This window comes from Callithrix jacchus, chromosome 2, assembly GCF_049354715.1.
Source record: "Callithrix jacchus isolate 240 chromosome 2, calJac240_pri, whole genome shotgun sequence".
Taxonomy (NCBI): domain Eukaryota; kingdom Metazoa; phylum Chordata; class Mammalia; order Primates; family Cebidae; genus Callithrix; species Callithrix jacchus.
Window position 1 is genome coordinate 40,680,957 of NC_133503.1, and position 51,135 is coordinate 40,732,091.

At 46.3% G+C, this 51,135-nt stretch overlaps 1 long non-coding RNA gene across 1 annotated transcript; it reads right to left on the reverse strand.

The window, feature by feature from the left end:
- Nucleotides 1-792: 792 nt before the first annotated feature.
- LOC128930523 (uncharacterized) lies at nt 793-9,926 on the reverse strand. The gene is made up of 3 exons (XR_008478670.2): nt 9,623-9,926; nt 2,357-2,580; nt 793-2,249 (listed from the first exon to the last, which is right to left on the reverse strand). It is a non-coding gene; the product is annotated as an uncharacterized LOC128930523 (long non-coding RNA).
- Between the last annotated feature and the right edge of the window lie 41,209 nt (nt 9,927-51,135).

Sequence of the window (51,135 nt, forward strand, 5' to 3'; positions counted from 1 at the left end):
ACAGATCTGAACCCATGTTTATGAGATGCATAGAATTCTGAGGAGAACTGGGAAAGCAACCCATTGACTTAGGTCCTGAGATGGGAAGGGGAGATTCCTTACTATATGTGGCAGGTTTTTGGCTACATTGGGCTGAGGATGATACTTGCTGATAGAATGACTACCTAGTGACTTCCTCTCCCTTCTCAAGGATGGTATAGACATGGGCCTTAGAATCACACAGCTCCCTCTGTGTGACCCTGAGCAAGTGAATGAAACCATCTGAGCCATAGTTTCCTCATCCACAAAATGGTGATGACAAGCAGACCTACATTGGAGGGTTTATGGGAGGATTGAATGGGTTAATGTGTGTAAAGTGTGTAAGACAGTCCAGTTCCTCTAAATGTTCCATTAATATTGGAAACTAAAATTGCTCCCAAGTCACAGACCCTTAAATCTGAGCAGTTCCCTGAGTCCTGTGACTCCATAATCCTTTAGCACAGGGATGAGAAATCCTTTAGTCCTGTGGTTTAAAAAAAATTATTCAGCAAGGGAAGTTTCTTAAAAAAAAAAAAAGATAATTTTAAACCCATATATATATATATATAAACCCTAGCCACAATAGATGCCGTCCCCAATGATATGGGTATAAAGGGTCAGGAGCCCATCCCCCCAACCCCTGTGCCTGCCTCCCATGGCTGCCAGTCTCTGGAGCCGCTCTAATGCACACTCTTCCCTCACAGGGCACCGATTCAGTCCACCCTCTTTATATGAGTCTGCTTGGGTTGCCATAATAAAGTAACATAGACCATGTGGTTTAAACAACAGAAATTTATTTTCTCACAGTTCTGGAGGTTACAAGTCCAAGGTGGTGGTCAGCTTGGTTTCTGGTGAGGCCTCTCTTCTTGGCTTGTGGACGGTTACCTTCTTACTGTTTCCCCACATGTCCTCTTCTCTGTGCATATGTGGCATAAAAGACACCAAGACAGAGAGTTCTCTGGTATCTCTTCTCATAAGGACACTAGTCCTATCTGATTAAAACCCCAGCCTGGCCGGGCTTGGTGGCTCAAGCCTGTAATCCCAGCACTTTGGGAGGCTGAGGCAGGTGGATCATGAGGTCAGGAGTTCGAGACCAGCCTGGCCAACATGGTGAAACCCCATCTCTACCAACAATACAAAAAAAGTAGTGGTGCATACCTGTAATCCCAGCTACTCAGGAAGCTGAGGCAGGTGAATCACTGAACCCGGAAGGCAGAGATTGCAGTGAGCTGAAATCAGGTCACTGCTCTCTAGCCTGGAGGGCAGAGCAAGACTCTTGCCTTGGAAAACAAAAAACAGAAAACCTAGCTTATGACCTCATTTAACCCCTCCTGCCTCCTTTTAGGTCATATCTCCAAATGCAGTCACACTGAGGGTTAGGGCTTCAGCATATGAACTGTGTTTGGGAAAACACGATTTAGTTCATAAAACCCTCCCATTTTCCAGATGGAGAAACTGAGGCTCCAGTAAGCTGGCGATTCTTCCCAGAACACTTTGAAAATGAGGGACTGAGGCTAGACCAGTTCTGGCACAAGCACAGCTGCCCTGACCTCTAATGGCTGAGTGAAGTCCAGAGCTCAGCAGGGCCTCATTCTCTTGGTGCCTGCTCAGAACCCAGCACTCCACTGATACCCTGAGAATGGGGAGGAAGCTCCAGGAGCATGTGTGGGAAGAAATGCTGGCATGAACACTGGCATGCACACAGGGTGTTTTTAGGGGCTTTATGGGCTGGAGCAGATGGTGCCTGTGGTCTGTGTGGACATACACAGACCACACAGTGTATGTCGACATACACAGATCCACCTGGAACACTCATGGTGGGCGAGGGGCATTGAGGTTCTGCTGTGAAAGGCTGGAGAGTCTGAAAGGAGTAGACCTCTGGGTTCACTGCAGCAGCAGCTCACAGTGATCACATGCTTACTGTGTGTCAGCCCAGTGCTAAGTGCTTTATAAACCTCTGTCATCGGGCTGGGCGTGGTGGCTCACGCCTGTAATCCCAGCACTTTGGGAGGCCAAGGCGGGCAGATCATGAGTTCAAGAGATTGAGACCATCCTGGCCAACACACTGAAACCCTGTCTCCACTAAAAAATATAAAAATGAGCTGAGCATGGTGGCGCGTGCCTGTAGTTCCAGTTATTCGGAAGGCTGAGGCAGGAGAATTGTTTGAACCCGGGAGGCGGAGGTTGCAGTGAGCCAAGATCGTGCCACTGCACTCCAGTCTGGTGATACTCTGTCTCAAAAAATAATAATAAATAAAATAAATAAATAAATAAATAAATAAATAAATAAATAAATAAATAAATAAATAGACCTCTGTCATCAGCCCCTCATGACTACCTTGTGAGACAGGGCCTTTGATTATCAGAGAGCTCAGGTCACCTCCCAAAGTGAAACAGCTCAAAAGTGGTGGAGACCATTCAATGGGCCCAGGTCTGTTTGACCCTTAGTGCTGTGCTCCACTTCCTGGGTTCTCCGAAGCTAGAGAACAGCCCTTGGTGATGCTGTGGGCTGAGCTGGGCCGGGCTTCTTCTTGCACTTGGTTAGACTTGGATGTTTCTCATCTGCTGGTGGAAAAATAGGGAAAGGAAATGTATGTTGTCGGTCTCCAAGCCTCTCCAGGAGCCAAACAGATCAAACTAGGTGAAGGGTGGGAGCTGGAATGTCCCAGGCTGTCTTCTCCCAAGTTGAGGAGCGGAAGCCATGACAGCTAAGGGGATTTGTGGAAATTCCTCGTGCATTGTTACCAGGCAAAGGAAGTGGGTTAGCGCTGAGCTCTCAATTTCTGCCCTGGGGAGCCACCACCAGTTTCCGCTTCTGAAACTTGTTTGTGGGAAACTGAAGGGGCTATTTCAGGTCTTGAGTGTGTATGGCCGGTGGGGGGGGGGGGGGCTCCAGATAATGCCCCATCCCTCCTTTCCAGCAGGGAAGGGGTCAGAAGGGCCCAGCCAGCCAGACAAACCCTCCCAGAATCTGCTCTTTTTCCTTCTACTTTGGGGCGGGTGGCTCAGAGCCGAGGCAAATGAACAGAAACATTTTATCCAGGCCTGATGGTATTTGTTTCTGGCACGATCAGCACAAGCAGATTAGAGAAATAAGTTGCATTTTTTCGTCTGTTTGCTGTTTGGACTGGACCTCAGCACACTGGATCTGTGTGGTTCTCCACAGCCCCCAGTCCATTCTGGAGGAATGGCTGGGCCTGAGTCCCTGGTATGGCTGTCCAAACTCTGCCAGATAGTGAGTCACTTCCCAGGCTCCCGGGAAAGTGGTAATTAGCTCACCAGGAAAGATACACAGGCATCCATACATGAGTCTACATATGGAGATACCACTCAATGCACTTAGACGTTCGTATCCTTACATGCGCCAAACAGCTGCGTGCTTCCTTCCTGTTGCTCTCCTGGGGCGCCTCTGGATCCCCTCTCTGATGCAGGAGCACTCTGTGGGAGCTCTCCAGAAACCACCAGAGAAAGGGGAGGTTGGCCTTTCTGAGGCCAGTAGGGGTCTCCCCTGGAAACTCTGGCTGGGAGGCAGACACAGAGGAGCCTACAAGGCTGTGCCACCCAATCCCTGCCAGAAAACTCTTTCCCAGAAAATAACCTTTGAGGCTGGGTGCAGTGGCTCACTCCTGTAATCCCAGCACTTTGGGAGGCTGAGTGGGGTGGATCACCTGAGGTCGGGAGTTCAAGGCCAGCCTGGTCAACATAGTGAAACCCCCGTCTTTACTAAAAATACAAAAATTAGTCGGCATGCGCCTTTAATCCCAGCTACTCAGGAGGCTGAGGCGGGAGAATCACTTGAAGCCGGGAGGCAGAGGTTACAGTGAGCCAAGACTGAGCCGCTGTAATTCAGCCTGGGTGACAGAGTTAGACTATTAAAAAAAGAAAGACAGGAAAGGAAGGAGAGAAGAAAGGAAAAAAAGAAAGAAAGGAGGGAGGGAGGGAGGGAGGGAAGGAAGGGAGGAGAAAGAAAGAAAGAAGAGAAACAAAGAAAGAAAGAAATCTCCTTTGAGGTATGTCAGAAATCTGGCAGAGGAAGGAGGGACATGTACGCCCACAAGGTCTTTTTCAGCCCCCACACTTTCCCTGGCTAGAAAGCCAGGGTGTATCAACTTGGCTTAACAAACCAAGTAGGAGTTACCAGCCTGTAAAAGAACTTTTACAATATAAATAAACTGGGCAGGAGGTGCCCACTTGCCTGCCTTTCTCCCTCTTTCCTTCCGTCTTTTCTTCTTCTTTTTTTTTTGTCCAGGGCGGGGTAGACAGAGTCTTCCTCTGTCAGCCAGGCTGGAGTGCAGTGGTGCAATCTCAGGTCACTGCAACCTCCACCTACCTGGTTCAAGCAATTCTCCTGCCTCAACCTCTCAAGTAGCTGGGATTACAGGTGTGCACCACCATACCTGACTAATTTCTGTATTTTTAGTACAGCCGGGGTTTCACCATGGTGGCCAGGCTGATCTCAAACTCCTGACCTCAAGTGATCAGCCCATCTCAGACTCCCAAAGTGCTGGAATACAGGTGCAAGCCACCCACCAGGCTTCTTCTTTTTTTTTTTAATTTTCTCTTCTTTCTTTCTGCTTCCCTCTTTTCTCCCCTCCTTTCCTTTCCTCCTCTTCCCTCCCTTCCGACCTTCTCCCTTCCTTTCCTTTCTCTGTCCTTCCCTTGCCTGCCTTCTATCTCTTAATTCTATCCTGGAAAGAGATCTCCATGCCTCCCTCTCTTTGATGCTCCCCGACTTATAATGGTTGAACTTATGATATTTTTAGTTTATGGTGATGAATTATGGTTACACATGCAGTAGAAACTGTACTTCCAGCACCCACACAACCAGTACAGTAGTCAATAAATTATATGAGGCATTCAACACTTTGTTATGAAATAGGCTTTGCGTGAGATGATTTCAGCCAACTGTAGGCTGATGTAACTGTTCTGAGCACAGTAAGTGTTGAAGGTAAGCTAGGCTAAGCTATAATATTTAGAAGGCTTGATGTATTAAATGCATTTTCTACTTCAGATATTTTCAACTTACAATTGACTTATCAGCAGGTAACTGCATTTTGAATCAAGAAGCATCTCTATACTCAGCTCAGTACAAGCACTGAGGTTGGAGACTTTAACAAGCCACAGCTCAGGGATTACAAAGCATCTTTTCCCTTCACAAACTCCACCTTTGGGTGAGATTTCAAGATGGCCAGGGTTGAACCTGTCATATCTGAACCCCAAACCCTTTCCTTCTTCTCCAAGAGTGAGGAGCAGGGTCTTTGTGGAGCCTATACAGCAGGCTAAAGATGCGAACACCTTACAGAAATGGAATTTGGGGTCATAAGTCAAGTAGCATATTCTATTTGGAAGAATTATTTCAGCGTTAACAGAGAATTTTTTTTTATTTGGTTTGGTTTTAAAGTGGTTTCCATCTGTAAGACTTCTGGGAAAGGGACAGATTCCCAACATGTAAAATATGAATTTTTCAAAGTCAACATTCCTAATGCCCAAATACACTTTAGGACTATGAAAACTTCATGTACAATGATATGTTGTTATGAACTAAATCGTACTGAACAGTTAGTTGTAAGAGGGCATTTTATGTTTTATTTTTATTTCCATGTGCGGTTTATTTTTGCTCTGACATTTTATTATAATTTCTTCCTACAGTAGGTGAAGTGCTTGGGAAGTTAATTTAAACCAGCCTGACTCTCTGTGTGTTTTTTAATATTTGTTTAAGCTTTTATTGAGCTTGTCAGGCAAGTCAGTGTGCAAAAATGCAGCCGAAAACCCCTTTTTCCTTCTGTGGTGCCTGCCCATTAATACTAGGTGGTGACAACAAGATTCGCGCACACTTCAAATGGGGGATTATTCTGGGTTTTCAAGGAAATTTGAGCCACCTGTTTCAGAAACCTCTTAGTGACTTAGCAAGATGATGAAGGTGTCTCCCCACTCAGCCGTCACTCAGAGTTCTGCCTCCTCCGGCTCCTTCCGACTCGGCCGGGCCCTGCAGGGGCAATTTGCAGCACTGGTTGGATGCCTGAGCTCCAAGTTTTCCTTCCAGCTTGTGGCTTGGCCTCAGCCTGGGCCAGAGAAGCAGCTGCCGTCTCTCTGCCTGCGGGGAACTTTCCAGATCCACAGCAGGCTGGCTTTCCCCTGGGTTTGGGCTGCCCAGTCTGGAGCTGTTTATCATGGACAGCAGAACGACATGGGATCACCTTTGAGGAAGTGAGTTGTGAGAGCCAATTGTGTGGCCTACGTGTCGGGGAGCCACACTGCCCACAAAATTTGGCCAAGGAGGGAAATAGAAAGTCAACATTTTCCAGCAGGCTGGGAAGGCGGCTGGGTATTTCTGGAGCCCAGGACTCTCTGGTAAAATGGTCCTTGTGGTGGTGAGAGGCAAAAAAGGTGCTAGTGGAGGGGGCACAGTCAGATCTCTGCTCGGCTCAGAAAAGGCCTCTTAACTCAAGCAAGAGGTTTCCCTGACACACAATCCAAGGGCTTCACATTGACCAGGAATCTCACCAAACCTAACCCCAGGAGCAGACTAGACCCAGCATGTCACGGCTGGAAGAAGCCTTAGCAGTGATCTAGACCAGGGACCCTCCAAGTGTGGGCCTGGGTCCCCCGCATTAGCATCTCCTAGGAACTTGTTAGAAATGCAGATTCTCAGGCCCCAACCAAGACCTACTGGGTCAGAACCTCCAGGGGTGGGACCCAGCAGCGAGTGTTTTCACTAGCCCTCCAAGTGATGGTGCTGCAGGGCACAGTTTGATCATCACTGGGCAGGCTCTGAGCATTCCATCAGTGGGGAATCTGAGGCCTGGGGTGGGGTGGGGGGAAGGAAAGTAACACATTCATCACTGGATTGTTTGTGGTAGAACTGGGACAAGTTCTGCCAGGCTAGATTTCCTCCTCACCCCTCTTCTCCTGCCAGTTTAGCAAGGAGAAGGCTCTAATGTCTGAAATCCCACCAATTGTTGGCAATTGATCTGGCTCTTCTCTCTCTCTGCTGACCTTATACCCACCTGCAGACTTCAGGAGGACTCTATTTCCACTTCTCATGGGAGGCATGTTGATAATTCACACTTTCACTTTTTAGTCAGTGTTGTGAATAACCGGGTTAGAAGATGACCTTTGACTTTGGTAAATGACCAGGTCTTTCACAAGTTGAGTTAGCTAAGTGTTCCTGCCCTGCTGCACTCCTTTCTAAATGAGGGCTCTATGCCTGCCACTCCTGCTAAGTGGACAACACCTTCTGCTCCATGAGACAATGCCCCATGGTCACTGATATTGATGGTGCGGGGACAGAGCCCTGACTGAGAGAAGGGGGCAGCCACAGGCTAGGTAAGAATCTCCAAGGCCCATAGACTTGAAAAGATGATCTGGGCCAATCAAATTCCTCCCCTGGGAGTTTAGAATTGGGAAACTCAGAGACTGGGGCTGTTAGCAATGCAAACCAAAGCTGAAAGGCCATTTGGGGAATTGAGTGATGTAGATGAGGCCTGGGTAGTCCCGAGGCGCTTGGTGCAAGCTGAAGACAGGTAAAAGTGGAGGAAGGTCAGCAGTGGAAAAAGAGCAGTGAAGAAAGTGAGAGAAGCAGAAATCCCACAAGAAAGACCTGCAGTTATAGTTTTAGTTTTCTTGAGGCCTGATTTTTGTTGTTGTTGTTCAGATGGAGTTTCGCTCTTGTTGCCCAGGCTGGAGTGCAGTGGCATAAACTTGGCTCACTGCAACCTCTGCCTCCCAGGTTCAAGCAATTCTCCTGCCTCAGCCTCCCGAGTAGCTAGGATTACAGGTGCCCACCACCATGCTTGGCTAATTTTCTATTTTTAGTAGAGACGGGGTTTCACCAAGTTGGCCAGGCTGGTTTCAAACTCCTGACCTCAAGTGATCCACCTGCCTCAGCCTCCCAAAGTGTTGGGATTACAGGCGTGAGCCACCACACCAGGCCAAAGCTGGGCAACATTTTCTATGAAGGGGGAAAAAAAACCCTTAAGTATGGAAAAAACTACCTCCCTCCTATCTCTTTGAGTCTAGTCCAGGTCTCATTTGACTGTGAGCTTTTTTTTTTTTTTTTGAGACAGAGTTTCACTATTATTGCTGAGGCTGAAGTGCAGTGGTGCCATCTTGGCTCATTGCAACCTCTGCCTCCTAGGTTCAAGTGATTCTCCTGCCTCATCCTCCCAAGTAGCTGGGATTATAGGCATGTGCTATCACACCTGGCCAACTTTTTGTATTTTCAGTAGAGATGGGGTTTCATCATGTTGGCCAGGTTGGTCTCGAACTCCTGACATCATGATCCAACCACCTCGGTCTTCCAAAGTGCTGAGATTATAGGTGTAAGTCACTGTGCCCAGCCTGCATCTTAATCTTAAGGCTGGGTGGAGTATGGGCCATATATTCCCTCTGTATCCTCTCTTCTTGTAGTATTCTACCGCCTCCCAGGCTGGCCAGCTACTTCTTGAGTCATGGTAAAAACCCCAAACCCAAAAGTTGATAAGAACCAGGGTTATCCAGTTGGCCGACTAACATACACACAAGGTATCTGCAAAGCAAGAACATCCTCTAAGCTCAGCTTTAATGAACTATGTGAAATTTTACAAACGAGATCTAGAAGGAAACCTTATAATTTTGACATATGAAAAATCAAATAAAATACTTAAGTTACATGTAGATAATAATGAATGCAAAATAGGGTTGACTATTGAGAGTGGTGGAGACTGTGGTAAACTGGTGAGATCCTACCCTGTCTAACGCCAGTGACAGCCAATACTTAGCTCTGGTTCATTGTTCTCTTTGGGGATACAACCTAATGTCAGATTTTCCAATTCTTGGGTATCTGAATTTTTTTAAAAAAGTAAAACCTCCTTGTTTTTTAATATTAGCAACTAATTTAAATTTGCAAAAAAATTTGTTTTTTGAGATGGAGTCTGACTCTGTCACCCAGACTGGAGTCCAGAGGCATAGTCATGGCTCATTACAACCTCCACTTCCCAGGTTCAAGCAATTCTCCTGTCTCAGCCTCCTGAGTAGGTGGGATTACAGGCACCCACCACCACACCTGGCTCATTTTTGTAGTTTTTACTAGAGATGGGGTTTCTTTTATTTTTTCTTTCTTTCCTTTAGATGAAGCTTGGCTCTTGTCGTCCAGGCTGGAGTGCAACGGCACCATCTCGGCTCACTGCAACCTCCACCTCCCTGGTTCAAGTGATTCTCCTGCCTCAGACTCCCAAGTAGCTGGGATTACAGGCACCCACCACTACACCCAGCTAATTTTTTTTTTTTGTATTTTAGTAGAGACAAGGTTTCACCATGTTGGCCAGGCTGATCTTGAACTCCTGACTTCAGGTGATCCACCCTCCTTGGCCTCCCAAAGTGCTGGGGTTACAGGCAGGAACCACGGCACTCAGCCTTTTTTTTTTTTTTTTTTAATGTCCACAAGTCAGATTCAACCCACAAGACTCTCAGGGCCAATTCACCCTTTCATCTTTAGCCACATTAGACCGAGCTCCCTTTGGCATATTTACTTCACTCTTCAGAGAAGGAAGGCTGTGCAGTTATCTCTGAATTCTTGAGAAGGAAACTGAGTCCAGAAAGGGTGGGTACTTTGCCTGTTACTCACCGGGTCAGGACAGAGCTGAGCGACAACCACGCCGGCTCCAGGTTTCCAGTTGAGGGAAGCCCGGCCTGTGTCTGAAGCTTCGGCTGACCTTCCCCGCATCTGTCCACTCACTCGTGCTCCCACATCTGGGCTGCGCTCGAAGTGGTATCCGCCTGTGGTTGCTGCAGTTGGCAGGAGGGGCTCTGAGAAACCGAAAGACTTGGGTATATTTAATAAGTCAGAATATGAGCTGGAGTCTAATGCTGTGACATGAACAGCTCTCAGCTGGCCCCTTCAGCACGTGTTGGGAAATGGACCTTTCTCTGGTCCTCACACAGAGTCACTCCGACGTGACTCATAGGTTGTTTATTCAAGTTAAGGAATATGTTTTCTTCCTGAGGGCATGGCAGGAAGAAATATGCTATTTGCAAAACAAGAGTTATAAGCAAGACTTCAGGAAGAAGAGAGATTAAAAAACAGGGACACGGCTTTGGAAGTGTTTGTGGGTGTTCGTTTTCTTGAGGCACTCAGGGATGCACTAGCTCAGGGCAGCTGGTGGGGGAGTCGGGGACAGGGCTGCATCCTTCGAGGATCCCTTCCAGAAAATATCAGCCTTGGGTAAAGATGGAAGCCAAGTCCAGATGGTTTGAATGCAGCTGCTCCTCTGAGAATATGTTTCAAGCTATATTTCTGAGCCAAATGAAAGTGGTTTTTGGATTATTCAGTGTGGTGTGTGTGTGTGTGTGTGTGTGTGTGTGTGTGTTTGGTGGGGAGAGAGAGTCTCACTCTTGTCGCCCAGGCTGGAGTGCAGTGGTGCTATCTCTGCTCACTGCAACCTCCACCTCCAGGGTTCAAGTGATTCTCCTGCCTCTACATCCTGAGTAGCTGGGATTACAGGGGTGTGCCACCACACCTGGCTAATTTTTTGTATTTTTAGTAGAGAGGGGGTTTCACTGTGTTATCCAGGATGGTCTTGATCTCCTGACCTTGTGATCTGCCTGCCTCGGCCTCCCAAAGTGCTGGGATTAAAGGCATGAGCTACCGCTCCCAGCCCTGTTTGGTTTTAATTCAAGCCTCATCTTCCTTCCATTAGTCCAAGGCAACCCATCGTTACCAGCATTAGTTCTGTAATTATGAGTCATCAACCTATTTCTCTAGGGTTGATGGGAATAGCGGTGGCGTCTGGAGTAAAATAGTTTGAGTTCTAATCTTAACTCTACCATTATTATTAGCCATGTCATCTCACAAATCACTTAATCCCCTTGTGCCTTAGTTTTCCATGTGTATAGAATGAGAACAATCATAGTATCTACTTCATAAGGTTCTTGCGAGATTAAAATGAGAAATGCATTCATTTATTCCTAAGTATTCACTTAACACCTGCTTTTAAGTGCTGGCAAGCAGTGCTCCTGCTCTTGAAATGCTAACATTCTCCAGTGTGCTCAGCAAAGAATAGGTACTATTGTTATTGTTATTTTTGTGCTGCTGCTATTGATGTTCTTACCATCCAACTCATGGGGAGGGAGAAAGATAGAATCCTAACCTGTGGCTCAGTTTTTCTGAATATGCATGGTCTGAAAGATCCCGCCTGGCACAGTGGCTCTTGCTTGTAATCCCAGCACTTTTGGAGGCTGAGGTGGGGGCATCACTTGAGTTTAGGAGTTCAAGACCAGCCTGGTTGACATGGGGAGATCCCATCTCTACAAAAAAATGAAACAATTAGCCAAACATCATGGTGTGTACCTGTGGTCTCAGCTACTTCGGAAGCTAGGTGAGAGGTTGACTTGTGCCCCAGAAGTTAAGGCTTCAGTGACCAAACCACAATACTCCAGTCCAGAGCAAGACCCTGTCTAAAAAAAAAAAAAAAATTAATTTTTTTTAATCCATTCTTTTTTTTTTGAGATGGAGTTTTGCTCTTGTTACCCAGGCTGGAGTGCAATGGCACGATCTTGGCTCACCACAACCTCCGTCTCCTGGGTTCAAGCAATTCTCCTGCCTCAGCCTCCCGAGTAACTGGGACTACAGGCATGTGCCATCATGCCCAGCTAATTTTTGTATTTTTAGTAGAGATGGGGTTTCACCATCTTGACCTTGTGATCCACCCGTCTCAGCCTCCCAAAGTACTGGGATTATAGGCGTGAGCCACCATGCCCAGCCTAATCCATTCTTTACTGTTTAATAACCATTCTCAGGCCGGGTACAGTGACTCACGCCTGTAACCCCAGTGCTTTGGGAGGCCAAGGCAGGTGGGTCACCTGAGGTCAGGAGTTTGAGACTAGCCTGGCCAACATGATGAAACCCTGTCTCTCTAAAAAATACAAAAATTAGCCAGGCATGGTGGCGGGTGCCTGTAATCCCAGCTACTCGGGAGGCTAAGGCAGAAGAATCACCTGAACCCAAGAGGCTGAGGTTGCAGTGAGCCGAGATCGCACCATTGCACTCGCACCTAGCCTCAAGCAAGATTCCATGTAAAAATAAATAAATAAATAACCATTCTCAGAGCCTGCTTGGTGTTAGAGACAAGCCTCCAGAGTACCTGGACATATAAAATATACCCACAAATAATTTGATGCTCCTCCCTTCCCCTCCCTTTGAATGTGAGCTGGACTGAGTAACTCACTTCCAACAAATAGGATGTGCCAAATGATGAAGTGTGTGACATCCAAGCTCAGATCATAACAGACCTTATGGCTTCCTCCTTGCTCTCTCGCTGGGCTCACTCTCCCTGGGGAAAGGCAACTGCCATGCTGTAAGGACATTCAAGCAGCACTATGGAGAGGCTCACATGGCAAGGAACTCAGTCCTCATTCCAAGAGCCAGCAAGGAACCAAGATCTCTTCATAATGACCATGTGAGTGAGATGACTTGGCAGAACAACTTTCATCCCCAGTCAAACTTTCAGATGATGCTAGCCCCAGCCAGCACCTGGACTGCAATCTCGTGAGGGACATTGAGTCAGAGCCACACAGTTTAAGCTGTTTTTGGATTCTTGACCCACAGAAACTGTGAGAGAATAAATGTTTGTTGTTTAAGCCCCTAAGTTGGGAGGTAATTTGTTGCACAGCAATAGGTAACTGATACAGTGCCTTTCCCTAGAATAGATCTTGGAGGAAGAGTCTCTTTAAATACTGGCGTAAAATTCTGAAGAGTATGTTTATTTATCAAAATTTCAGAGGATTCTCTCTTAATATAAGAAGAAAACAGTAAGATGATAGAAGCTGGGAGTTCTATAGTATAACCACAGGTCTCCTAATTTCACTGGTATAAAAGTCACCACTCTCAGCCAGGTGCTCACGCCTGTTATCCCTTTGGGAGGCTGGAGCAGGTGGATCACGAGGTCAAGAGAATGAGACCATCCCAGCCAACATGGTGAAACCCTGTCTCTAGTAAAAAATATAAAAATTAGCTGGGCGTGGTGCACGCCTGTAGTCCCAGCTACTTGGGAGGCTGAGGCAGGAGAATCACTTGAACCTGGGAGGCAGAGGTCGCAGTGAGCCAAGATCATGACACTTCACTCCAGCCTGGCGACAGAGTGAGACTGTCTAAAAAAACAGCAAGCAAACAAACACCACTCTCACTGCAACAACAACACTAAGAATTTAGGCAGCATAATAGATCAATATTAATTGTATATCCCTGAGCAGTCCTCCAAGAACTGGAGGTACAGAGGAAAGGTTTCCAAAGATTCCATTTCTATATCAGAAGATGGTGCCCAGTGCAATTCCGCTTCACACTGATCTGTTCACTTGGTGATAATGCCATCACAGCCAATTAATATCCTCCTAAATGGAAAAATTTGCCCCAATAGTTGGCAGGGAAATACTTTTCCAGGGATGGGGGAAAAAATACTTTTCCAGGGATGCTGCAAGAGGGTAATCAGTGTTAAAGTGACTCAGCTGTCTTCTCCAGTAGGACAATATTCATCAGCCTCTGCCTTCTCTGAGGTCCTGTCTTTCCACCTCTGCCATTTGGCCCTGAATAGGGCTACTCTCAAGTATATATCTCTTCCCGGAACATGAGATTTTTATTTCCTCCTTTCCTCCCTTACTGCCCACCTGTGATGGTTAACTTCATCTGTCAACTTGACTGGGCACAGGATACCCAGATATTTGGCCAAACATTCTCCTGGATATGTCTGTCAGTCAGGGTGATTCTGGATGAAATTTAGATTTGAATCGGTAGACTGAGTAACGAAGACTGCCTTCTCTAAGGTGGGTGGGTCTCATTCAATCAACTGAAGACCTGGATAGAACAAAAAGAAACTGAATAAGAGGGAACTCCTCCTGCCTGACTTCTTAAGCTGGTACGTTTGCTTGCCAGCTTTTGGACTGGAACTTATATCAACTCTCCTGGTTCTCAGGCCTCTGTACCCAGACTGGAATTATACATTGGCTCTCCTGGGTCTCTAGCTTGCCAATTGCAGATCTTGGGACTTCTCAGCTTCCACAATCGTGTGAGCTACTTCCATGTATAATATATATTTGAGACAGAGTGTTGCTCTGTTGCTCAGGCTGGAGTGGAGTGGTATAAGGTCAGCTCACTGCAGCCTCAACCTCTTGACCTCAAGCAATCCTCTGGCCATGAACTCCCAAAGTGCTGGGATTACAGGTATGAGCTATGGTGCCTAGCCATGATTTATTTATATGTGTCTGCGTGTGTATATATATATGTGTGTGTGTGTGTGTGTGTGTGTGTATATATGTGTGTGTGTGTGTGTGTATATATATATGTGTATATAATATATAAATACCTATAGATACATATACACACACACCCTTACATACACACACATATATAATCTATAGCTTCTGTTTCTCTGGAGAACCCTGACTAATGGCCAACCACCTAACCCATCTTTTTTCCATTTTTGCCGTCACTTCCCTACTCTAATGCACTGTAGCCCTTCACCCACATGTCTGCATTAACTCCTCACTGGTCTCTGTAGTGGGTTGAAATGTGCCCCTCAAAAGGATATGTCTAACTTTTAATCCCTGGTCCCTGTGGATGTCACCTTATTAGTTAAACAGGTCTTTACAGGTGTAATTAAGTTAAGGATTTCAAGATAAAGTCATCCTGCATTAACTGAATGGGCCCTAAGACCAATGACAAGTGCTCTTACCAAAAGATGAGAGAGCCAGGCACAGTGGCATGCACCTGTAGACCCAGCTATTCAGCAGGCTGAGATGAGAGGATCACTTAGCCCAGGAGGTTGAGGCTGCAGGGAACTACGATTGTGCCACTGCATTCCAGCCTGGATGACAGAGCAAGACCTTGTCTCTAAAATAAATTAATAAATAAATAAAAAGAGAAGCATAGATACACAGGGGAGAAGACACAGAGAAGGCCACGTGGAGACAGAGGCAGAGATTGGAGGAAATGCCACAGATCAGGGAGGACTTCCACAGATCAGGGAGGACCACTACAGATCAGGGAGGACTGCCACAGATCAGGGAGGACCTGAACCACCTGAAGGTGAAAGGGCCAAGATTCTTCCTTGGAGCCTCCAGAGAGAGTGTGGCCATGCTGACATGTTAATTTCAGACTTCAGCCCTGTAGAGAGCTGAGAGAATAAATATCTGTTGTGTTAAGCCACCCAGTTTATGGCAATTTGTTATGGCAGCCCTAGAAGGCTAATACAGTCCCTTCCTTTCACTCTTTTTCATTTTATTATTCATGACATAATAGGTATATTTTGGGGGTTCATGCAATAATTTAATACATTTATATAATTTGTAGAGATCAAATCAGTGTAGTTGGGATATCCGACACCTTCAATATTTGACTTTTCTTCATGCTGGAAACATTTGAATTATTCTCTTCTAGCTCTTCTGAAATATACAATAGGTTACCATTAACTGTAGTCACCCTACTGACCTATGAAGTGCTAGGTCTTATTTCTTCGGTCAAGCAGTATATTTGTACTCATTAATCAATCTCTCTCTACTCCCTCTTCCCAGCTTTACCAGCCTCTTATAACCACCAATTTGTCGTCATAAGATCCACTTTTTTAGCTTCCCCAAATAGTGAGAACACGCGATATTTCTTTCTGCATTTGGCTTATTTCATTTAACATTATAACCATCCACTTTCTTGCAACTGACAGGATTTCATTTTTTACGGCTGCGTGGTATTGCCTGGTGTATGTGGACTGCATTTTCTTTGTCCGTTCATGCACTGATAAGCTTGTAGGCTGATTCCATATTCTGGTTGTTGTGAATAGTGCTGCAGTAGACATGGGAGTGAAGCTATCTCTTTGATGTATTGATTTCCTTTGTCTTAGATATACACCCAGTAGTGGGTTTGCTGGATCATCTGGTAGTTTTATTTTTAGTTTTTTGAGCAACCTCCCTACAGTTTTCAATAGCTGCTATACTAACTTACATTCCTACCAAAAGTGTATGAGGGTTCCCCTTTCTCCACATCCTCACCAGCATCCACGACCACAAACCTTCCTTCCGCTCTTGGCCCACTGTGATACATTTTCCAGAGTCATCTTCGAGAAATGCAAATCTGATTTTAACTTCCGCTAAAAATGCTATCATGGTAAACTGCAAACCTCTTACCATAGTCTCCTAAGCCCAGCTAGAACCAGCTGGGGACCCCTGGGCTCTGATGACTCAGGAACTGCCCTCTCCCCCAGCACACTCCTGTCCCCAGCCTTCAGTCACTGCCTGGAACACACCAAGCTCTCCCCTGCCTCAGGGTCTTTGCTGCTGTTCCCTCTGCCTCCAACTCTCTTCCTTCAGATCTCATGGGGTTGGTCCTTTGTCATCTTTCCAGTCTCTATTTATTTACTTTTATTTATTTATTGAGACAAAGTCTTGTTCTGTCGCCCAGGCTGGAGTGCAGTGGCACTTTCTGGGCTCACTGCAACCTCCACCTCCTAGGTTCAAGTGATTCTCCTGCCTCAGCTTCCTGAGTAGCTGGGATTACAGGCGCACACCACCATACCCGGCTAATTTTTGTATTTTTAGTAGAGGTGGGTTTTTACCATGTTAGCCAGGCTGGTTTCAAACTCCTAACCTCAGGTGATCCTCCCTTGTTGGCCTCCCAAAGTGCTGGGATTATAGGTGTGAGCCACTGCACCTGGCCTCTGGTCTCAATTTAAATGTTACTATCACAGAGACGGCCCTGCCCTGTCCACAGTGCTTTCCCACTACGCCCCATCCTATGTTTATGCCCTTCCTACTCCTTGTCACTGTTTGAAATAAACGCATTTATTTGTTTACTTGTTTAATCTGCTTCCCACCCCCACCGTGGAAGTAGGCACTGTGCTTGTTTCCCACCATATCCTCAACATCTAGAACAATGCACAGAGTAGCTTTTGACAAATGATTGCAAATGTGTGCGTGCATGAATTCTTTCCACTCACTCATTCATTCAATAATTGTGTATGAAGTACTTAATTGGGGCCAGGCATATATCACAGGCCAAGCTCAGTGACAAATGTCAGGTTTCCTTTTCTTTTAAACTTAAATTTTATGTGTTTTTAAAATTAGGTAACGCCTCCACTGGAATAAAATTCAAAATGTGAAATAGGCACTCGGTAGGAGCCTCTGTGCTGGTTATTAAGTTATTATTTCTCAGCCTCCAGCCCAGCATTTCGTTCTCAGCTTCTGGGTGCTAGGGTTGGGGCTCGCTGCAAAGCACATTTCAGCACATTTGTCAGCTGCTTCGTGTTAGGCTCTCCCGGTAATGGTGCCAGGGAGAGGGTAAAGCCAGAGGAGGAAGAGGAGACTCTCTCCTTCCCGTGGGCTTCCCGTTTGCCTCCTCACTGGGAGCATCACCCCAGCAGCACTGCTTCAGCCAGAAGCAGCAACTCCTTCCTGAAGCCACAGCCCAATCCAGTGTGTAGTTTTTCTTTCTTTTTCTTTTTTTGAGACAGAGTCTCACTCTGTCACCCAGGCTGGAGTGTAGTGGTGTGATCTCAGCTCACTTGCAATCTCCACTTCTGGGGTTCAAGTGATTCTCCTGCCTCTGCCTCCAGAGTAGCTGGGATTACAGGCACTCACCACCATGCCTGGCTAATTTTTATATTTTTAGTAGAGACGGTATTTCACCATGTTGGCCAGGCTGGTCTCGAGCTCCTGACCTCAAGTGATCTGCCTGCCTCAGCCTCTGAGTCCAGTTTGATTCCCAGTTACTGGCTTAGATCTTTAAGCAAACTACGAGTCTCTTTGGGCCTCAATCCCAATGTGGGTAAAATAGGTAAAAATAATTATCTCCCACACAGAGCTTTACAAATTAAGTGAGACTCTATATTAAAGCACCAAATCTAGTGTGTGGTGTATAGTACTTGCTCCATAAACGTTAGCTTTTATAATTAACATTAGCACTATTCCTTCCCTATTCACTCCGTCTGTGTCTATTTTTCTCTCTTTTAACACATGTAGGCTGTAGTGTGCTGGTAAATGTTTAACAACAGCTTTTTTTTTTTTTTTTTTAGACGGAGTCTTGCTCTGTAGCCCAGGCTGGAGTACAACGGTGCAATCTTGGCTCACTGCATCTTCCACCTCCCGGGTTCAAGCGATTCTCCTGACTCCGCCTCCAGAGTAGCGGAGATTACAGGCACATGCCACCACGCCCAGCTAATTTTTTTGTATTTTTTAGTAGAGACAGGGTTTCACCATGTTGGTCAGGCTGGTCTTGAACTCTTGAACTAAAATGATCCGCCCTCCTCAGCCTTCCAAAGTGCATAAGCCACCGTGCCCCGCCTAACAACAGCTTTCTAAAAATTTTTAAAAGACCCTATTTGTAATTTTTACTGGTTTCTGCTGTGTTAATTCTCCTACCATGGGCAGTTTTGAGCTACCAACATGATGACCAGTGGCTTGCAAATTTCCTGAAAATTTAACACTGAGCTCTTGAGAGCTGGTAGGAGCGGCTCCAGCATACCATTACACGTAGGCCCTGCTGAGAAACCTGGTCTAATGACAGCCTTAAAACACATCCACCTTAACTCTGCTTAGGGTTCAGGAGGGTGAGTCTGGACCCTTGCAGAGCGCCTGCCTTTTGCTTATGCATTCGTGCATTCAGCGGATATTACTTGCACTCCTGCTGTGTGCTCTCTGGAAGCACTTACTCAAAAGTGAACACCTACAGGCTGCTGTTGAGTCTGCTTTGTCCTGGTGTGCATTCCTGTCCCTGTCCAGGGAGCCTCCTCTTTCCTCCTCAGCCCTTCCTTCCTTCCTCCCCTTCTGCCAGCATCTTTACTGGGAATGCAAGCATCTGTCCTGGTGGGCTCCTCTTCCTCTGTACTCTGTGACGGAGACATGAGGCTGTCCCTCCCAATTCCCTAGTGCCCAAGGAAGCACAGTTCAGGTGACACCCTCGTGGTTGAACAGATATTTGTTTACCAGTAGTGTTCTATGAATATTTGTCTTTCCTGTACAACTTTTGCTTTCCCTGGAGGTAATACTTGCCTTTGTTGTTGTTGTTGTTGTTTGCTAAGTATTTTCTATGATGATCATAAGTTCAACCTAAAGAATCCCTAATTGTGAGTCTCCTCTCAATACATTAAAATAGAAAGACGTTCTTTTCTTATTTATTTTGAGACAGAGTCTTGCTCTGTCACCCAGGCTGGAGTGCAGTGGCATGAAGTCAGCTCACTGCAACCTCTGCCTCCCGGGTTCAAGCAATTCTCTGCCTCAGCCTCCCAAGTAAATTTTTGTATTTTTAGTAGAGAAGGGGTTTCACTACGTTGGCTAGGCTGGTCTTGAACTTCTGACCTCATGATCCACCTTCCTCAGCCTCCCAAAGTGCCGGGATTACACCACGCCCAGCCTTATTTACTCATTTTTTTGAGACAAGGTCTCACTCTGTCACCCAGGCCGGAGTGCAGTGCTGCAGTCATGGCTCACTGCAGCCTCCGACTCCCAGGCTCAAGGGATCCTCCCCGGCCTCAGCCTCCGAAAGTGTTGGGTACAGCCTGGAGCCACCGCACCCATCCTTAAATACTTAGACATTCTTTCCACTTCCCGGCGGAGAAGTCGCTGCAGAGCTCTCCAGCTAGGTCTGGTTTTCCCCTGGCCTCAACAGCAGCTTCTTCCTTAGGCTCTCCCTGCACTGCCTCCCTCCACTCTCTGCACTGTTCACCTCCTGCGGCTGCTGGTTCCCTGCTGCCAGACCCTCAGCTCTTCTAGTGGATTACATCATTCAGGGGCCTCCTCAGAACTTTGCTGAAAATGTATTCTTCTGCCCTTACTTTTGACTGATATATTGGGTGAGGGAGTCTAGGTTGCAAGTCATTTTTCTTCAGAATTTTGAAGACATAGTTTCACTGTCTTCTGACTTTCAGAGTTGCTGTTGAATCATCTGATGTCATGATTCTTTGCATGAAACCTATTTTATTTCTCTCCAGATATTTGTTTTCTCTTTGTCCCCAGTTTTCTGAAATTTCACAGCAATGTGCCTTGATGTGAGCCTATTCTTAATCCATTATTTAGAGTGCTCTGTGGACTCAATTAAAAATGTCTTTTTTTTTTTTTTTTCTTAAGACATAGTCTCACTCCGTTACCCAGGCTAGAGTGCAGTGGTGCGGTCTTGGCTCACTGTATCCTTCGCCTTCCAGGTTCAAGAGATTCTCCTGCCTCAGCCTCCTGAGGAGCTGAGATTACAGGCACCTACCACTACACCCTGCTAATTTTTGTATTTTTAGTAGAGATGGGCCACCATGGTGGCCAGGAGGCTCTCGATCTCCTGACCTTGTGATCTGCCTGCCTCGGCCTCCCAAAATGCTGGGATTATGGTCGTGAGCCACCGCACCTGGTCACTGAATTATTTCTTATGGTTACTTTGTACTGTTGTCCTAGCTAAGCTGAAACTAGGCCTCCCTGTGTTCCCCTAGCTGTATGGTGTCAGGCTACTGTTGGCCACCAAGGCCATTTTGTAGCAGATTTGGAAGCTAGGAATGAAGTGGCAGCCATATTTTATGTTCTGAAAGTTGGTGTCTAGCACCAGGCCCGGAGGCACCTGCTGGCTCATCTATCTGGCTCGGGTCAGCACCTGGACCCACAGCTCCATTACCTCTACCATAATTGTTCCTTTAGCCACTGCAAATTCTTTGGCCAGGGTGTGTGTGGTTCTGTGGTAGTGAGAGGGTACCAGCTGCTACTGTAGATCACTCGTGGCATTGAGGTTGGAGGCAGTGAGAAAAAGACCTGGGTTCCAGTTTGTCCTCTTGGATTCCACTCTGTGCCTGCTGTCATCCACATTTAGCTTTCCTTCCCAACTGCCCTGTCTATGGAGATTTTAGGCCCAGTGCTAGTTACAATAGCAGCAGTCTGCAGAGACTGCTCCACCAGGTCCACAATTGTGTATAGCCTAGCTCCCAAAATAAATCCCTTATCCTTTATCACTTGTCAAGGCTCTCTTCGTACCCTGACTGATTCATTTCTCTAATGATTTCCTCCTCTTCATTTTCTCTATTCATTCTTTTTGGGAACCCTATTAATTGAAGATTAACCTCCTGGACAGGTCCTCCGTTTTTCTTATTACCTCTCTCTTATTTTTCATCTCTTTGTCTTTTTACTCTACTTTCCAAGAGAATTCCTCAGTTTTGTCTTCCAACAGTTCTATTCAGTTTTAAATTTGTGCTATTTAAATTTCCAGGAGTTTTTTGTTGTTGTTCTCTGGATATTCCTTTTTTATAGCATACTGCTCTTTTTTCAGGGATGCAAAAAATCTTATTCATCATGATCAAGTAGGATTCATCTCGGGGATGCAAGGCTGGTTCAACATACGCAAGTCTATCAATGTAATTCACCACATAAACAGAACCAAAAACAAAAACCACATGATTATCTCAATTGACGCAGAGAAGGCATTTGACAAAATTCAACAGCCCTTTATGCTAAAAACCCTCAATAAACTCGGTATCGATGGAACGTATCTCAAAGTAATAAAAGCTATTTATGACAAACCAACAGCCAATATCATACTGAATGGGCAAAAACTAAAAGCATTCCCTTTGAAATCTGGCACTAGACAAGGATGCCCTCTTTCACCACTCCTATTCAATATAGTACTGGAAGTTCTAGCCAGAGCAATCAGGCAAGAGAAAGAAATAAAGGGTATTCAAATAGGAAAGGTGGAAGCCAAATTGTCTCTATTTGCAGACGACATGATAATATAGTTTTTTAAAAAGATTTCTTCTTTATGTACTGTTTCTACTTCTTCCAACATGCTTCTTTAAATGTTTTAGTCTCTACCTTTCATTTGGCTGTCCCCAAATATCTAGTGAGACATGTTTGTTCATATTTAAGAATGAGGTACTTACTGGCAGCTTTGAGTGTGTGGGGCTTATTGACCCTCATCTTTGCTGTATGCTGATCTGACTGACTCCTTCATTGGGAAACTTTTGATTTTACTATTTTGGATCTTTCCTCTTTGGTTAGTCAGATTCCCCAGAGAAGGGATTCCAGTCTCCTAGTGATATGGCTCAGCTGTGCGGAGGAATGCCTTGAATGGAATTAGAAAAAATGACACGGACACACGTGGAGTTTTAAGGAGCAGAGAGTTTAATAGGCAAGAAGGAAAGGAGAAGACAGAAGGAAGAAGCTCTCCCCATTCCAGAGACAGAGGGAGCAAGTGGAAAGAAGAAATCCCAAGGGCAGTGGATACCAGCAAGGTATTTGTAAAGGCTGGAGGAGGCGGGGCCTGATTTGCATAGGGCTTAAGGAATTGGTTTGACCAGGCATGTCATTCACTTAAAAGCTGGCCCTCCCACCCTGCCTTTTAATATGCAAATACAGGGCACCTTGATGTTCTGCACACGTGGGGTTATGTGGGGGCAGCCATGTTGCCAGGAACATGTGGGCCAAGGGCAAGAAGGCCAAGGGAATCACTGTGTTTGGGTGGACCCAGTTTCTAATGGTCTGCACTAGCATTTCAAAGGCTGCCCGCCTGGCTCTAAGAGCTGCTTTAAAAATGAAAACTTCCCAAAGAAAACTTCCCCTTTGCTCTCTATCTAGCTAAAATAATTTCTTAACTCCTACAGCAGTACCAGAAGGGTACAAGACTGGCTGCCAGCTTTCTGGGAACCAAGGTAGAAAAGAGAGCTGATGAAGTTGGGGTGTTGGGGGTTAGATCTTAGCATTCAGTATGTGAACGTTGCTGAATTCGTTTTTCCATGGTGCCTTTACCTTCAGCTGTAGATTTCTTTCCAGCCCAGACAGAGTCTTCCCATTCTACCCTCTTCTAAAAAGAAACCTAAATCTTCTACTGAGGCAAGGACATGGAGAGTCACCCTGAAGTGGGGGAGGGGATCTGGGATTTAACAGCTTTTTTTTTTTTTTTTTTTTAATGGAGACAGAGTTTCACTCTGTTGTCCAGGCTGGAAGGCAGTGGCGCAATTTGGGCTCACTGCAACCTCCACCTCCTGAGTTCAAGCAATTCTGCCTCAGCCTCCCGAGTAGCTGGGATTACAGGCATGCACCACCATTCCTGGCTAATTTTTTTTTTTTTGTATTTTTAGTAGAGATGGGGTTTCACCATGTTGGCCAGGCAGGTCTCTAACTCCTGACCTCAGGGGATCCGCCTGCCTCGACCTCCAAATGTGCTAGGATTACAGACATGAGCCACCATGCCTGGCTTTAACAGCTTCTTAAACCAAGTTTTAACCAGCACCCTGCTTTTAGCTCCACTCCAATCCTACTTTAGGAGTTAACTAATGCTCCCTATTCCTGAGCCTTTGGGGATATATAATCTGGCAGCTTCTTGGCTTTCTCCACCGCTGACTTAGGATTCAGCTTTCTCAAGTCTGAAAAGTCAGTTGATGTTTGCCCCTGCTTCCAAATTTTTGTCAGTGTTATCTCAATGTCTATTTTACTTACTTTGTAAGTTTACTAATTTATTCATTCATTATTTCATTCAATAAATGTTTATGAGCCATAATATGTACTAGAAATTCTTTGGCTATTTTAACAATATCATTTACTGCTCAGGGCACTGTGGCTCACGCCTGTAATCCCAGTACTTTGGGAGGCCAAGGTGGGTGAATCACTTGAGGTCAGGAGTTTGAGACCAGCCTGGCCAACATGGTGAAACCCCATCTCTACCAAAAATACAAAAATTAGCTGGGTGTGGTGGTGCACACCTGTAGTCCCAGCTACCGGGGAAGCAGAGGTTGCAGTGAGCCAAGATTGTGCCACAGCACTCAAGCCGGGGCAACAGAGGGAGACTCTGTCTCAAAAAAATATATTCTTTACTGTTTTTTTCCTATAGTACATAGATGTAATCAATTTACTTTTTAAAAATTAATTTATTTTTATTATACTTTAAGTTCTGGGATACATGTGCAGAGCGTGCAGTTTTGTTACATAGGTATACATGTGCTATGATGGTTTGCTGCACCCATCAACCCGTCATCTACATTAGGCATTTCTCCTAATGATGTTCCTAGTGATGTTCCCCTCCCTGTGTCCATGTGTCATCATTGTTCAACTCCCACTTATGAGTGAGAACATGCGGTGTTTGGTTTTCTGTTTTTGTGTTAGTTTGCTGAGAATTATGGTTTCCAGCTTTATTCATGTCCCTGCAAAGGACAGGAACTCATCCTTTTTTATGGCTGCGTAGTATTCCATGATGCATATGTGCCATATTTTCTTCATCCAGTCTATCATTGATAGGCATTTGTGTTAGTTCTAAATCTTTGCTATTGTGAACGGCGCTGCAATAAACATATGTGTGCATATGTCTTTATGGCAGAATGATTTATAATCCTTTGGGCATATACACAGTAATGGGATTGCTGGGTCAAATGGTATTTCTGGTTCTAGATCCTTGAGGAATTGCCACACTGTCTTCCACAATGGTTGAACTAATTTACAGTCTCACCAACAGTGTAAAAACATTATTATTTCTCCACATCCTCGCCAGCATCTGTTGTTTCCTAACTTTTTAATGGTCGCCATTCTAACTGGTACGAGATGGTATCTCAATGTGGTTTTGATTTGCGTTTCTCTGTTGACCAGTGACAGTGAGCTTTTTTTCATATATTTGTTGGCTGCATAAATGTCTTCTTTGAGAAATGTCTGTTTATGTCCTTTGCCCACTTTTTGATGGGGTTTTTTTTTCCTTGTAAATTTAAGTTCTTTGTAGATCCTAGAGATAAGCCCTCTGTCAGATGGATAGATCGCAACAATTTTCTCTCATTCTGTAGGTTCCCTGTTCACTCTGTTGCATATGTTGAACCAGCCTTGCATCCCAGGGATGAAGCCAACTTGATCATGGTAGATAAGCTTTTTGATGTGCTGCTGGATTCTGTTTGCTAGTATTTTATTGAGGGTTTTCGCATCGATGCTCATCAGGGACATTGGTCTAAAATTTTCTTTTTTTGTTGTGTCTTTTACTCTTTTAATGGAGTTTTAGATGCGTACAAACACAGTTGTGTGTATTCAATCCTCCATCTTTACCTGGAAATCAAAATCTTTTCTAAATCAGTCAGAGAGGGGTAATAATATTTAACCACGGGGTTGGGAGAGGATTAATTGAGATAATGGAATGTAAAGAACTTAGCACAGTGCCCAGCACATATTAAGTGCCCAATACATTATAATCACTATGGTTATTATTTTAGTTTTTACTGTTCTAAGGTGGAACCAGGCCAGGTGTGGTGGCTCCCACTTGTCATCCCAAAGCATTGGGAGGCCAAGGCAGAAGAATCACTTGAGACCAGGAGTTCCATATCAGCCGTGAAACATAATGAGACCCTGTCTCTACAAAACAAAATTTTTCTTAATTAGCCTGGAATGGTGGCATGCACCCATAGTCCCAGTTACTTGCGAGACTGAGGCAGGAGGATTGCTTGAGCCCAGGAGTCAAGGCTGCAATGACCTACAATCACACCATTGTACTGCAGCCTGAGGAACAGAGCAATACTCTATCAGGAAAGGAAAGGAACAAAGAAAGAAGTGGAAGGAAGCGAGGGAGGGAGGGAGGGAGGGAGGAAGGAAGGAAGGAAGGAAGGAAGGAAGGAAGGAAGGAAGGAAGGAAGGAAGGACCAGTTTGTATGGTTAATAGTTACATAAATACTTTTGTTTTGTTGAGGATAGTTATATTCAAGTATATTATGTACATTGTGGATTATGGTGCAAATTTGTAGTTTTTTGGCTGACCTCTCCCATCAGGCCATTAGAAATGTGCCTAGAGTCTTAGCTTAAGAAGACCCCAAATGCAATTTTGACAGTAACTCTGCCATGGAGAGGAAATCTGATAAAATGGTCCAAAGTCAGATGGATTATCACTTTGAAATTTTTACTGCTGGCCCCTCCATTAACATGCCACTTGAAATTTGTTTGGTAAGTAACACTCTGCAAAGCACTGCTGCTGTTACTCTCCTTTCTGTCCTGACAGGCAGCGATGGATTGTTGAACAGCACCCCTCTATTGAAAATTCCATTCCATTGAGCATCACTCTGTCTTATTTTTATATTTTAATAGAGACCACTGCAGTGGGATCTTGCAGTGGGGGAGAATGAGTGGACTCAACTTCCTTACTCTGTCTTTTTAGAAAGAGTGCCTGGGCTGGGTGCAGTGGCTCAGGTCCGTAATCCCAGCACTTTGGGAGGCCAAGGCAAGAGGACTGCTTGGGCCTAGGAGTTTGAGACCAGCCTGGGCAACATAGTGAGACTCCATCTCTACAACTATAAAAAATTGGCTGGATGTGGTGGCTCATGCCTGTAGTTCCAGCTATTCAGGAGGCTAAGGTGGAAGCATTGCTTGAGTCTGGGAGGTTGAAGCTGCAGTGAGCTGTGATTGTGCCACTGCACTCCAGCCTGAGTGACAAAGTAAGACCCTGTCTCAAAAAAGAAAGGAGAGAGAGAGAGAAAGAGAAAGAGAGAGAGAAGGAAAGAAAAGAAAGAAAGAAAGAGAAAAGAAAGGAAGGAAGGAAGAAAGAGAAAGAAAGAGTGGTTAGTTTCCTTTGGGTCTCTAGGGCTTCATGGCACAGGCTCTATAGCAGCAAAAAATTTTTTTTTGAGACAGGGTCTCACTCTGTCGCTGGAGTACAGTGGTGCAACCTTAGCTCACTGCAATTTCTGCCACCTAGTTCAAGTGATACTCCTGCCTCGGCCTCCCAAGTAGCTGGGATTACAGGTGCCCACCACCACACCTGGCTAATTTTTGTATTTTGAGTAGAGACGGGGTTTCACCATGTTGGCCAGACTGGTCTTGAACTCTTGATCTTGTGATCTACCACCTCGGCCTCCCAAAGTGCTTACAGGCGTGAGCCACTACACCCAGCCTATAGAAAAATATTATAATAATGACAACTAAAAAAGAGGGAGAGAGTATTTTATTACTCAGGAAACTGAAGCCCCAGAAAGTGAAGGTTCTCATTTATTGATGGGTGGCCAAGAAGCAACTAAGCCAGGATTAGAACACGGAGTTGCTCCCTTTTCTCCTCCCCAGTTCTGCTAAATGAGAAGAATCAAATATAGTCCTGAACTTCCATTGGATAGTCATGATAAAATCTAGCAAATAAATGGTTTCTGTGATCCAGGGACTTGGGAAAGTCTTGCTAGGCAGTACACATTTGGAATCTCTTACGTAACTGCAGTCACATATTAGTGAGGGCTGCTGTCATCTGAAAGCTTGACTGAGGCTGGAGGGTTTGACATGGCTGACTCCCATGCCTCAAAGTTGGTGCTGGCTGATGGCTTAGGGCTCCTATATGAATTACCTCATGCTATGTAACAAATTACTCCTGAATTTAGAGACTTAATGATATGGTATGGCTGTGTCCCACCTGAATCTCACCGTGAATTACAATAATCCCCCCACATGTCAAGGGCAAGGCCAGGTGGAGATAATTGAATCATGGGGGTGGTTTTTCCCCCATACCATTCTCATTGTAGTGAATAAGTCTCGTGAGATCTGATGGTTTTGTAAATGGAAGTTCCTCTGCATAAGTTCTCTCGCCTGCTGCCATGTAAGATGTGACTGTGCTCCTCCCTTGCCTTCCACCATGGTTGTGAGGCCTCCCCAGTCACGTGGAACTGTGAGTCCATTAAACCTCTTTCCTTTAAAAATTACCTAGACTCAGGTGTGTCTTTATTAGCAGCATGAGAACAGACAAATACACTTAAAAACAATAATATTTTAAATAAAACATTAGGATAAGCCAGGCACTGTGGCTCACACCTGTAATCCCAGCACTTTGGGAGGCCAAGGTGGGTGGATCACCTGAGGTCGGGAGTTCAAGATCAGCCTGACCAACATGGAGAAACCCCGTCTCTACTAAAAATACAAAAAATTAGCCAGGCGTGGTGGTGCATGCCTGTAATCCCAGCTACTCGGGAGGCTGAGGCAGAAGAATTGCTTGAACCTGGGAGGCGGAGGTTGTGGTGAGCTGAGATTGCGCCATTGCGCTCCAGCCTGGCCAACAAGAGCAAAACCCCATCTCAAAAAAAAGAAAGAAAAAAAAAAGATGATGGTATGGAGGTAGGTTGGTTGCAAGATAAAATCTTTCTAGGGCTGGGCACACCTGTAACAAAAGGGCAAACCTTTCTACAATGGTTCACACCTGTAATCCCAGCCCTTGGGGAGGCCAAGACAGGGAGATCGCTTGAGCTCAGGAGTTCGAGACCAGCCCAGACAACATGGTGAAACCTCATCTCTATTAAAAATACAAAATAGCCAGACATAGTGGTGCATGCTTATGGTCCCAGCTACTCAAGAGGCTGAGGCAGGAGGATTGCTTGAACCCAGGAGGCAGACGTTGCAGCGAGCCAAGATCATGCCACCAGCCTGGGAGACAGAGAGAGACCCTGTATCCAAAAAAAACCCCAAAACAGAAAAACTTTCTAGGAGATAGCCTGGGTATCTCTGAAGGCACCAACAGCACTAAATGCTGATAAGGATACAGAGCAACAGGAATGCAAAATGATACAGCCCCCTTGGAAAACAGTGTCATGATTTCTTACATAACTAAACTTACTCTTACCATATGATCAATTGCACTCTTTAGTATTTACCCAAAGGAGTTGAAAACTGAGTTCTGCACAAAAACCTGAACAGAAATATTTATAGCAGCTTTATTTATAATTGCCAAAACTCAGAAGCAGCCAAGATGTCTTCAAACAGGTAAAAGGACGAACTGGTTCACCCGCAATGGAATACTGTTCAGAGCTATAAAGAAATGAGCTATCGAGCCATGAAAAGATACAGAGGAAACTTAAACACACAGTGATAAGTAAAAGAAGTCAATCTGCAAAAGCTGCACACTCTGTTTCCAACTATATGACATTCTGGAAAAGGAAAATCTATGGAAACAGTGCAAGATCAGTCAGTGTTTGGCAGGGTTGACTGGGGAGGGAAGGAAGGACGAATATGAGGAATGCACGGGATTTTTAGTGCAGTGGAAAGATTCTGTATGATATGTAATGGTGGATCCAGGTCCTTACACATTTGTCAAAAGTCATAAAAGGTGCAACACAAAGAGTGAACTCTAATGTAAACTATGGACTTTGGTAGGTAATAATTTATGAATATTGGCTCATCAATTATAACCAATATACCACGCTAATGTAAGAGGCTAATAATGGAGAGGGAGAAGAGCTTATATGGAAACTGTACTTTCTGCTTAAGTTTTCTGTAAATCCAAAACTGCTCTAAAAAAGAAAGTCCTAGCCCTGGCAACTTAGCAAGACCTCACCTCTCTACACAAGTTTTAAAAATTAGCTAGGCTGGGGGCAGTGGCTCATGCCTGTGATCCCAGCTTTTAGGGAGGCAGAGGCAGGAGGGTAGCTTGAACCCAGGAGTTCAAGACCTGCCTGGACAATATAGCGAGACCCTGTTCTCCATAAAAAGAAAAAAAAAGATAAAAAATTAGCTGGGTATAGTGGCATGTGCCTGTGGTCCCAGCTATTTGGGAGGCTGAGGTGGGAAGATCACTTGAGCCTGGTAGGTTGAGGCAGCAATGAGCCATGATCACACTACTGCACTCCAGCCTGGGCAACAGGGTGAGACCCTGTCTCGATAACTCAATAAATAAATAAGTCTCTTAGTTTTTAAAAGGATGGGGGCACAGGTGGGTTGGTCATACGACAAAACCTTTCTAGGAAACATAGCCCAGGTGCCAGTGAGGGCTTTGTGCCACACATTCTCTGAACAAATCAATCTTGAGGCAAAGATGCTCTGAGGATAATGATGTACTTGGGATAATATACTATCTCCACCACCCTGAAATGCAGCCCATGCTTGGGTGACTTTGACATTGCCTGGAGATTATATTTTTAATACATTTGAGCCAAAAAAAAGAGAAACCCTTCATCTTTGTAAGTTTTGTCTTCTTCTCTCTCCCCCCTCTCTTATTGTCATTATTATAATATTTTGCTATGAAACCTGTGCCATGGAGCCCCAGAAACCCAAAGGAGACCAGGCGCTCTTTCTAAAAGGACAGAGTCAGGCTGGGCATGGTGGCTCACACCAGACAGAGTGAGGGAGTTGAGTCCACCCTTTCTCCCTCAGTGCAAGACCCCCCATTGCAGTGGTCCCTATAAAAATATGAATACATGCATACATGCATACATACATACATACATGCATGCATACATAAATTGAGTGAGTCATGCTTAATGAAAAGGAATTTTCAACAGAGGAGCATTGTTGAACAAAGCTGGTAGTGGCAGTCCCAGCCCCACACCTACCTTGGTGACTCACTTCATCACCTTTAGATTGGAAGTACAGCTGAGGGCACCCAGCCCACAGAGATTGCTGGGAAGGCAGGCGACACCTCAGATCATTTAACTGGCCACCGACAGCTGGCACTGCTCCATGTAAACCTCAGGGAGGAACTGCACCTGACAGTGGCTCCAGATCAGTCCTCGGCTGGGGCAGATCTAGAGACCTCTCTCTAGACACGTTGCTTAGTGGCTTATAAGTCTTATACATTTGTAACTGAACATATCCTAACATGGTGAAGAAAGAATTATAGGGAACAGGATAAAGAAAAGTACTGGGTGACGTTCTATGTATTTCCTTTTTGGAAACAAGTTCTCACTCTATTGCCCAGTCTGGAGTGCAGTGACTTGATCAAAATTCACTGCAGCCTCAAAACTTCTCAGCTCAAGTAATTCTCCCACCTCAGCTGCCCAAATAGCTGGGATCACAGTTGTGCACCACCACACCCAGCTAATTCTTATTTATTTATTTATTTATTTATTTATTTATTTATTTATTTATTTATTTGGTAGAGATGAGGGTCTCATTATGTTGCCCAGGCTAGTCTCAAACCCCTGGGCTCAAGTGATCCTCCCACCTGGGCCACCCAAAGTGCTGGGATTACAGGCATGAGCCACCACATCTGTACATGGGTGATATTCTGAATGTCTGCAAGCAGGTCAGAGAAACACAAACAAGCTGACTGTGTGTAAGTGCCCAAGGGTTTACAGAAAACCAGTGTGTGCAAGTGACAGAGCCCTTTGAGGTTCCCCAACAGCAACTGAACCCCCATGGAGGCTTGGAGATCTCTCCACTACAAGAATCATGATGGGGGCCGGACACAGTGACTCACATCTGTAACCCTAGCACTTTGGGAAGCCAGGGCGGGCAGATCACCTGAGGTCAGGAGTTCAAGACCAGCCTGGCCAACATGGAGAAACCCTGTCTCTACTAAAAATACAAAATTAGCCAGGTGTGGTGGCACATGTCTGTAATCCCAACTACTCGGGAGGCTGAGGCAGGAGAATTGCTTGAACCTTGGAAGGCGGAGGTTGCAGTGAGCCGAGATTGTGCCATTGCACTCCAGCCTGGGAAACGAGTGAGACTCCATATCAAAAAAAAAAAAAAAAAAAAAAAGAATCCTGATGGAAGGATCTACTTCTCACTACAGAAGCCCATCCCACCCCTCTGGAGGTTACGATGAAGCCAAGTGATTGATGTGCTCCCAGTGGGATTCAGGACCCAGGACCAGTGATGCAGAGAAGCAGGAAAAGAGAATTCATCCTGGGTAGTAGCAGCCATGAGCAACAGTCAACAGAAGCAAAGCTAGTCCCACGGCATCCAGTGGTGTCGTGATGACACTGGTATCCTCACCAGGTGGACTAGGGTCTATCTCCCTTGATTCCTGCTTGTTTTCCAAGCTTGATTCTTTATTTTTCTAGCAATTCTGTGGGCTACCTAGTAACTCCTCAATAAGTCCTTTTTCTGCTACACCAGTCAGAGTTGTTTTCTGATGTTTGCTAGTAAGGATCTCAAGTGACTAGGCAAGGTGGGTAGTCAGTACTGCTAAGAAGAGGACTCATCAAGGCTGATCAGGCGAGAAGGCTGTGAAAGTCTCCTGAAAAGAAACTGCCTACATGTCAAGTGCAAGACATCTGGGGTCAGGCTTTCCTGGTTTGAACCCCAGCTCTGTCATTTGCTGCCTGAGTGACCTTCAGCAAGTGATTTAACCTCACTGAGCCTCAGTTTCATCAGTAAGAGAGGTTTGACGGTAGCACCTACTCCTCCTACATCCCTATCATTATTGAGATGATTGACTTTGATGATGAAAGTGGAGTTCTAGTTCAGATCCCGGTACAGAGCTGGTCTTCAGGGAACGGTAGCTATTGCAATCACCTTTAGCTCTCTTAAGAGGCGAGCTTCCTGACAGGCAGCTCCACTGCAACCTTTCTTGAATCTATTCATCCTCCTCTTTATTCTTCATTCACAGCAGAAAGGGAAAAATTCCTGATGTGCAGTGGGAGAAATTTAAGTTGGATCAGACAGACATGTGCTGGTAAATGTTTAATAACCAGCTCTACAGGAAAATAAAAGCACTGATCTGTGGCTTTTGCAGATTTCCACCCCTCCACGGCTGGTTTCAATCAGCCAAGGTGATGCTGCTGAACGTGGAGCTGGGACGAGACGTGTGTAGTTGGCTCTTACGAGCTAGTGCCAGTGTGCTGAACTCAGGGGAGGATACCTTTAAAATACTAGGGATTGGGAAAAACAGGTGCTTTCTAAGCTCTGAAGCAGATTGTCAAAAGAAATTCCTCAAGTACTATTGACTCATATTATGCTTTGATTGAAAATTCCAGTTTTCCTTAAATGATAGGCTTTAAACCCTCTCTCCTGCTCCCACATATGGCCAGTTGGCTCTCTGGCTCTATTTGTTCCTTAAAATATCCCTACAGGCTGGGTGCAGTGGCTCTTGCCTGTAATCCCAGCACTTTGAGAGGCCAACACAGGTGGATCACTTGAGATCAGGAGTTCAAGACCTGGTCAACATGCTGAAACCCCATCTCTACTAGAAATACAAAAATTAGCCAGGCATGGCGTCATGGACCTGTAATCCCAGCTACTTGGGAGGCCGAGGCAGGAGAATTGCTTGAACCTGGGAGGCGGAAGTTGCAGTGAGCCTAGGTCACACCACTGCACTCCAGCCTGGGCAGCAGTCAGACTCTATCTCAAGAAGAAAAAAGAAAATATCCCTTACACCCATCCATCCTTTTCTCTTCATGGCCCCCATGGCCACCTTAGTCCATGGGCTCAGACTGTCAACTCTGAAATGCTGCACCCTGTCTCTGCCCCTTCCCACCCATTCTGTACTAGAATGGACCGGCCGTGCCACCCATAAGCCAGCTTTCAATTGCATCATCCTCATTCTAGCCTCACTGCCACATGGCTCCAAGCTTACTGTCCCATCCATTGTAAGTACTGCTGCCTGGCTGTCTCAGCTTTCACCTGGCCCCCTCAGTCTGGAAGTGGTCTATGCGTGAATCTCAGATTTCCTGCTTACTAGTGATGAGTTCTTGGGAAAATTACAGAACACTTTCTCAGCCTTTACTTCCTTATCTCTACAATGGTATAATAGAAGAACTTTCTTAGGGATGTTTGAAAGGTCAAACAAAATAGTTCTAAGAAAGGCTTGGTGTAATACCTGGCCTCATTGTAAATGTGGGATTGAACATTGACTCTGATGATAATTACTACTAGTGCTAATGGGAATGGCAGCTAGTTGAAGGATCATTTTCCTCCTGCCTGCAATTCTACCGAACTCTCCTTTGCTAGTCCAATGCCACTTTTCTTTCGGCTTTAGTTCTGTTTTTTTCTGATACACTTTTTCTCTGCACTCATTAGCTCCTTTTTCTCTGAGCTTCTGGAGCAATTACACCCTGCAATGGAACATTTAATTCAATACTGTCCCTGACTATTCCCTGTTGATGTCAATCTTGTCTTCCTGGCTCATCTTTTTCAGCTTCCAGGGAGCAGCCTGCTCTATCATTTTCTCCCCTGGAGGGTCTTGGATCAGTAGCCTCAGACCAGCAGCCAAAATGGCTGTGGCTGTGAATGGTACTGAGCTGTGCATGGTATTTTGCCTGCACCATCTCATTTATTTTTTTCATTCGGCCAAGATTTATTGAGCAACAGCTATATGCTGGGCACTAAGGCTACACAATGAATAAGACAAGAGCTTCTGTCTTCCAGGAGCTCACAGTGTAGCCAGAGGAGCTAACCCTGAAACACACGATTACCCAAACCAATGACCAAAGATGGACCATGCCCAAGAGCTGTGGACAGAAAAAGGAGGGTGTGCCAAGAGGTTAGATCAGGGGCCTGATTTGAAGAGGGATGGGAGTCCAAGCAGGAGCTACTCAGGGGAAGAGATTTCCCACGAATCTCGGATCCTGGGGGCCAAGTGGAATGGTTGAGTACGGAGGACCTGAGATAGGCCAGAGCAGCTGGAGGTGCAAGCAGGACGGGGAGCACCGGCAGTGACAGGCAGGCAGGCAGAGCCAGGCCATGCAGGGCTTCCCAGGTGGCTTGCATATTTGGGTCTCTATCCTAAAGTTAGCAAGCATTTAATTATCTCCTAGATCTTATGCGGTAGCATCCATTTTCAGCTCCATTTCACAGCAGAGGAAATTGAGGCCCAGAGAGATGAAGTCACTTGCCTAGGGTCATGCTAGTCAGCCGCAGAGCAAAGGCCAGCGCTGCCAAGCATGCTGCCTGCTGAGTGATTGATGGCAGCACTGACCACTGTGAGCCTGCCCAGCCAGCCTTCCCACGGGCTGTCTGGAAAGCACCCTCTAATTGGAGCTTTCCGCCAACCAGGGCCAGCCTGAGACCTTCCCAGAAGCACTGAACCAGTTTGGTGGGAGTAAAGATGTCAGCGGTTCTGATGTCATGACTGGCTTTGAAGCACCTCGGCTCCCACGGCTGCATCCCTTCCCAGCCCCTGGGGAGCTGCAGTGAAACTCTCTGGGTTGTGTTTTGTTGGCCCCAGAAGTCTGGGGCCAGGGTACTGAGAAAGGGAGGAAGGTGGTTTATGGTGAGCCATGTGATTTTTCAGGATTTAGCTGGAGTGGTCTTGGCCGAGAAGTCAACGCTGGTACAAAGGGACCTGAGGAAGCGCCACATCCTGGTTCTCTGGGAGACAGGATGTGCTCAGGAATCTGTGAAAGAGGCTGCGTTTGTCTCTCAACTCCTCAGTCCCCTTTCGTCTAAGGCCTCCTTCCTTTCTCAGCATGTCCCCAGGGAGATCTGGTCTGGATCCCTTTCCTTGGGCCTCCCTGGGGCCCCAGCTTTTCCAGCCCGGCCTCCAGAGGGACCCGCCTCTGACATTAAAACTGACTCAGATGCTACTAGGTGATGATGACACCTCAGGGTCAGACCCCAGGCGGCAGGAATTTCAGGCACCAAATGGAGGGCCTTTTGGCCCCCCTGAAGTCACCCTGTCACTCTGAGGAGATAATTCTTTTTATTTCCAGAGTCTTCCATGGTAGGCAGATTTCTTTTCATCCAACGTTAAAACCACTCGGTTTGTGGAGAAGAAGGAGCTTGAAGCTCAGTGCGCCAGAGGGGCCAGCAGAGCAGGGAGCAGTGGGTAGAAAATGAGACAAGTAACTCTCTCGCCTGGCATCCTGCCAGGGAAAGGCCTCTGCTTACCCTGATCCTGGCCCTTCTGCCACGGCATGACCAGAGGCCCTGGGTCAGGCTGCCCTTTATGGCCTTCTCATGGCCCTTCCTTCCGGCCACTTGACCAAATGCCCCTGCCTGCAAGGGGGCTGCACTGCTCTCCAGCTGGTTTGCCAAGGACCCCTACTCCCACCTCTATAAAAAACTTAGCACCTCTGGGGACAGAAGAGGAGGATGTGCAGCAAATTCCCACGGACAGTTTCGTCTGAGGGACAGGAAGGTTTGCTGACTCACCGGCCCTAAGGATGCACTCTCTGTGCTTTTCCTCTTGCGGTTTGGAATCTATCTGTTTGCAGCTTCCCTTTGGTTGCACCATGTTGTGTGTCTTAGGCTTCATCAGCATTTGGCCAGAACAAGTTGGCCTGTGGTTTTTCTGATGCAGAAATGGTGTCAACAGATCCCAGGAACCACTGATCTGAGCCTGCACACACTGTGCGCACACACACACACACACACACACACACAGCCGCAAACAATGCCTTCAGCTCGCCCTGACCTCCCTGCCCACCATACTCTAGCTCATGGCCTTCCTGGCTAATCTCTGACCTGCCCTCTACCTCTCTAATCCATCCTGTAAATGGCTAGCACATTAATTTTCCTAATAATAATTATAGCCAACATTTGGTGAGCATGTTCTGTGAGTCCAGTGTACCAGAAACTTGCATTATGTTGTCCAGTATCATATCCATGTTGTCGCTGAGGAAACAGAGAGGTTGAGTAATTTGCCTAAAGTCACACAGCTAATAAGTGGCAGTACTGGGATTTGAACAAAGTCAGTCCGGATGCAGAGCCTGCATGCTGATCATCATTAACACTGAATTTAAAACAAACAAACAAAAAAACCCCGCTTTTTCTAAGTGTTTATGATGAAGAAAGCATTAGGCCAGACACTGAGGCCATTTAAACATGAGTAACATGAAACTTGCTTCCTCCTGCAGTTCTAGCCCCAGGCAGTTGACTTGTCTGGGAAGACAAGTAAGACGAATCCAGAAATGGGCTATGGGGGAGAGGGTAGAGAACATTCCATGGAGAATATGCACACAAAGGGCCTTTCCTACAGAGGATGGAGAAACCACATCCAGTTTGTGAGAATCAAGAGTTGGCTGGGCGTGGTGGCTCACACCTGTAAACCTAGCACTTTGAGAGGCTGGGTGGATCACTTAAAGCCAGGAGTTTGAGACCATCAGCCTGGCCAAGAAAGCAAAACCCCATCTCTACTAAAAATAAAAGAAAATTAGCCAGGCATGGTGGCACCAGAAAGTTAAAAAGAATTCCAGGGTGGCAGGTGGGTGGGGGATAGTTTGGAAGGTCAGATAGGGCTCAGGGTTCCAGGGGTGAGGAAGGACCAGACAGGAGCGGAGAAGGTGAGTGACGCCTGGGAACTGCAGGATGAGCTGAGGTGGAAATACTCTGATCACAAGACACTAATCCCCGAAAACTCAGCATTGAATTGAGGTTTAGTTTTATTTTAAGACAATGGGCTCTGGACTGTCTGGGTTCTCATTTCTGCTCTAGCACTTACCAACCCTGTATCAAAACAAGTAACACAACCTCCCCTCACCTACCTATCAGTTTCCTCATCTGAAAAGTGGACAAATTCAGAGCTAGGACCAGGGAAGGTGAGCAAGGCAGGTGCTGTGATTATAAAATTGAAGGGGTACCCCCCGAAAACCTCAGTCATCAAGATAAGTAATGCTTAAATGCAATATTTTTAGAGAGTCAAAATCAATGCAAAAAATCTGCAATGAACAAAGCATCAAACCTTTAAATGAAGGAAGCTCACACCAAGCTAGCCCGGAGCCTGAGACAAAAGAAAAAATCAGTAACAACGATCCTGTCTTAAGATAAAGGCACCTAGGCTGGGCACAGTGGCTCATGCCTGTAATCCCAGCACTTTGGGAGGTCGAGGTGGGTGGATTGCTTGATCCCAGGAGTTGAAGACCAGCCTGGACAACGTGGCAAAGCCTCATCTCCAACAACAACAACAACAAAATACAAAAATTAGCCAGGCATGGTGGTGCACACATGTAGTTCCAGCTACTAGGGAGGCTGAGGTGGGAGGAGTGCTTGAGACTGGGAGGTCAAAGCTGCAGTGAGCTGTGATCGTGTCACTGCCCTCCGGCCTGGGCAAAATGACAGAGAGATCCTGTGTCAAAAAAAAAACAAACAAAAAAAAGATAAATGCACTCATCTCACCCTGGTCCTGGCCCTGATTTGTAACACTAGACATTGGGTAGCTACAAGGATTAGGCAAGATCATGCATGTTAAGTGCTGAGCGTGCATCTGGCAGGGAGTTCCCTGTAGGACCTGGGGATCCAAGGCCTGTGTTTTGAAGTGAGCTGGAGCTGTGTCTGAACACCTGCTCCCCCACTTCCCAGTCATGATACCTGGGCCGCAGCCTGTTTCCTCATCTGTAAATGGTGAGAGCACCTTGTTTGCTGGGGCTGTTGGATGGGGTGTGATGGAAGATGCAAAGTGTCTCACATGGTGCCTGGCATGGAGAGTCAAAGGATCAGGCTTGTAGCAGATGCCTGTGTTCGCCAGCAAGCATATGTTGTATGTTGGACCCGCACACAGAGGCTTTCTGCTTGCTCCTGGTAGATTATTGCACTTGCTGGCTTTTCTTTTCTAATGATGTTTCATTTTGTTATTGGGGCACGAGATTCAGCTGTGTTCCATGAGTCTAGCCGCCAAGTCCTGGAGTCTCACCGTATTCCTCTGTGCCATTCACCCCTGCAACCCTCTGTGGTGCTGCTCCTGACCAGACTTCCATACTCAGAGGGGTCTGGCTGCACTGACTAGCAGCCCTGTCTACCCCTACCCATTCTCTGCCCAGGCCAGAACTAGGTTCTGGGATGGATGATTTGGTGGTATTATCACTTAAAAGACGGAGTCCTTTGCCTGGACTTCACAAGGCTCAGAGAGCCCTATTAATTCCAGGCTCTCACTCCCCCTTCTTCGTGCCCCCACTCTGCTACTCCACCCGCCCCTCCACCTTGTTGGTGGGAATACTCCCCCACTACCCCAGGTACTGTCAGTCCACCTATGACATCTTCCTTTGTGGTGCAGCCAAAGGTGCACTTTGCTAGTGCCCACACCTAACCATTGGCATAAAATAGCCATTGTCATTCAAGCAATTACAATGACCAGCCTGGCCAGCATGGAGAAACCCTGTCTCTACTAAAAATACAAAATTAGCTGAGTGTGGTGGCGCATGCCTGTAATCTCAGCTACTTGAGAGGCTGAGGCAGGAGAATTGCTTGAACTCGGGAAGCAGAGGTTGCGGTGAGCCAAGATTGCGCCATTGCACTCTAGCCTGGGCAACTAGAGCAAAACTCCATCTCAAAAAAAAAAAAAAATACCTTTAAAAATCTACCCTGCCACTGCCTACTCTCAGGAGGAGGCCCCAGAATGTTACCTGTGAGACTAGACTAGAGGAGCCATTTCCCATTGTGTTACCCTCAAGGCCTTCTCTGAAATGTGTCCTGGAGCCTGGGCAGGAGGTAACATGGTGCTTCTCCCACATTCTGAGGGTTCCCAGAGGCAGGCCAGCCTGGGCTAGAGTCCAGGCTCCACCTCTTACTAGTTATATGATCTGATCAAGTCACTGAATGCTCTAGCCTGTGTCCTCATCTGCAAAAATGTGCTGATTGCAATGGCTTGCTGTGAGGGCTAAACAGGAAATCAGTGTTTGCACCCATGTTATTTATTTATTTATTTTGAGATAGAGTCTTGCTCTGTCACTGGGCTGGAGTGCGGTGGCACAATCTCAGCACACTGCAACCTCTGACTCCCGGGTTCAAGCAATTCTCTTTCCTCAGCCTCCTGAGTAGCTGGGACTACAGGCGCAGGCCACCACGCCCAGCTAATTTTTACATTTTTTAGTAGAGACAGGGTTTCACCATGTTGGCCAGGATGGCCTTGGTCTCTTGACCTCATGATCTGCCTGTCTCTGCCTCCCAAAATGCTGGGATTACAGGCGTGAGCCACTGCGCCTGGCCTTATTTATATTAATTCATTTGGTTAGGAGATAAGTTGGAAGTAATTCCTTCACTTATGTGATGAAAACATATTTGGCATATACTATGTGCAAGGTAGTGTTCAAGGTTGTATGAGGAGACTGGACACAGTGGCTCCTCGCTTGAACCCAGGAGGCAGGGCCTCCCACACATTGGGAGGCCCAGGCGGGAGGATAGCTTGAGCCCAGGAGTTCAAGACCAGCTTGGGCAACAGAGTAAGCTATTTATCAAAAATAAATGGATACAGCTGGGTGTGGTAGAGGCGGACAAATCACAAGGTCAGGAGTTAGAGACCAGCCTGGCCAACATGGTGAAACCCCATCTCTACTAAAAATACAAAAATTAGCCGGGCATGGTGGTGGGCGCCTATAATCCCAGCTACTCGGGAGGCTGAGGCAGGAGAATTGCTTGAACCCAGGAAGCAGAGGTTGCAGTGAGCCGAGATCATGCCATTGCCTTCCAGCCTGGGTGACAAAGCGAGACTCCATCTCAAAAAAGAAAAAAAAAGATAGATGATTTATTTAAATTAAAAATAAATACATAATTTAATTAAAAGTTATATGAGGAGATATAAGGATAAGATGCAAATCCTGCACCCAGCAGTGATCAAATGGTGGCGGAAAGAAATACAAGTGAAAGACTGTATGGCAAGACAGAACTGTGAGGCATCTGACATGTAGTAGGCACTCAGAAGTATTTGTTGAATAAATCAAAGAAAGAAAACCAGACCAACATTAAAAATTAGGAGATATTTAGCCAGGCACAATGGCTCACATCTGTAATCACAGCACTTTGGGATGCCGAAGTGAGTGAATCATTTGAGGACAGGAGTTCAAGACCAGCCTGGTCAACACAGTGAAACACTGTCTCTACTAAAAATAAAAAAATAAATTAGCCAGGCATTGTGGCAGGTACCTGTGATCCCAGCTACTCAGGAGGCTGAGGCATGAGAATCGCTTGAACCCAGGAGGCAGAGGCCAAGATTATGCCACTGTATCCAGCCTGGGCGACAGGGCCAGATTCTGTTTAAAAAAAAAAAAAGAAAGAAAAAGAAATATTTTTGTGAGCAATCAGAAAGATGATGAATTTAAGCTGTTAGAGGTCAACATCATTTTAAAGGAGAAGGCACTAGAGATACAGCAAATTACATGACTGATACTATCCATAACTTCAAGGGGTTTACACTTTACAAGGAACATAAGTAATAGCAAATACTTCAGACTCACTAATTAATCTTCCCGAGTATAATAAGTGCAAGACAGCGGTACAGGGTACTGGGGGACTATAAACTCCTGAAAAACAGGAACTTAACACTGAATTTTTCTTTCTTTCCTGCTGTATTTATAAGCTAGATCTGAGGGATCTGTGTTTTTTTTGTTTGTTTGTTTTTAATTTACACATAATTTCAAGCTTTATCTCTTTATTTTGTTTTTTGAGATGGAGTCTCACCCTGTTGCCCAGGCTGGAGTGCAATGTCATGGTCTCAGCTCACTGCAGCCTCTGCCTCCCAGGTTCAAGCGATTCTCCTGACTCAGCCTCCTGAGTAGCTGAGACTACAGGCATGTGCCACACACCTGGCTAATTTTTTTATTTTTAATAGAGATGGGGTTTCACTACGTTGGCCAGGCTGGTCTTGAACTCCTGACCTTGTGATTCGCCCACCTCAACTCCCAAAGTGCTGGAATTACAGGTGTGAGCCACCACACCTAGCCTACTTTATCTTTTTTTGAATAGGTATTACTTGCACATAATACAAAATTTAAAAACAGAAAAGGGTATAGCATGAAAAATCTCGATATATCCCTTCCACAGAGGCCAGTGACATTGGAATTCCTTGTGTGTCTTTCCAGAACTAGTCTCCCCACAGTCAAACAAACTCATGTATAATTACATAAGTGGGAGCATGCCATACTCACCAGTTAGCACTTATTTTTCTTGGAGATTGTTCCATATTGGCACATAATCTGTATGGCTGCATAATACTTCACTGTGTTCTATCACAATTTGTTTAATTAATAGCTCACTGGTGGACTTGTAGTGTTTTGTTTTGGTTTTTGAGATGGAGTCTCGCTCTTGTTACCCAGGCCGGAGTGCAATGGCACAATCTTGGCTCACCGCAAACCCCCTCCAGGGTTCAAGGGATTCTCCTGCCTCAGCCTCCCGAGAAGCTGGCATTACAGGTATCCACCACCACACCTGGCTAATTTTGTATTTTTAGTAGAGATGGGGTTTCTCCATGTTGGCCAGGCTGGTCTTGAACTCCCAACCTCAGGTGATCCACCCACCTCAGCCTCCCAAAGTGATGAGATTATAGACGTTCATCACCATGCCCAGCCTTGTTTTGTTCTTTTAAGTAATAGGTTTTATCTTTTTGTATTTTTCATAGAGATGGGGTTTCACTATGTTGGCCAGGCTGGTCTCAAACCCCTGACCTCAGGATCCTCCCGGCCTCGGCCTCCCAAAGTGCTGGGATTACAGGCATGGGCCACTGTGCCCAGCCATAATAGGTTTTATCTTTTAGAGCAGTGTTATGTTTACAGAAAGATGAGCAGAGAGTACAGTGAGCTCCACATGCCCCCTCTCATCACTTTTTTCTATTATTAACACTTTGCTTTGTGGTATTTTTGTTACAATTGTTGAGCCAGTGTTGATACATTTTTATTAACTAAAGTCCATAGTTTACATTAGGGTTCATTGTTTCTATTGCACATACTATGAATTTTGACAAGTATATAACATTATGGATCTACCATTGCAGTATTATAGGGAATAGTTTTACTGCCTTAAAATCCCCTAAGCTCCCTTCCTCCCTCCCCAAGAATTCCTGGTGAAATGTAGCTTTTTCCAAAGTTATTTGTAGTTTGGTTCTGGGATCCTTTCATAACTGGACTGCAAGCTTCCTTTACAGCTTGTTCCCTGCCACCTGTGCTCTGGCCACACCACATGGGGCCTGGTCTCTGAAACTACCCTGCAGACCTCACTGTGGCAGGCCCTTGCCAGTCTCCTGCTGCCCTCCTGCAGGGTGCAGGCCCAGCTCAGATGTCACCTTCTCTCTGAGGGCATTCTCATCACATTCCAATCCCCATGCCCCCAAGTCCCCTAACAGAGTATGTGTTTATTTATTCATTTATGCAACAAACACAAAGGGCGTCTGGCAGGAAACACAGGGCCATGAAGCCCAGCTCGCAGATGGGCAAAAGTTCCTTGAAGAAAATAAAACTGAGTAATGTGATTCAAAGTGCCACGATGATCAGGAAGGTAACATTTAAGAAGGGAGTAGGCCAGGCATGGTGGCTCATGCCTGTATTCCCAACACTTTGAAAGGGCGAGGAGGGCGGATCACCTGAAGTCACCAGTTCAAGGCCAACCTGATCAACATGATGAAACCCTGTCACTACTAAAAATACAAAAATTAGCCAAGCATGGAGGCGGGCACCTGTAATCCCAGCTACTTGGGAGGCTGAGGCAGGAGAATCGCTTGAACTTGGGAGGCGCAGGTTGCAGTGAGTTCATGCCATTGCACTCCAGCCTGGGCCAAAAGAGCAAAACTCCATCTAAAAAAAACAAAAACAAAAACAAAACAGGACTAAGGAGGAGTGTACCAGGTGGAAGAAACTACAGGTGCAGACCTCCAGGAACATCTGCACGGCTCACGAATCTGCTCTTTCTAGTTGTTGTTGTTACTTGTTTTGTTGTTGTTGTTTTGTTTGTTTTTGAGACAGGACTGTATCACCCAGGCTGGAGTACAGTGGTACAATCATACTTTACTGAGGGCTCAAGTGATCTTCCTGCCTCAGCTTTTCTCGTAGCTGGGACCACAGGCATGCACCATCATGTCCGACTAATGTTTTTAATTTTTTTTTTAAGAGACAGGGTCTTGCTATGTCACCCAGGCTGGTCTTGAACTCCTGGCCTTGAGTGATTCTCTGGCCTCGGCTTCCCAAAGTGCTGGGATTATAGGCATGAGCCACTGTGTTCAGCCCATCTGCTAGTTTTTGAAGAAAGAGAACAATCCTTAGGCATGAGTTAATCTATGTGCACTTAGTAACCAGCTGGGCCTGGTACACAGTGGAGCCTGGAAATGTACAACAGGACTGTCTGATCCATGCAGGCCCTTGGCTGTGGCTCCTACCCTTCCCTGCAAACACTCTTCAAGCTCACTCTCCCCAGCTGGGTGCTGGGGGCTTTGTTTGCTGAAACATTTGAGCCCTTGATACCAAGCCCCAATTACTCAAGGGAAAACTATTGCCTCTTTAAAGAGTTCAAAAGCCCAAGACTTTTTATAAATAGCTCGTATCCTTTCACCAGCCCTTAAGGCTGCAATTTATGGCCCATTTCCCCAAAGGCAGACAGACCTACAGACCGGTTACTTCCCTTAGAGTCCGGGTTCCTACAATTGTGGGATGCTCCCACTTCCTTTTTGCATTTTATGACCTCCTGGCTGGCTAATCCTGAAATTGGTTACATGGGAAGGAGGCGAATTGTGGAATTGTGCTGGGCTGCAGCTGCCTCGGAAACCAGAGGCCACACCAGACTCAGGAAAAGGCTGGTGGGTGCTGGGGAAGGCCTGGCAGCCTGGCCCCTTGGCTGTGGCTCGCTGTTCTGGTATCCAGAACGTTTCTGCAAGACAGACCCAGAGTGGAGGCCTCAGCATGATAGGTCTGCTGTGGAGTCTACCACAGAGGGGCAGACAAGAGGCAAAACAAAAACGAAAACAAAATCACACAGTCCGGTGGCAATGCAGCAACATTAATGAGAAGCCACTCATCACACACACAGTGCTCTTTTGTTTTTAGAAATGAAGTTTTGTTTCATTTTTAGAAATGAAGGAGAAATGAAAATCAAAGAGAAATGCCTTTCATTTAGTTATTACAGATCTTCAGTGAATAGGTTTCTTTTTTTTTTTTTTTTGAGATAGAGTCTTGCTCTGTCATCCAGGCTGGAGTGCATGGCACGATCTTGGCTCACTGCAACCTCCACCTCCTGGATTCGAGTGATTCTCCTGCCTCAGCCTCCTGAGTAAGTGGGATTATAGGTGTGCGCCACCACACCCAGCTAATTTTTTGTATTTTTAGTAGAGACAGGGTTTCACCATGTGGGCCAGGCTGGTCTCAAACTCCTGACTTCAAGTGATCCACCAGCCTTGGTCCCCAAAGTGCTGGGATTACAGGCTCGAGCACCATGCCCAGCCACGAGTAGGTCTTCTGACATCCTTCTGACAGATGAGGACGCAGCTCCAGAGACTAGGCTGGGTTGCACAGCTAGGAGGTGGCAGACCATATCCTGATCCTGGCTTCAAAGGCAGAGTTAGGGGCTGGAGGTCATGAGAGCAATGAGAGGTAGGGAAAGAGAGTAGCCTTTGGGATGGGTGGACCAGCTTTCAATAGACTGTAAAGAGCGAAAGGGTGCTCTAGCAGGGGGCACAGCAGAAGGGGCAAGGCCTGTCACAGGACACGCCAGCACTCTAGCCTGGCCCAGGGTGTGGCAGGTGTGAGCCTCTTGCTGATATGTCTCGAAAGTCTCTTCCATTGCACACTAGCCTCCTCCCTCCTTCCCTACAATCTTTTCTCTAGTTCATTCCCTGTCACCCAGATGGTAAGGCAGCATCCAGGAGCACAGGCTGCAAGTTCAAATCCCTTTTACCAACTTTGTGGCTTTGGGCAATTGGCTTATCCTCTCTGGTCCTCCTTTTTCTCATCTCTAAAATGAGCTTGGTAACCGAAGGACTGGGGCGAGCACTGGCCTCAACAGTGATGGCTGACACTGTATTATTCCCATGACGTTTGTCCTGTCAGTGCTCCCTTTCCCAAGTGCAGCTCATAACTCATCGCTTGCCCTGCTCAGAAGACCAGCACTGAACGTGTTGTTTGGTATTCAAGGCCCTCTAAGCTCTGATCCCAAACTTTCTCCAGCCCTGCTCTGGGCCTCAGTTACCTTGTTCTGTCAATGGTCTGAAATCCTTAGAGGAGAGAGGACATACTGGCATGAATTCCCTATGACATCATGGAATGAACATCAGCACGGGAGTCAAGAAAAGCCCGCGTTCATAGTCTGGCTCTTCCAGCAATGCCATGTGAGGAGGGCATCTTGCTTCCTAGAGTGCCAGTGGCCCTGCCTATAGGGAGGGGTCCTGGGCCTCTGGGAGGCTGGCACCATGGCATGCTTCACCTTCTGGGGCATCATGGATGCCCTTGGAGTGTTTCCTTTTCCTCATTCAACAAATGGTGTCTTCATTTCATGCTGTCCATATAAAAGGGCTCTATGAAAAACCCAGAGTCAAGGGGCCCAGCAGTGTAACTTACAGGATCATCTTGCATTTGGCTCTGCCGCCAAGCATGTGTATTGACCTCCTAGTTGGATGGCCAGACTTTGAGAGGGTGGGCTCCACGTCTGTCAGGTTCATCCCAGCTCCCGGGCCTGACAAATAGTGTTCAATAAATATTTATTGGATAAATTAATTATGCAAGAGAAGCCTTGGGCACTGTGCTCAGTGTCCAGGGAGCATGTTTGAAACTGTACTGTGAATCTCAAAGGCCTGTGGAAGTGAACTCATGTTCCTATGAGAATGATGGTGAATGATAATCAGCATGTCACAGCCATGTGACCTGGAGAGCAGTGATTAAAGAACACGTGTGTATTAGCGATAGGGCCCTTTGTCTGAGCAGCTCCCCTCAGCCCTCCTCTGGTCCTCTCTCTCCCTCTGAGGGGATGGAAGTAATGTCACAGTGTGCCTTCTAGCTCCTCTGTCCTCAGTATTTTACAGCCAACATCCCTCTTAATTCCAGCAGCAATTATGTCAGGTGAGAATGATGATACCCATTTTACAGATGATGAAACTGGAGTGAAGAAGGGATAAAGAACTGGTCTGAGGTTCCCTACCCAGTGGACGAAGAGCTGGGATTTGAACCCAAGGCCACCCTGAAACCCACATTCTTTGGACTACCCCATCCTTCCTGTATTGCAGCCTTCAAGCACCTCATTCTTTTTGCTCAGCACCCAGTTCCCAGGCTAACAGGACCACTTGTGAAAGACCAGACCGACCCAGTTTGTTTCCAGCCTTGGACAAGCCCAAACCGCTCTGTGCGCTGGGTGCTGGCAGCAGTCGGCCGAGTGTTTCCGACAGTCCCTGAAGGGGTTGAAACTCAGGGCAAGTGGAAACTTCCCCCAATGTGGTGTTCAGAGATGGAATTTTTTTCTCCTGATTTTGAAAGAGTGAGGATGGAGGCTGCAGTCTGGGCTGTGCTCCTCGAGGCCTGATGATTTATTCATCAGGTGGCTTTGGTACGAACATTCCTCCGCAGGAATTTGTTGTAGAGGGAAGTGGAGAGGCAAGGAAATCCACAGGCTTGCACACCATCCCCCCTCCAACCCTCAACCAGAGGTGAACAATGACAAGTCTCCAGGGGAAAATGAGATCTGCACCCCCACCCCAAGCTGGGTGCTTGATAGGCAGAGATAGTATCAGGGCAGCAGGAAACAATTAACTGCCATTGTATTACTCAGGCTGGAGCCAGAGGGCGGTTAGGGATTGGGGTGGGAGATCTGCAAGTTTATTAGCTCTCCTGCCCTTTTACACACAAGTGCACACTAATCCCCTTGAGCTCTAGGTTGGCTAAGCCAATAGTAAGGTCAAGTTGATTTATTTCCTTCCCTTCCCTCCCTCCTTCACTCCCTCCCTTCCTTCCTTCTTTCCTTCCTTCCTTCCTTCCTTCCTTCCTTCCTTCCTTCCTTCCTTCCTTCCTTTCTTCCTTCCTTCCTTCCTTCCTTTCTTCCTTCCTTCCTTCCTTCCTTTAGTGTGAATACTGGCTTCACCATTTACCATTTGGGTGGTAATTTGCTTAAACCTTGAAGGCCTCAGTTTCCTTATCTGTAAAATGACAAAAAATAAGAGCGTCTTATGTTTTTGTGGGGAGGCTTAGGTGATGAGCTAATGCATTTCAAATGTTTGGCATGGGCCTGGCATATAAAAAGAACACCCTGAGTGTCAGCTTTTACTGTGACAATTGTTGACTTAGCAAACAATGTTCATTAACCTACTGTGTGCCATGGATTATATTAAGTGTTAGTATGGTCCTGACTTCCAGTAACACTCAATTAGTAAAAGAATCTCTTAGTCCATCTGTTCTGCCATAACAAAATCCCTGCGAATGGGTCCTTTGTAAACAATAGAAATTTATTTCTCACAGTTCTGGAGGCTGCAAAGTCCAAGATTAAGGTGCTGGCAAGATTTGGTGTCTGATGAGGCCCTGGTCCTTGCCTCCAGATGGCACCTTGAACACTGTGTCCTCCAGAGGAGATGAATACTGTATCCTCACACGGCAGAAGGGATAGATGGGCAAAAGGACCTCAGTAGCCCTCCAGTCTTTTTATATGTCACTAATCCTACTCATAAGGGCTCTGTCCTCATTATTTAATTGCCTCCGAATGGCCCCACCTCTTATTTATTTATTTATGAGACAGAGTCTCACTCTGGCGCCCAGGCTGGAGTGCAGTGGGGCAGTCTCTGCTCACTGCAACCTCCACCTCCTGGGTTCAAGCGATTCTCCCGCCTCTGCCTCCTGAGTAGCTGGGACTGCAGGTACACGCCACCATGCCCAGCTAATTTTTTATTTTCAGTAGAGACAGAGTTTCACCATGTTGGTCAGGCTGGTCTCAAACTCCTGACCTCAGGATGATTCGCCCGCCTTGGCCTCCCACAATGCGGGGATTTTTATAGGCATGAGCCACTGTGCCCAGTGGTCCCATCTCTTAATACCGTTGCATTGAGGATTAAGTTTTAACATGAATTTTGGAGGGGACACAAATATTCAAACCATAACAAAGGGGATGGACATTCAACAGTTATAACACAGCACGGTCAATGAAACGCAGGCACAACCTAACACTAGCACTTACTACATGCCAGACACTCTCTGAAGGTCATCACTTACTTACCTTATTTAATCTTCACAACTGTCTCATGAAGCAGGTATTATTTTCTCCCTCCTTTTAGATGCAGAGACTAAAATGCAAGACTAACCTCCCCTAGGCCACCCAGCTGTAGGAGGTGGGATGAGAAGCCAGGCAGCCTACACTAAGTGGCAGAGGGACACCTGACCAGCCTGACACAGGAGAGGCTGCATGGAGGAAAGATGTCTGAGTTGATCTTGAAGGTCAAGTACATCAGGCAGGAGTAAACAGGAAACAGGGGATTCCAGGCAGAGGGAGCAGCGTGTGGAAGGTTCTCTCTGCTGTGCAAAGCTCAGAGTTTAACCTGGTTTCCTTTGCCTTTAAAATGGGAGTCAAATGGGCCAGGCACAGTGGTTCATGCCTGTAATTCCAGCACATCAAAAGGTCAAGGTGAGCAAATTGTTTGAGCTCAGGAGTTTGAGACCAGCCTGGGCAACATGGAGAAGCCCCATCTTTAAAAAAAAAAAAAATTAGCCAGCCAGGTGTGGTGGCACACTCTGTAATCCCAGCTACCCAGGAAGCTGAGGCTGGAGGATCACTTGAGCCCAGGAGGTCAAGGTTGCAGTGAGGAATGAGTGGGTGACAGAGTGAGACCCTGTCTCAACTAAAATGTGGAGTCACACTTTGTAGTGAAAATAATTGTGAGGATGAACAAATGTATATATAATATATAAAGTGCTTTACACAGTGCTGTGGTGCATGAACGCCCAGTAAATTCATTCATTTGTTCATTCATTCAACACATTTTTATTAAGTACCTATCATAAGCCAGGTTCCTGAGCACTGGGAATATAATGGTGAGCAAAGACAAACTCCTTGCCCTCATAGAGCTTACATTCCAGTAGACGAGACAGACAATAAACAGCTAAACAAAAAATGTAAATATAAGAGCAGGTAGTGATGAAATATAACCGAGGCTAAGGGGAGGTAGGAGGTTGAAGGACGGAATATTTTGGGCAGGGAGGTCAGATAAGCCCTTTCTGGCTGGGCACAGTGGCTCATGCCTGTAATCCCAGCACTTTGGGAGGCGGAGGCAGGTGGATCACCTGAGGTCAGGAGTTTTTGACCAGCCTGGCCAACATGTTGAAACTCTATCTCTACTAAAAATACAAAAATTAGCCAGGTGTGGTGGTGGGTGCCTATAATCCCAGCTACTCAGGAGGCTGAGGCAGGAGAATCACTTGAACCTGAGAGGTGGAGGTTGCAGTAAGCCGAGATCATGCCACTGTACTTAAGCCTGGGTGACAGAGTGAGACTCTGTCTCCAAAAAATAAAAAAAAATAAGGCCTTTCTGAGGAGGCGGCAACTAAACAAAGCTGAATGAAGTGAAGGAGTGAGCCATGCAGATATGTGGCCAAAGAGCTTTCCACACAGGACAGCACATCCAAAGGCCCTGAGACAGAACATGTTGGTGTGATACGAGGAGTCTGAGGAAGGCCATGTGTCAGGAAGTGAGTAAGAGGTAGGGCGGGCAGGAGAGATAGTCAGGGACAGGACAGTTAGAGCCTGTGGGCCACTATGTGGACTTCAGATACAGTTTTAAAGGAAAAGAGAAGCCACAGAGATGGCAGGGGGAGGGGGATTGTTTGAGCGAAGGAGTAACTTCTGATTTTATGCTAGATGTTAGGCATGGCTCCTGCCTCCCAGTGGCACCCAATCTAGTGAGAAGAGATGACTGTTAAACCGCCAGTGTGCTAAGTGAAACAGACGAATCAGAATAGCAGGACTTCCTGTATCCTAGGCACTCTTGGAAGGCCATGATTTCTTTTATGTCATCTTCACAAGTGTCTCATGAGGGAGGTATCATTACGTTCTCCTCTGTTCAGATGCAGAGACTGAAGAGCAGAGGGGTGAAGTAGCCCAAGGCCACAGCTTGGGCTGGTAAGAGCTCTCAGCTGATTCCTTGGGGAGGCAGAGGGAGACCTGTTTAAAGATAATTCAGAGGGAGGGTGGTGGCTTGGAGGGTGGTGGCAGACATGGAGACGGTGAGAACTGATAGGATTCTGCATCTGTTTTGGCAGAGGTGGTGAGGACAGATCTGATCATTTGAATGTGCACCTTTAATTGTCAATACGATTTTGCTGGATCAGATGTAGGGTAGGAAGTAAAGAGAGAAGATGTAGGGTAGGAAGTAAAGAGAGAAGATGTAGGGTAGGAAGTAAAGAGAGAAGTCAAGAATGAGCCCAAGATTTTTGGCCTGAGCTACCGGGTAAATTGAATCTTTACTGAGATAAGGAAAGCTGTAGGAAAAGCAGGCTGGGAGGGAAAGCTGGACTTCGGTTTGGTTAAAACAGGCAAAATACGTGTTTACAGAATAAATGAAAGCAGCAGCCGCCGAATCGCCGAATGGTGCGCACCCACCCTTCCCACGCTCTTTTATGGCAGTGGAGGGACATCTGCGGTTAAAATGGTTAAAGTGCTTTTTAGTCAAGTCTTTTCACACACACGCCTCACCTGCACCCCTGGGTTCCAGAGAGAGAGGCCCATAGCTGCGTGACCTTCTCACTTTGTTTTTACACCTTTAACTTTGTTTTGGCAGCTTTGACCTGAAGACAGCAGTTCCAACCCAGTTTGTACTCCTGGGTCAAGGAGAGGCTTCCTGCCTGGAACGCTTTCCCTGGCTCCCCTTGAACCCCCTACCCCTAAGTTTTTCTTTGTATGTAGATC